Below are 72,089 nucleotides of genomic sequence, written 5' to 3' on the forward strand. Positions count from 1 at the left end.
TCCAACACGAAAATGAATGCAGCAAATCCTTTCACAATATTGTTTTCTTCAGATATCTCCAAATTTCTCCCACACAATGGACTTGATTTTTGATAACGTATTGTCGACAACTTTACAATCTCCTAGTCCTAGCTATTCTTTTCTCCAACTCTTCAGCATCCATCTCGCCGACTGCAAGCAGATCGCGCGCGCGGTTATGACGTCTTTTTTTTCAAAGTGAAAGTAGGTATAGAGACAGACTCCTGAGAGGGCGTGGGCACAAATAAACTGATGTGGATTTTAAATTATTTTATCAACATGAAAAACAGGCATATTTTTGTAAGTGTGTTCCTAAAAATATGCATATATATATTTTTACGTTTGCACGTGATTGTTTTAAACCCGTGTTTAAACCCGTGTTTCCTCCGTGTCCGACCCGACCCGCACCCGTATCCGACACAGTTGGATATTTCTCACCCGTTTGAGCAAAATTTGCGGGTCACCCGTCGGGTACCCGCGGGTACCCGAACCCGTGCAGGTCTCTAATTCATAGTACGAATGTAATCCAGACTTCCATGAATTTCATACACATTCATACTATATAGAACATACTTTTTTAGCGGCCGCAAAGTAATTGTTTATTCGAAATAAGTACCTATTCAAGGTACTCGCTTCCCTCCATCTCGTTCACATGAATGAACGTCATTGCTTAAATACACAAGTGCCTGCTACTGGTGGCATTCTTGCTATGGGTTTATAGTAAATGAAACATCCTAAGCCCTTGATCAGTTGTGGGTAAATTAAGTGTGAGCACTGACGTCATAATCGTGTTGCACTGTACTCTATGTAGTTGCCCGACGTGTACATATGAGTAGACTCGCTCCCTCGGTCAAAATCGAGGGGTTCAGGGTATGTTTAAATGAACTTTCTTTGCCCACTTGACGAAGTTGAACGCACTTTAAAACGGCGGTGCAGATTCTCCTAAGGAAGTTGTAGTAGTTGCTTATGGAAGTTGTATGTCTAAAAGGCCTTGTACCAAATGGCTCACTTAATAATAAGCACTAACGGTCTTGTGGACTTACAATGGCTGACACGTGATCATGAAGTCCACGAGACCAAAGGGTGTCCCATTTGTAATTTTAGCTTTCAGAAGGGTGATCTGCAGTCGATATGCGTCCTCGATAGGAAGACTGCGAGTGTTTAGGGTGCCATTTGGGACAGGGCCAAAGTGGAGTTAAACGCAGCCTCGGTTGCATGAATGATTCAATGACTCCTGAATGAATCAGTGCTTTGAACGAATCGGTTGAACGAATGAGTCAGTTGCGTGTCGCCATCTACTGGCATAACCTGCAGAAATAATGACTGAGCAATCCCCACCTCTAATACACTGACAAACAGTCTGTCTGGAAGAAAAGACAGATATAACAAATGTAATATGTTTTACACATAATATTATGGAAGCTTGTTTCCGCCACAGAATAAAAAATAAAAAAGGTAATTGCGACTTTTTAATCTCACAATTCTGACTTTATAACACACAATTGTGGCTTTATATCACGCAAGTCCGACTATATCTCGCAATTCTCACTGTATCTCGCAATTCTGACTTTATAACACACAATTGCGACTTTATATCACGCAATTCTCACTTTATAACACACAATTGCGGCTTTATATCACGCAAGTCTGACTATATCTCGCAATTCTGACTTTATAACACACAATTGTGGCTTTATATCACGCAAGTCCGACTATATCTTGCAATTCTCACTGTATCTCGCAATTCTGACTTTATAACACACAATTGCGACTTTATATCACGCAATTCTGACTTGATAACACACAATTGCGACTTTATATCACGCAATTCTGACTTTATAACACACAATTGCGACTTTATATCACGCAATTCTGACTTTATAACACACAATCCGCCGACTCTTTATATCACGCAATTCTCACTTTATAACACACAATTGCGACTTTATATCACGCAATTCTGACTTTATAACACACAATTGCGTCTTTATATCAAGCAAGTCTGACTATATCTCGCAATTCTAAGATAAAAAATCTGAATTGCGAGATAAAAAGTCGCAATTATCTTTTTTAATTTTTAATTCTGTGGCAGAAACAAGCTTCCATATAATATAAACCTATATACACATATCGGTTGACTACAGGTGATTAAAAACTTTCCCTTAAACTGACATAATAATCTATAATAATTTCAAAATCCGTCCATTATCATTATTTATTTCTATATTATATTTCTGTTCATTCCTGAAACGCATTTTGGATGGGCTGCAATCCCCGCCCCTCGCTGACACACTTTTGCGTGTGTGACACAGTCGAGGCTGAGGACATGCAGACTCCAGGAGATTATATAAGGACAACCTGGATGTCATTTGTTCAGCGCTTTGACCTAAAACACTTACACAAGAAACACGTCTCCTTTAATATTCACTAGGCCACGAGGTCATTCCCAACTCAACTCACATTTACTTCAGACCGTCGGATAACTTTGAAATAAAAACATGATGCACAAACGACATTGAGGAGAAACCGAACAATGCCTGTAGGATATTTTTATGCAGTTTTCTATATTCTGATCATGTGAGGGTGCCTGTAAAGCATGCAACTATAACGCCATGCAATTCAATGCTCCCCATAATATGACTATATAATATTTATGATAATTGCAAGTAACTGCCAAGGCTATCTGAATAATGAAAGCATCTCTGCAGTCAACCGGCTCAAATATGAAAATTGGAGTATGGTGGCGAGCGCTTCACCAGCGCCATGGCAACAGGGGATGGAGGTGGTCTGTGACGGGGAGTTGGGCTAAAGCAATTTGAAGACAGGCACCAGGCACCGTGAAATCAGCTTGCAGAAGACGTCGCCGACTCAGACTCCTGCTTCTGTGCTCGCTGAAAATCCATTGAGACTACATGATCAAATATCTGATAGTTCAGCAGAGCAAACCGCAGTCTATTGACTCTCTATCCACAGAAAACTCACAAACGTGCTACAATGTTCAATAATGAAGCCGGTTGTAAGTGACTGTAATGATTTCCTCGTCTCTCGCTGGCGACAATCCGGCCTGCAGTGCATCTAAATATAGAAAATCATGTATTGATTCAATAGATGCTTGCTTTGCATAACAATCCTGGATGCTTTTACATTACTATTGGCCAGAGGCGGCTGTTCTGGAATTCCTCACGTATTTTATGGACAGGAAAAACTGTCGGTTTGTTTTCATTGCTTTCATTGATTTGCAAGTAGAATCTAAAAAAACAACTGTGACCTCTGGTCTCTCTGTCCATGTGCATGTATATTATACACATGATATCAGGGTGTACAACAAGAATGCGTAATATTTACACCTATAGACATGCTTTTGTAGGGCCCTATGAAATCCATAACTTTTTTTCCCAAATTCCGTTTTATTTATGTTTCCAAATTCTGTTTTTCAGTTTTAATATTTCTGGATTTTGTCCCCCGTTGACTCCATTTTAATGGTGAAATTAAATTTTAGTAATCAAAAAGCATGTCTAATTAATTGAAATCATGAAACGTATACAATTTAACAACAATTTATAAAAAGTTTAACAAAAAAAATTATGTTTTGGGCCCTATGAAGTTTTTTTCCATTTTATTTTTTTTTACCAAATTCAGATTTTCTGTTTTAAGTTTTCTGGATTCCATTTTAATGGTTTAATTAAATTTTAATAATAAAAAAGCATGTCTAATTAACTGAATTCATAAATACAGAAATGTATTATTTATTTTATTATTATTATTATTATTATTTGTTGTGTATTTTATATTTTCTGGCAATCAATCAAATAAAGGCCTGAAAACATTCATTTAATTTATCTTTTAATAATATGAAATTTTTTTGCACAACTGAGCTTTACTGTTAGGCAACAGCTTAAAGGGATAGTTCGGCCAAAAATGATATTAAACCCATGATTTACTCACCCTCAAGCCGTTCGAGATGCATATGTCAATAATTTTTCCGACGAAGACATTTTCTAAAATAACTGAAAATGTGTTCTGCTGAAAAATGATTGACATATGCATCTCGAACGGCTTGAGGGTGAGTAAATCATGGGTTTAATATAATTTTTGGCTGAACTATCCCTTTAAGAAAATTTGTGATTATTCCTTAAAAAATAAAGTTTTAATAATAATGTATTGTTATTATTATTGGTGTTAGAATTATAATTACATTGAGACGTATAGCTTAATTCTACTGCACAACAGTAATATATTTCTGTCATAATTTCTTCAAGTTAAACCAAACTTTTATTTTGACGGGTTGCCGTGAAGACCTTTGAGTTTCTGTCTGTTTATGATATGATGATACAGTAATTTTTCTCAAATGAAAAGCAAATATGCTCATGAAATGACTCTCAAAGCAGCTCTGGGGATGAAGTTCATGCATTTATGGATCTGCTTTTTATTCATTCATGAAAAATTTGACAAATTCCATGAAATTCCTCGGTATATAGTAAATTCCATTTTTATGACTGGATTCTGCGATTCCGTCCGTGTTCATATGGCCCTACTTTTGTTTTCATGAATATCTATAAGCACAGATACTGCGCTTCAGGCAATAATTCAACACAGTTTTGGTGTCCTGAGAGTCCGTCACAATTAGCTATGTTTTATTCAATACCATCTGGTCTCAGAAGATTGAGTCACTCTTATGAACATTATTCTGATATTACTCACTGCTTCTTTCACACTTTCTGCAGTTGACTCGCATGACAAATGATATGATGGAGTTTGCTGGAAACTTGCACTCGACTGAATCATAATCGATTCTCTTATATAAAGGGCAAGAGGAGAAAAAGAGAATATGCTGCCAAATCCACACTCAACTGACATGACCTCACTTCCTGTTGCCTTCGCTGTAGATCAACTTATGCATATTTACACCATAATTGTAATGCATTTTTTCAGTCTACAGGTCTTAAGACTTTTTTCCCCCTGAATTAACATGCAAGACCAGAAACATGCATTATGAAAGTGGATAGGGTCAGTTTTGAATTTATGTTAAGTTGCATAATAAAAAATAATAAAAAAAACATAAAAGCCAGTTTAGGCTCATCAAAAGAGATGAATTAAAGGATTAGTTCACTTTCAAAAAATGTTTTGCTGATAATTTACTCACCCTGATGTCATCCAAGATATCCATGTCTTTCTTTCTTCAGTCGAAAAGAAATGAAGGTTTTTGAGGAAAACATTCCAGGATTTTTCTCCATATAATGGACTTCAGTGGCAACCAACGGTTTAAAGGTTCAAATATCCATCTCAATGCAGCTTCAAAGTCTGGACACGATCCCAGTCGAGAAATAAGGGTCTTATCTAGCGAAACGATCTGTCATTTTCAACAAAAAAAAAAATATATGATACTTTTTAAAAAGTATTTTATATATTTTAAAATATTATAAAATATACTTTTTAATCACAAATGCCTGTATTGTACCATCTCTGAGATGTGCCACGTATTGCGTCATCACGTTGGAAAGGTCACGCGTCACGTCATCTGTCTAAGTTATTTGTCTGTGTACTCCGGTCCAGAAAGGTCGGGAAGGGCGAAAAACTCCATCTCATTTTCTCCTCCAACTTCAAAATCATCCGACATCTTTGTTTTAATTTTTTTAAATTTTTTTTTTTTTTTTGTGACCTTTCCAACGTGATGATGAAATGCGTGGCGCATCTCAGAGATGGTACACGACGAGCATTTGTGGTTAAAAAGTATATTTTTTTAAATGACCGATCGTTTCTCTAAGACCCTTATGTCTCGACTGGGATCGTGTCGAGACTTTGAAGCTGCATTGAGACGGACATTTGAACCTTCTCTGAACACTGGTATAGTTGGTTGCCATTGAAGTCCATTCTGTGTAGAAAAATCCTGGAATGTTTTCCTCAAAAACCTTAATTTCTTTTCGACTGAAGAAAGAAAGACATGGATATCTTGGATGACATCGGGGTGAGTAAATTATCAGCAAAACATTTTTTGAAAGTGAACTAATCCTTTAACATACTTTTACAGTTCAAAATCAATGTTTATTTTTCAGTGTGTGGCAGGTGAGCACTTCATTTGCTGAACACATTTAAACAGCTCAATGAGCTTAAATTATTATGATAAGATAAGATTGTGTTCTCTGACACTTTCACTGCTGCTGTACTGATGTTATCTTACCAAATGCTTGTGATTTTGAGTTATTATTGTCTGGCGTCCCATAGAGCAGTTCTGCCTTTTAATACTATGTGACTTCCTGTTCTGCTCCTCACCCACACGCAACTCTATTCAGATCATTTCAGAGCAATTACTATTGAGCACAATCTATTAGATGCTGTTTATCAAATCTGCAGCTCCAGGTACATAAATCAATTGCAGAAAGCGATGGACGGACAGAAACACTTCAAATTAAAAATTCATCCATACCTCGATGAAAAGCTTTCATTGAAAGTGGGACGCCTCTATTAGCCAAACTCTGAGGCTATGTGAGCATTTGGCTGTCAGTGCTCCATCTGGACAATAGACTCAACCTCATTCCCCACAGACAGACATTGGAAAGTGACACCACACCAGATAAAATGAACAGTTTTGCTCTGATGAGATGTGCAGTGTGCCTTTGATTCATGTAATGTCTCTTTTTAATGCCCACAGACCAGTGTTTTTACCATTAACAAAACTAAAAATACTAAAAACATTTATGCTAGATGACATCAATTACACGACAAGATGAAAAAATACATGCAATGTTAATTGAAATAAATTAGATGTTCAATAAAAATAAATAAATTGAATGTTAATTGAAATAAATGAAATGTTAAATACATAAATATAATGTTAATTGAAATAAATTAGATGTTAAATAAAATAAAATAAACATGTAATGTTAATTGAAATAAATTGAATGTTAAATACATAAATATAATGTTAATTGAAATAAATTAGATGTTAAATAAATAAAAAATAAATAAATGTAATGTTAATTGAAATAAATTAAATGTTAAATACATAAATATAATGTTAATTTAAATAAATTAGATGTTAAATAAATAAAAATAAATACATGTAATGTTAATTTAAATAAATTAGTCGTGAACTGAAAAACCAAATTTTCATACTATGAGAAAATCCTGTAAGTTTCTGAACTGAAAACTTCCTTGTTAGTCCAAAAACAGCTTTTATTGTAACCAATCCAAGAGAACGACTCGTTGTGGAATGTGAAAGACCGCCTCTGCAGAAGAAGATCCACGCCTACTTCATCATCGCAACTTAAGCCCCGCCCACTGGCATTTAGTGAGATGAGGAGGAGAGAAGTGCGGTACAGCATCACTGGACTAAAAATAACATTACTAAATCCTAATGCTAGGAATGTGGTAATTTATTTTCAACAATGTGAATGTCTCAGTTGAGCATTATTTATTTGTATTCTGTACATTTCACGGTGGATTCTTTGGTAAATCAGTCACTATTTCGGCGCAGGCTTTACAAACAGACTTTTACGATATGGACTTGACAGTAATGCGACAACCTGCAAGTTACTGTGTTCATTCTAATGCCTGATCTGAGACCAGTGATTTCTGATGTGCAATGATTCATGTACAGTCAGATGTTTTTTTTTCTATGTGTCGGTAAATCAAACCAGTGACCTAACGGTCAACTTCACATTGTTTCACTTAGTATTAAAATAATCTGTTATTTAAACTGTGATTAAATTATATATGGAAAGCGATCAAAGAACGCTACCTTTGCAATCGCTGGAGCTGTCAATCAAACAGCGCGACTTTATCAGTGACTGAGTTCTGGACTCTCGCCAAAACTCCCGTTATAATCAACAAATCATCGTGTTTGCACTGTTAGTTATGATGAAAGCATTAGTTAGTGTGCAGAAATCGAGTTGCAAAGATGAGATCACTGCATTCATGCGCCCAACATGTGATCAGCTACAATGCTCATCACTGTAACCTTTCATGTCACAATGTAAATATGATGCAATAGATCTAAATGTAATGCTATAATCACACTTTCCACGATTAGTTAACATTGAGAGCTATATTAGTAAAAACGTGCTAGAAGTTTTCGAGAGAGTTCTACATGTAATACTCAGCTATTTTATATGCAAAGCTGTTAGCCAATCACAGGAGTGGGCGTATACATTAACGTCTCACATAGACACGCCCCTTCAAACAGAGCGTTCAAATCAGAGGATAAAATCAGAGCTAGGAAAATGCCTTTTATTTATAAATTATGACCATTTTTGATGTAAAAATCATACTAACATTATAAGTGCACCCCAGGAAACATTATAAAACAATGAAAAAATGCAGTTCATGACCCCTTTCATTGAAGTAAAATGTTAAATAAATAGAAATAAATAAATGTAATGTTAATTAAAAAATGAATAAATAAATAATGGAATGTTAATTGAAATAAAATGTTAAATAAATACAAATAAATGAATGTAATGCTAACTGAAATAAATAAATAAATGTTATTTGAAATAAATTACATTAACAGGAATATTAAAATACTTTCAGTTAGTTCTAAAGACACAATTAAAAAAAAATGTGTTACTAAAACTAAACTTCAAATAAAAATGAATAAAAAATTAACAGGCATATTAAAAAACTAATAAAAATAACAAAATTATTAAAGAATTAACCAAAACTAACAAATAATAAGATAATAGTAATGATATTAAAATAACTCTGACAACCTGGTCAACAAATATTGCACACAAAACTGGGAAGCACTACACTGAAGCACTTGTGTAAATAAACAAATAATAATAATAATCCTCACACACGCTTCAATCACACTGCACTGGTTTCTGATTTGAGAAATGTTACCTTATTCTGATCGGTCCAGTACAGGAAGTATCCCTGCGGATCGACACGCAACGTCACTGGAGTCACAGTAGAAGAATCCTGAGCAGAGAAATGACATTTTTAAGTCTACATACACAGCAGATATAATATAAACATGGTTATGGACAACATATTCACAGCATGCACTAAAGGTCCCGTGAAAAGATCCCTTTTTTTCCCAGCATTGACATATTTCCTATTGGAACAGGGCTGAAATTCAAGACGCTGGAAGACTTGACGTAATCTCCCTGCCTTCTCGAAATACTTAAATATATGCATCTTTAAATGTTTTATACTTCTCTATTTTTTATTTGATTAGGCTGTTTGCAATGCTTCATGGGATTGTAGTTCTTTCCCTCATTAAAGCTGTTAAGTATACAGTCTTTATTCAAACACTTTTTTGCTTCAAATCAAAGTTTGCAGTGTTGTGATTCTCCTTGAAGCTGGTTGGTTTGGTTTATGGCTTATAACGCTTCAACCAAGACTTTTTTTTAAAATCCCCATGGAAAAAATATACTGAAAAAGTGGACAGGCACTGTTGAACTCTAAACCTTTAGTTTACACATGAGCCATGATTTACTGCTTGCACAATCTTGGACAATCCACATCATGCATTTATGGATCTGAATGCAAAATGATGTAATCGTTACAGCTGGAGGAGAAAGATATCACTTCAAATGCTAAAAGTTTCCTTTCACTCCGGAATATAGAAGAGCTCAGAGCTAACCGATGGAATATAACCCATGATTTTGATATCAAGGGTCTGTAAAGTCGACTGCAGGAGGAGTTATTTTAAGCACACTGAACAAAAAGCGCAGCAAAATCAAAGTCTTCAGTGAACCGACGTCATGTTTCTGTGGGAGGTAAAGCCTAATCTTGCCTCGCGCAAGAAAAACACATGGGATTTCTGTGGCAATCCACTTGAAAACATGTTTCTCGATGCGGTCTCGGGACGGACCGAAAGTCGAGGTTTGACTCAGACATTGCATAAGTGCTCTATATTAGCGTGATTCATGCTGGCTTGTGATAATTTCCCACTGGTAGAAGTCACAGAATTTCAAGAGGCAGGAAATGAGACGTCGGTCCCGTTTTAAACGCTTTTAAGCGGATCATTTGAACAGACAAGCAGCTGTGCTGTGAGGAGACACGTCTCTTCAGAAAGAGATCTGGAATTGATTGTGTTATTTTAGATCTTGCGTGGGTCTGCACACATTCTAACTGCACATCTAAGTTGGGCGGCGCAGCATGTCTTAATGTAAGGCAGGCCAGGAAGACGGGAATATAAAGCATGAAAGTTGCCATAGCAACAGGCCAAGATTTCCAGTTTTATTTGCAGTGAAAAGCTTTTAAACGTCAACATTTTCAACATAAGCTCATGTAAAGCTGTATGGCCTTATGATGCTGATAGCAGTCAGACTCCTCCAGAATACTGCATTTATTTCAAGTGATTTAAGCTTGTAAAGGAACGCAAAATACACCAGACCTCATTGAAAATATGGGGGTTTTGTTACTTTTAAACGTGGATAAAGTAAAAAAAAAAAAAAAAAAAGAATAGTAAGAAATATTTCAGATCCTGCACTATTTCTAGGTCAAATAATTAGATGGAGATATTGACGGTCAGATTTTCTGGAGAACATGATCTTCAGGTTTTGTTCATGCATCTCCAGTTGCTGAAGAGAAACATGCCAACACATTCACAAATGCATCCTAATGTTTCTTGTCTGCTGACAATTTGCAATGAAAACATTTTTTAAATGAGAGAAAATGCTGAAAATGGTATCAGATTTAAATGCACTACCAAGAGTTGCACTAATAGCAGCTTTTTTTGCACCAAATGTCTAAAAGGAATGTTGCCTGTGTGATTAAAATAACCAAGAATGACTTTTATATTTCGCTTTAAAGCATTAACTTATAGACAAAAGTTCTGATGTTCCCAACATCAACAAATGTTTAACTTTGGATAATTTTACCGAACCACATCAAAACCACAGTTAATGTTTGATTAAAAATAGAACCACATATTCAAGCTCTGATAAAAGTCCAATAATTGGTCATTAAAAACATAGTTGATCAACCATGAAATGCAATATTGGGGAGGACATTCTTAAACCATTCAGAAAAACTGAAATCTTGTCAATGCATGCTTTAGAACAAATATTTGACAATTGTCTAATATCAACGTGTGTCGATTCTCAGAGTGCAGTGAGTTTCTCCTGCTGGCAAACTCTCATCCAACAGGTGAATGTGAACATCCAGTGCTGGTGCTCAATCAATGCTCATGCAGCACTCACACAAAATGCGACACATTCAGTCTCCAAATGCATGCTTCTTTGTAAAGGTTTTGATATTCCAGAACACAGTGAGGAATCATCTGAGCTTGTTGCATTAGTGCATTAGGTTTCTGTGAAGTGACAGCAGGGCTGAGATGCAGCGAGACATGACTGCACATAAAGTAACCTGATGTCATTCTCATGAACCTCTGCAGAGACTCGGACAGATGGAGTCTGTGAAACATGCTGATGGACTTGAGAACTGGAAACTGATCTTATTGGCTCATTTCTCTCCCCTCTAACGCCAATAAAGGTCGATCAGGAGCTGACTGAGCGGGTCTGCGGCGTTTAATGTTGGACATGTTCATGTATACAATGCAACATCCGCGCGAGCGATCAAACAAACACACAAACCAAACGCCACGCGCGTTCACCGCAGCATCATCATCATCATCATCATCATCATCATGTGCATTCACCCTCTGACAGCCGCAGACACACAGGCTAATAGTGACTTACCTCATCCCATTTCATAAACCTACTGCCTCGCTTCAGACTCTCGGACACGCGCACCGGCTTGAGTTGAAGCGCATGAACGCCAGGTTGAGCTCCAGCCATTCAAGCTTCAACATTTACACCCAACACAGCGTGGGGGAAATCAAGTCACTCTTCTTTCTTCTCCGGGAAGAAGCCAAAGCGGAGCGCACAGGAGGACAGCGGAACAGTTGTGGTGAATGGAAGCGCTTTACGCACGCGGATGCCCTTGGCATATGGACACATTACATGCCCGAGTCTCACTCACTGAACGCCGCAGATTTGTGTTTCAGAACGGAAGGAGCAAATGAGCAGCAGAGAGAACCAGCGTTCATAAATGATGGAGAGAGAGAGAGTGTGTGTGTGTGTGTGAGTCCTCCGCACACTGACTCATGCGCGCGCTGAGATCCAGCGCCTCCTAGTGCGCAGCGCGTCCCTCCCCTGCTCAACAAACCCTCACAATTAAACATTTCATAACACCTCTGCAAAGAGAATCCAGGCAGGACACGTTGGGGGATTTTTTTCTAGCTATTTTAGCCCTATATATTTCAGCACTGAAGACATTGGTTTATTTATTACAACAATTGCAAATAAATCAAAGTTTATTAATGAAAAGCACAATACAACATGCTGCAGTAAGAAATAGAAGGGATATTATAATGTATGGGCTATATGCCTCGCTGTTTGCATTTAAATAGGCAGATACTTAAGAGTCCATGATTGCTGTGATTATTATGTTTCCAGCATTTTATCTGTTTAGCAACAGTTCTTCTAACCCTAGGAAGACACATCATGGCCATATTCCAGGATGACAATGTCAAGATTCATCATGCTCAGATTGTGAAAGAATGGTTGTGAGGAACATGAAGAACAGCTCCTCTGAGTCCAGAGCTTAAACTCACTGAAAGTGTTTGGGATGTGCTGGAGGAGACTTTACAGAGTGCTGGACTCTTGCATTGACGATACAAGATCTTGAGCAAACATTGATGCACCTCTTGATGGAAATACATTTTGTAATGTTATTTCCATCAGGATCTTATTTTGACAATGCAAGAGTACAGCACTCTGTAAAGTCTCCTCCAGCACAAACAACATGCTAGAAACAAAATAATCAGAGCAATAATGATCCAACCATAGACTCTGAAGTATTTGCCATTTAAATCCAAACTTTTTTGTTGTTTTTGTTGTTGTTGTTGTTGTTGCATTTTGACCCTTTTTCATGACATTTAAGCACCTGTACACACTTACTTTCAGAATTTATTGTAATGTGAAAAAAATTAAAGTATTTATACAGTACATTATTTGTTTTACTGAATTACATTTTTTTTTTTTTTTTTTTTTTTGTGTCCTGAAAATATAATTAATATTTAAATAAGCATATTTAGGGCAGTAACAAAAAATTCTTTGTTATGGGCAACATTATACATTTCTCTTGTAATGCGATCACATTTAAATCATAAATGTCTTTTTTTTTTTTTTGCTCCACATTGGGAATCTAAATCCTATACAATTCAACACTGAATACAGTATATTAATATCTCATCTTCTTTTATAAACAAATCTAAGCTTATTTAATGCAAAACAACAGGATTCATTTCTAGAAAATAACCTTGTCCTTCATGTTCAGTTAATGAATGTTACAATTAGGCTGCACCAATATTAATTCAGACCAGCAATAATAATTAGGCCCATGATATACTAATATTGTCAGATACAACATTACTGTTTATAATTATATAAGCTACACTCAAGCATCTTGTTTCAGTTCCACGTCTGGGAAGAAAAACAGCAATTATGTTTTTATATCAGCTTGCATTGACTAAAGTACATAAAGATGAATTTAGCTGTTATATAATGATATATATGCTATATGCTTCAGCTGTGATTTAACAGAGGAGGTTAAAATTCTCACTGGAGCAAAATATATTAAAATATTTAGGCCAAAACGTCATCTGAGCATTTTTGTTTTTATAATTTCTAAAGCAAACAGGTTTTTGCAAGTTACATACCAGTTGTGTTATGTAAGGCAGTTCCAGTGCTCACATAGAGGAAATAACGCAACTTGGTAAAATCCACCCCTAATTCATAGTGTGTGGGTTAGATTAGATAACACACCCTGAAATAGGCTTCTCTGAGAACACTATTGTAAAGCCTATAGTTATATACTGTAGACACAGAATGGATTCTTGCCACATAAACAAACACTCAAATAAATCACTAAAATGGATCAGCCATCAAATTAAAACCTTTAAGAGCTCCTGGTTAACAGAGAGAATTTTTTATATTATATTACATGAATAAAAATAAACATGGTCATATATATATATATATATATATATATATATATATAATACAATATATATATATATATATGACCATTTTTTATAAATAAAAACATAAATAAATAAATATATATATATATATATTAAAGCTTCAATATGTAATATTTTTTCGCCACTAGGGGTCGCTAACCTCTTACAATAACAAAGGCGTAGGTTGATGACGCAGTGATAAGCGGAATGATGGGACTTGCTGTCATGCTGATGGATATAATAATGTTTATGGATGAGTGAAATCATTGATGTTTTTAACATGACTGTGGTATGAAGCAGAGCGCGAGTGCTAATGAGAGACGGATATCAGCGCCACACGCGAGATCAACATTAGAATAACATACTGCTCATATTCTAACATTTCATCATGTTGAGCTGTATAACATTGATTAGTTTTATGTACATTTGCTCACCTGTCTAATAAAGCTCATGCAAGAGCGGCGTCTCTGTCAAGTTGAAGTTAGCAGCGGACGCTAGCTCTCGGCATCTCGAAAACGCCACGCTGATATTGATCCTCGTTTTATTTCTCCTTTTGTCCCAAAGTCTGCTTGCCATGATCCATAATGTTTGAACAAAACAACAACGCAGTTGTCGCCATGGTTACTATGGCAGTACGAGAGGAAACCAGGGAAAACGCGGATATTACGTCATTGAAAGGCGACACTGAACAGGGACGGGCACTTTTTAAAATTGTGAATTTCTCTGAATTTACAAATTCTTGGAAACATTTAGAATAATGGAAGTACATAATTGAAAGAAATATATAACACTGTGCAAGTGGTTTTTGGGTATTTTGATAAATTCTTACGAAAACTGAGTGTAATAATATTGTAATAATACATTTGATAATAATAATAATATAGTAAATTTATTTAATTGAATTATTATTTAACAATAATATAAAGATGAATGTGTCTATAATGTGTGTGTGCAGAAGCGTATAATCTTGCACACATCTGTCGAGCTGTGCTTCTGCTGCTGTATTTCCTGCTTCTGCTGGATCATGTGCTCCTGCAGCGGCAATATGGCGGGACTGACACGCGCTGAACTGCAGGAATATGAATATGGCAGAAGTTCATGTTTCATGTGTATCTCTGCTGTATTTCTGCTGCTCGTGTGTCGTGTAAACGCTCAGACGGAGGATACTCATGTGCTGACAGTGGCCGATGCGAACTGGACGCTCATCCTGCAGGGCGAGTGGATGATCAAATTGTGAGTATGTGTGTGTGTGTGTGTGTGTGTGTGTGTGATCTCGGCAGGATTCTAGTGTGAATCATTGAGATGCGTTGATCAGATCATAAGCGCGCTGCAACAGTGTATCAGTTTATAGTTTACTGTTACAGTGTGTCGAAATAATAACAATAACAGTGTTTGTTATGCAGTGAAGTACGTGTTGAGCTGCAACCGGAAGTGTTTATAAACTCTGCTGCAATACTATACATGTAAATAAGCGCAGATCGTCATGTTATGCATTAGGCATCTGCAAATATTAATATGCACAAATATTGTAGATGTTATTGTGTTTATACCGGCCTACAGTGAACATGATCACATCATCAGGGTTACGCCCACATTTACATCCAGAATGCAGGAAGTGAAATTATAGCCTGTATTATTTATGCATGCATGCATGCAAATGAATCGCTGCTCTGTTTCATGTGTTTTATTACAGTTATGCACCTTGGTGTCCGGCGTGCCAGCATTTACAAGCAGACTGGGACAATCTAGGAAGACAAAGTGAAAGTCTAGGCATATCAGTGGGCAGGGTGGATGTTACTCAACAACCAGGTCTGACTGACTAGCCATCTTTCTATCTTAGGGGCAGTGTGAAAAAACAGTATGGATCATTTTATGGCATGCAAACAAAATATTTATTTTGCTACTTTATGTGTTATATAAGAAGTAACCATATGGTAATGCATATAAATTGGCTAATCCACTTTATTTTAAGGTGATGTAGTTACATTGTAATTACTTATATTAATTAACTACATGTACTTACTATAGTGTTACAGTTAGGGTTTGGTTTAGAGTTAGTTATTTGTAATTATGCATAATTTACTGTTATTACTATATTAAGTACATGTAGTACTGTTTAACTACACCTTAAAATAAAGTGTTACCGATTTGTGTGTGTGTGTGTGTGTGTGTGTGTGTGTGTGTGTGTGTGTGTGTGTGTGTGCATATCAATGCAAAAACATCTTCACATTATGCAACAGTTGAGTTAAAACAAAAGCTAACACTATCAAACAGAATGAGCCACATTCAGAGCTGTTGAATTGACAGGAATTCTGCGCGTGAATGCCTCGTGAATGCCTCGAGTGTGAATGCCTGGTTTGCTCATGGTTTGATCATCTGGCGTGTGTCTGGCGTTTCAGAAGGAAGGAACACTGCTGGATTGTTTGCACACACACACAGCTCTTTAGTCTTTACTGACTGGCTTTAAGAGCTGTCTTGTGGCTCAAATTAACTCTAATACAGTTGTGCTTTAAACATGACTGATGTCACTAAATTGAATTGCTACTGCAGTTATCATCAGCCATGTTTGTTGTGTACCATCATTGAGTGACATCATAAGCAGATGAAAGCCTTTAATATTAGTATGCCCTTTTTCAAAAGTGTTGATTCTGTTTTTGGACTCACAACACATTATGTTCCTCATATTCTCCATTGTTGCGGCTCGTCTCTTCCCAGTCTGTCAGTAACGCTCTGTTTAGTTCCTGTCTCTATGAAGCCCCTCCTTCTGAAAAGCACACTGTGCTCTGATTGGTCGGCTGGAGCAGTGTGTTGTGATTGGTCGAGCGCTTCGAGTGTGTTTGGGAAATGTCCCGCCCCTTACCATAACCGCCAGTTTAACACACTACTAACTAACTCAACCAGGCCCCGCCCCTTTATTCTGCGTATGAATTATTTAAATGAGGAATATTGTGACGTGTTCGTTCCCGGAAGAAACTCAAGACTACAATGGAGGCGTTTCAGGAGTTCAGAAACACTGACACTGATATAGAGAAGAACTGGAGCTTGTTCATGATCAAACAGCAACATTACACACTAAAGAGAGAGAAACATGGGAAACAACATGATAGGTCCCCTTTATAGCCAAACCGGTTTAGACGATTCCCTTTTGAACACAATTACAATTTAAAGACAAGCAAAGATTGCATTTAAGCCACTAATGATGCAAATGTGGTCTTGTTCCTCCACCTTCAGCGGGTCTGGATGGTGTTTCTCCTGTAAATCTCAGAGAAAACGCCTTTTACTGTGTCTCGCTGTCAGAGAGCTGTCAGGCTTTCCTCATATTTCAGCTCCGCTATAGACCGTATACCGCCTTCCCATGCCGAAGGGAATTTTACGCCCAGTATAGGATGTACTTGCATTCCTGCATCAATACATCCGTCCTCTCTTCTTTTGTTCTGCAGGTCTGAGTGGGAGGTTTCTGGTTACAACACTGCCGACTATTTTTCAGTAAGTCCTCAGATGGCTGAATTTATATTCCCTCTGGTGTTATGTTACAAGACTCGCTTTCACGACTCGCTTAAAATGTTCTTTCAGGTTCCATTTTTAATAAATTAAAACAGTATTTCATTGTAGTATAACCCATCTCACCCACAGCGCTAAAGATGGGGATTTCCGCAAGTATGTTTCATCGCGGACTATTGAGGATATCCAAGCTTATGTTGTGGACAGAAAGTGGGCGACGGTTGAGCCGGTGCCAGGATGGAAGTCACCATCCTCTCTTCTGTAAATAAAACCTTTCCTGTCTGCAAAAGAGCTGATGTGTTTGCATGATGAAATTCTGAATATAACATTTTCTTCTTTTACAGAATGTCAGGAATGGCTAATCTGTTTCGTCTCTCCGTGTGGATCCGAGTAAGAAACATTTCTGGCATCATTTGCTCATTCTAATCCCTTATGGCTTGATTTTTCCCATGGAACACAAAATAATATATTTTAAAGATGTTTACGCTGGTCCAAAAAGGACGAAAAACACCATAAAAATATCAAAGTCCATATAACTATATTGATGCATCAATTTCCCAGTCTGCAGCAATACACTTGAGACATAGAGCACTACTTTTATTATTCATATTCAGGGTTTGAAATTAACTTTTTTACTCACCGGCAAATTTGGCTACTCAATTTTTAAGTTCCCGGCCATTCAGAACTTCTACTAGCCAAGAAGAAATTAACCAGATTAACTACGTCACAGCTTAGTTACATATTTATAAATATATATATAAAGTTTTGGATTTCATACATTAATTATCTTCCTCTTTCATCCTCATCACCAAAAAATATGTTTTAGATGGAGAGATCAATACAGTACAAAGAACATAAAAAAAATATTAGGATGTTGTAAAATAACTGTATTTTCTATTAACCAAACGCTTTATAATCTTCTCTATTGCTTCAATGTAAATGAGCAAGCGTGCCGTTATTTGTTGTGTAGTGACGTGTGTGTTCAAGTGATCCAGATATGAGCAGATTCTGCGTAATACGCCGTATTTAATATATCATGATGAATCACGAGTATTTGCTCTAAATCTGCACAGATTTGACTTACACAAACTTCTCCAGCAAAGTGAGTGAACATTATAAGTAACAAGCCAAATTGTCCAGTGATTTTACAGCGTTACCCGATACAGTTGATTTTTACCCGCATTTGGCGAGTGTTCATTTCAAACCCTGTTTACATTAATAATTATTACTAGTGAATAATTTAACAGTTGACATGCACTGCAAAAAAAAAAAATCAATTTATTTAATGTCTTCAATCAAGATACATTTATAAGACTGAAGAAGTCTTGTTTTCTGAAAAACACAATCACCATAATTACTTATGCTTAGATAAGCTCTGTATGTTAACAGAGTTTATGCTTAAAATATGAAGAAAAAAATCTGCCATTGGGTCAGAAAAATACATTTTAGTTTGAAGGGTTTTAGAAAACAAGATTTATTATCTTCTAGATTGAATGTATCTTAATTTAAGAATGTTTAGATATTTGTACTGAAAAAAAAAGTTTGTTTTTTTTGCAGCGTAACATGATCTAACAATGAAAAATACTTCTAAAGCATTTATAAATCTCAGTTAATGTTAATTTCAACATGTACTATATAATTTAATTTAATGGACCTGAGCTGTCATGAACTAACAATGAACAGTTGTATTTTTATACTAATGTTAACAAAGATTAATAAATACTGTAACACATGTATTGCATATTGTTAATGTTACTCAATGCATGTTAAATAATGTGAGCTTATTGTAAAGTGTTACTGCAACTTTTATGTCCTATTTGGTGCTTTACGCTTTCATTCACTGAACACAGCTTTATTTAATATTTAAACTATATTTTACGCATATTGAATATATCCCTTTGTTGTTGTCCATTTAACACAGCAAATCCACACGTACCTGACAAATGCTCTCGGCATTCCTTCTTGGGGTTCTTATGTGATATTTGCCATCATCACACTATTTATGGGACTGATACTCGGCCTGGTAAGTCTAAAAACATCATTTTCACAGTTTAGACGGGTTAATGTATTATTCATGTTTAAAGCATAAATTGATATACTTGACTATATGCATGAAAGTATCTCATGCATAAATCTTCCTGCAAACGGACCATCCGTGGTACAGATCTAAAAAGACCATTTACCAAAGGGACCCAACAAAGTGCACTTGACTTCCTCTAACGCGAGCGCTCTATGAAGCAGATCGCACATACAGACACATGATGATTTGCTGCAGAAGGAATTATATAATGCATGTTGAAATAAAGATGTTCCTACATTATACAACTGAGTTGCGTAATACTGGTCGATTCTGCGGCTCTTTTGAGGATACTGTGGGTGGTTCTCGCATGTAGTGGATCAAACTTTTGAAAGTGAATTTCCAGTGGTGGGTTTGAAATAATGACTCCATCTAATGGTAAATATCTCGATTAGATGCTGGTTCTGATCGCTGACTGCATCTGGCCATCCAGACCAAAGCGTAGAGAAGACAAAACAGGTGAGATTAGAAACACGTTTATTACTTACTTTGCTTTTATTGACTGTAAAATGTTTTTTACAGATGTTGCAATTTCTAATGTTTAAATTTGCTTTGAATATCACACTGCTGATTGAAACTTTTATCATTATATATTGCATGCTATTTTTGGTATCACATTACAATAAGGTCCCATTAGTTAAAGGAACCGTATGTAAGAAATGTATTTCAATTAGTGGTCGACCGATATTGTTTTTTTGATGGCCGATGCCGATATCTTAGAGAGCAGGATGGCCGATATAAAGCCGATATTTTTATTATATACTTTATATTTATTTTAATCAATATTTTATCATTTTTAAATAAATTAGAAAACAAATCTTTAAAATAAACATGGTTATACTTATACATGGCAACTTCTTGAATCTGCAATCCTATTACAGTATTTTTCACAAATAAAGTAATTGTTTAAAAATACAAGAATATGTGAATAAAAAGGACGTAAACACGGTAACATTGCACTCAGTAATCTGGTAATATTGTGCGCACTGGTAATCATATTTTTTCAAATAAAGACAAGGTAACGCTAATATTACATACAGCACACAGTGAAGGCGATATGAATATGACACAGTGGGCACCTGGATATAGCACAGCAAATGAAGGATTTAAAGTTTTTCGATCGCGTCTCCTGTGAATCTGATCTTCTGTTCGCATTCACTCACTTCTCACGGACCGACCGTCACTCGGAGTCACACGTTTATGCAGGCTACAAATGCACACTTCACAAGATATCACAGCTGGATTCCATTAAATCTGCAAGGTTTGTGACATTAAATGTTTATTAGATATTCAGAGATTTGTTTAAATGATGTAGATGCGCATTTGCTGAATGTTGACAGTAAATGAGAAAGTATTTTAGCCTGATTGTTTGCTTTTTCTGTAACAAATAATGTAAAAGCAACACTTTACTTTTTCACATACCATTTACTTTCTTTGTTTACCACCAGTTCTGTCTAACAAAGTATTAGATATGACTGACAGAGATCGTAAACTAATGAAGACGGAGAATGTGAGTGAGCGCTGTGTGATCAGGCACTGGTGTTCTCTTCTCAGGCGCTGGTCTTCTCAGTGCCGCCCGTCAAAATAAAAGTCCGGAGCACCGTCAAAATAAAAGTCCCGCTTCCAACACAATCAGAAAAACTTATCGGCCGATGCCGATATTTTAAAAGTGCCAAATATCGGCCGATATATCGGCCTTGGGATACACCGCTCTACAGTCATTTGAAAGTGATTGCAGTACCAGTTTTGGCCACAATCTTACATACGGTTCCTTTAACAATAGTTCAATCATGGCAACTTTCGCAGTGGTTTTAGCACGTTATTGAAGATGTCATAGTTAATGTATTTGATCTTGGCGGATTAGATCTGCTATGCTGCTGTTGATTATTGCTGCTGCTCCAGAGTAAGGATGGACATGCTTCTGCTAATAGATACACACACACACACACACACACACACACACATGCTGCTGTGAGTAAGATATGATAGACATACATGAATCCTGTAGCATTCAGATCTAGGCAGGTGGAGCTGGGGAGGTGGAGGGGTTCAGAGGAACTCTGATAGTTTCTGCAGGACTAGCTTACAGCAAACAATGAACAGACTATTCTGTTCATTGTTTGGACTAACAAGCTACAGTTAGTCCAAAATGCCGCCGCTAGAGTTCTTACGAGATCAAGAAAATATGATCATATAACACCGATTTTATCATCACTTCATTGGTTACCTATAAAGCTCCGTATTAATTATAAGATATTGCTACTGACTTATAAAGCCCTAAACGGCTTAGCTCCAGTCTATTTAACGGATCTTCTATCACCCTATAATCCATCGCGCTCTGTAAGATCACTACATTCAAGGCTTTTGGTCATACCTAGGATATCCAGAACCACCAAAGGAGGGAGAGCATTTTCACATTTGGCTCCAAAACTCTGGAATAGTCTTCCTGATACTGTTCGTTGCTCAGACTCGCTCTCCCAGTTTAAAACTAGATTAAAGTCGCATCTCTTCAGCCAGGCATTCATATAATCCCACAGTTCAAACTACAATCCGGCCTCTAGCTCATAAATGCCAGAGGAGAACTGGCCCCCGACTGAGCCTGGGTTCTCCCAAGGTTTTTTTTTCTCCATTAGGTCACCTGATGGAGTTTTAGGACACCATTAGGTCACTTGATGGAGTTTTTCGGTTCGTTGCCACTGTTGCCTTTGGCTTGCTCAATTGGGGATATTTTGGGGATATTTAATTTAATTTTATCAATCAATAAATTCCTCTTGAAACAAACTTTGTTGTATTATTTTAATTTAATACTGTGAAGCTGCTTTGATACAATCTGTATTGTGAAAAGCGCTATACAAATAAACTTGACTTGACTTGACTATTCAAATGTTGAGCAAGTAATCTCATTGGCTGCAGGATTAGCAGAGGCCAATCAGCTTGTGCCATGCGCTAATGATGTGATTGCTTGCAGACTGTATGTAAAGGACGTATCATCCTGCGCCCTCTAGAGTTTCATGACTGAACGCATTAATTGACATTAACAATAAGCAATACATTTGCTACAGTATTTATTCATACAACTGTTCATGGTTAGATCATGTTAGCTCAGGTTTAATAAATATGAAAAGACACAGCTTTTCATTTTAATAAAGTATTAGTATATGTTGCAATTAACAATTGCCTTAGAAGTGTCATGTAAGCTCATGTTAACCAATGTATTTAACTAATGTTAACAAATGAATCCCTTATGTAAAGTGATACTATTTTAAATATATTTTATTTTAAATATTCACTGATTATGATTTTCTTTGTGTATATTTGTACTGGAAACTAACACTTTCTTAAATGAAGATACATTAATTAAAAAATTTAAATACATAAGATATTAATTCTTGTTTTCTGGAAGAACAAAAAGATCAAAAATAAGTAAGTTTAAGCTTAAAGAAAGAAACAATATCTGCCAATGTGGTTAGAAAATTACATATGTAAGGGAAAATTAGTTTTTATGATAAGATTTTTTCTTGTTTTAAGGAAAAAGTCAGTTAATTTTTATACTTTTTTTTTTTGAAAACAAGACTTAATATTTAAATTGTTTGCTTCTCAAGTAAATGTATCTTGATGTAATAATGTTTAGATATTTATACTGGGGAAAAAATACCATTTTATTTGTTTATTTTTTGCAGTATATGCTACAGTTTGTACTTAAGTCAAACATATATATATATATATATATATATATATATATATATATATATATATATATATATAATTATATGTTTATAAATATATGTATTATATGTTTATATTATATTTATATATATATTAAATGCACACTGAGTGATCGATTCACTGAAATTGACACTTTGAATTGATGAACACATGGAAATATTGTTGCTATATTTTGAAATCATTGTAAATATATTGTGCATATTCAATAGTAACGCCCAGCTCTACTTGTAAGTGCAACTTACTATACTTGGTCAATAAAGTCGAGAGCCGTTTCCCTATTAGGCTACAGTGAATCATTTCAATCTTTGTACCTCTGCAGTTGTGATTGTGAAAGAGGAAGTGTCAGAGGAAGAGGTGGAGGAGAAACACACGTCTGACCTGGACAACGAGAGTGAGAGAGTGTCTGGAGACGACTCGACTGAAGAAGAAGGAGTGATGACAGACGGAGCAGGCAGTGGCAGTGAGCAGATGCCGTCAGCAGAGAGTTCAGTGAGGAAACGCAAACCACAGGGACCGGACACTGCCGAGGGAACCTAATGTGCTCATCTCAACCGAGTGCGGATACCGCCAAAAACGAGAGGAAGCAGCCATGCCCATATCTGCAGATATGCAAAGCAACGCCAGCTATCGGCTGATCTCTGCGCCAGTCATGCAGAATACGGTTTGCCCATTTGACGCTTTCCTCGCATTTTACCTGCTTCTCGCTTCAGTTTAATTCATTTCAGTTTTTAAGACTAGTTGCTTAAAGTTAATGCTAAAAGTTGCCAAACATTGACAGACCTTAGTTTTTTTCGAATCAAATAGATTTGATTTTCTATTTTCTACAAACACCAAAAAATATGAGTTCATATTTTAATGCTGAAGTTACGATAAAAACATGTTTATGATGTGTTTGGACGAATCTCACAAAATCTGTCAAGAAATATCTGTCTCATATTTTACCTCAAAATCAGAAGGAAAAAATGCAGCATATAAAGTATTAATATTATTTTTTTTAACATTGTGAAATTTTTTATCATGATTAAGCACAAAATATCTATTCATCTTGGTAGTATTTGTTGTACTGCCTATATGCTGATTTTAATAAATTGTATAACTGTAATTTTTACATGTCTATATCTTTGCTGCAATATAATGTTTTAAACTGTAAAGTATTTAAACAAATTACTGTATTACAGTAATAAAAATTGAGAATTACAGAACTGTACTGATGCATTACAATAATGACTATATTAATATTAATATATTTGGAGAAATGTGCTTAACTGCATGACAATTTCACAATGCAAAACATCTTAATGATCCTATAAATATTATTATTATTTAAATTTTTTTGAGTGAAATATGAAGGACATGTTCTTAGCAGGTTTAATGATTCATCCATTACACTGCTGTTTTACCACAATTTCTTAATTATTCTATATTTGCTGTAACAATGAACACTTCCATGTTTATTTATGTTTCACATTCCTGTGCCGAAACTCCTGCATTTACAATCCTGACTGTTTTCAGAAGGAATGGTTTTTAAAATATGATAAATATGAAGAGAATTTTGCACTATTGCATTCATCCACACATAATTCATATAGTGTTGAACAGCACAAACTGTCCATAATCATCGTTACATAAACACGGCAGATTATCAGAAGGATGTTTTTGTGCATCAGGTCTCAGGATAAGTATTTCTCAATGGTATGATGACGTTGTTTTGTACAGTGTAGATTTATAATGTATTCCCTGTAATTGCAAATGAAATTCATAATTTGCACAGTAAAACATTGACAATGGCTTTGGTATTAAAATTGGTGCAGTCTTTGACTGGCGGCTCGACAGTCAATTGCCTTTAATTTTTTATACTATTGACAGACTGTTTAAATCTGTGTAGTGTAGCAAATAAATATTGGTGATTTTTGTCAGTTTTGTAACTGGAAACCAGCACAGAAACACACCAGTACATCTGTAAAAAAAAAAAACTTTGTATGCTGAACATCTGGTCAATTTCATTGTATTGTGTGACAGATTGTTTTATTCTTAATATTGTGTAATGTGGTCATAACTGATGGTTGTGTGTGTTCATTAAACAGTTTGACTTGATACGAAGTGTTTTGGACTTTTAGTTTGCCATGTGAGCATTAAAACAAATAACTGCATTAATCCCAGTGCAATGTCTAAATCCCCTTAGACTTCCATTGTAATTGCATTACTGACTTAAACCTGACATCTATTTAGAAAGCATCACCACAAGATTTTAACATTATGGGCCAGATTAACTAACAGTTTACAGCACAAACCCTCTTTTGGCGTTAAAAAACTAATGTCAGGATTTACTAAAGACACACAGAGAAAATTAGGTCTGAAAAGGCATGGACAGTAGAATTTGCGTCTGACATTATTGCATAAGCCTACGTATTCATTGGAGTTTCTTTGTAGATGAAAAATGTATTCATTCAAAAATGAATAATGCAACATGATTTACTAAGGTTTGCAGTACTCGCGAACCTCCCGAAGCATTTCTCCTCTTGGGAAAACCCGCTACTAGCCTGACTACGTCAGACTTCGTACTTCCGCTCAATTTCAGTTCGCTTCTGTACTCAGTCTGAGATAGCGACCTATCTCCCAGTTTTCCTCCAGCCTCAAAACAGCCGGCCAATCAACGAACAGAGGGCGGGCTGAGAGCTGATTGTACCGTGGATGCGTAGATTTACTTCACATAATCTGCAAAAGTCGTTCACAGCCATGTTCACTCCGGTATTTCGCTCAATGGTTTTGTTTTCTCATCATATGTGTTTACAGTGGAAATTCGATGCGGCTGAGCCGGCGCATAACACATGTCATAACCAAACGTTATGTGATTGGCTTACGGGTAACCAATGATTTTAAACTTCAGACAAGGTAGGTGGGAAAACCACATGAAGGCAAACCTGTAACCTTTTACACCATGTCCAAACCAGACGCGATAAGATTCCAGCGATAAATAATTTGTCTGTCCACACTAGACGCGACGCGACTGCGAGAACCCACAGCCAATCAGAACAGCGTATGGGCGGAGTCTCGCGGCGTGTGAACAGCACCAAAGAGTAATCTTGACAGCACTTGCATGAAAATCGATAAGTAGCTACATAATCAAATTTACAAATATTACACCATTTCAAAATGATTAAAAAACACATAGGCTACTGAGTTACTAAAACAATCTTTGTCAAATAATTCACTTGTTTGTTCACAGTTTGAACGTTCTTGTTTCCATTTGTTTAATTTAAAGATCTGAGGTGATTATCCGTTGCTTTTACAGCTACAAAGCTGGAGCACTAAATGATATTGATGTCACATTACACGCTTTTAACATTCAATAAATCACATAAACAGTACCTGAGATTATAATTGCCACACTTTGTGTTTGTTGTTCCAGAGCAATGTCGCAGAAAAATAGAAACCGTTTCTAAAATAGAATCGTCGCGTGTCGCCGTCGCGGCTGGTTAGGACAAACACTGATTAACATGGAAAATAACCTTTTATCGCGCGTCGCGTGTAGTTAGGAGACGGTGTTAGCCGAAAAAATCGTAACGGTAGCAGGGAAGGAGACAATTAGAGGCCGTTTTTTAATGGACGTCAATGGATGAGAGGCTTCACTACACGAATAAAACACTTTTGTGAGGAAATAGCTTATCGTTTAATGAATAGACAGCCCATCGGCTAGTCTTCAACATGTTTGCTCTTAAACATTTACATAATTTTTTTAATGTTTTTTTTTTTACTATTTTAAAAGAGAAGTCCCGGACAATTTCACGGCAGGTAGGATTCGGTTCACGGCACACTTCTCATTCATTTTTATGGTATCCCAAAACTGTCACACAACTCTGAATGCAGGACTGAATGCAAGACGATGTTGGACGTGGGAATATCCCAAATAAAATATCCCACTTCAGACCTCAGTGAGTAGCCTATGTCACATTCACATGTTGACCACATGATGTCGCCAGGACACAACGACAGCATGTCGTGGTTTTGTGTCAATTATGTCAAAAACTGAATAAAAACTAAAAAATTGCTTTGAAAACAGCTGATGAAAGGCAAAAACGAAGTTATTATTAAATAAACTTAATATCTAAATATCTAATGTTCAAGTTTGTTGTTATGTTTATGCTCATTGGAAGCAGGACATACATATCTTGGAAGTGACTTCGTGTCTCTCAGAGGTTGGGGTTGATCAATGTACCCAGAGTTCAGAGGTCAATGTCTGACTTTAAAGGCCCACAAAAGTGCCTTGAAACGCACAGCATTGTTCAGTTAATTTCCACTGAAACAGGAGGACAGGGCGGGACATATCGAACAGCTCCTCCATTTTATAAAATAGTCTATATTGTTTCATTTATATCACAGCTCTGCCAGAGCCGTTGAGCTCCTTAAAGCTGCAGTTTCCTCCTAATCTCTAACCGTTTCTCCTCCTAATCTCCTCCATATCGCTTTAAATAAAATACAGCATTCAAATGGGTCCGACTCCGATCTGAATGGTCTGCAGCGACTCGATCATATCCGCTCTGTGCTGTAATGTACATTTTTATAAAGGTCAATTCTGTCATTGTTTTGGAGCACACTAGCTTATAGATAACAGTAAGACTATTATATTCATCCTAAAAGCCAAAATTTTGATTTTGATTTCATGGGGATTTTAAGTGGCGTTCCAGACGTTATCTCCAAGAACGAGGTAGCGAGGGAAGGGCATAAAAAGTGGACCAAAATGCAACCATAGTAGTGGCATTTGCACCATTATTTATAGCCACAAAAAAAAGAATGACTTTTGCACCTGACACGACATTGAATTTGTGCATTGTCAAACAGTAGCAGAACTTTCACACACACGCTAATTTGCCCTGTTAAGTAAATCTGGCCCATATATGTTTAAAATATACAAGAAAAACAATGATTACACAGAAAAAACAAGTCGACCTACATCTGTAAAAAGAGCTCAAGGGTTGCCTGGTACATGGGTCAGTTACTGAAGCTACTGTTAAACATCATAACTACATCAATCATGATTCAGCTGCAAAAAAGCATATATTTACTTTGACAGGCATTCAGAAGCAGACATGTGTTTTGAATAATTAAACACTACTTTTCAAGCAATAAATAAATAAATACAAAAAATACAAAATTAAAGTATTTTAGACTTACATTTTTTCCAGACGTCACAGCTCAGGATGTTCACTACCTAGGGTCTGAGTCTGTGTTCATCAGTGTTGTGTTAAGACATGATTTTCCTCCAGCAATTTCTTCCACAAGCAAAGATGGCAGATTTCATTTCACATACAGTTCAACGTCCAACTGAAGGAATGCAGTGTAGAAATTTAACAGTATTTAATTGCATTAACAGCAGAAACGTGGGTTGATATGCAGTTAGTGTTATGGAGACAGTCTTTTATTCAACCCAGGTCTACCAATCAAACACACCTGATTCATTTTATGTTGTGATAGTGATGAAAACATAATCAGACAAATAAGAAGCTCAAATATGTGACCCTGGATCACAAAACCAGTCTCGAGTCGCACGGGTATATTTGTGGCAATAGCCAACAAATTAGCCCATTGTAAGGGCTAATTGTTTTCTTTTATGCCAAAAATCATTAGGATATTAAGTAAAGATCATGTGCCATGGAGATATTTAGTACATTTCCTACCGTAAATATATAAAACATGTATTTTTGTGAGTGAATGCTGCACAATCGTGAACATAAATGAACAACTTTAAAGGAGATTTTCTCAATGTTTCGATTTTTTTTGCACCCTCAGATTCCAGATTTTCAATAGTTGAATCTCAGCCAAATATTGTCCTATCCTAACAAAAGTGTATTTATTCAGCTTTCAGATGATGTATAAATCTCAAAAAATTGACCCATGTGACTGGTTTTGTGGTCCAGGGTCACATATAAAAGTTTTCTTTTGTGTCACGTTTTCATCACTATCCTTCCCATACTTAAAAATTCCATGGAAGTTAATTATGAAGCTGTCAGTTTATTGAACACAGTAAACAACTGAGCGTCTGATAGTTGGTGGACTGATCCTTTGATTCCATCAGTGATGGGTGTCTGTGGAGTGATGTGAAGTTGAGTTGTGAAGCTCTGAGAAGCTGTTATGTAAAGCTGCAGAGGAGGCTCATCTGAACATCCTACACACACACACACACACACACACACACACACACACACACACACACACACACACACACACACACACACACACACACACACACACACACACACACACACACACACTGAATCTGAACATACTGCCATCATTTAAACTTACGTCACGGAGAATCTCACCTAACCTGTCAGGAATATGCAAAAAAAATAAAAAAATTGTTTTAAGATGAAGCTGACTGAATAAAGCCTATTAAGACATTATATAACATTATTTGATGACACTTAAGACACACACACACACACACACACACACAAAAAAAACATGTACTGTTAGAACGTATATATTACTTATTACATTTAAAGTAAGATTTGCATTTGTTTTTTGCTGATTTAAATACAAAATTATATTTTAGCAACTGTAAAACATCATGAACACTGCAAACAATTATTTTCCTCCTGCTTTCCAGAACAAATATATTAAATCAAGAAGCTTAATGACGTAAGATATTATTGTTCTCTGGAAATTGTACCAACATTTAAGTTAGTTTATGATTAAAACGAGAACAAATCAACTTAATTCAAAGGGAAAACAACATTATTTTTCTGACTCAATTGGCAGATATTTCTTCTTGTTTTAAGCAAAAACTCACTTATTTTTTATACATTTGTCAAAAAACAAGATTTATTATCTGAAGTAATTTTGCTTCTCAAGTAATGTTTTGATAGTTGTACTGGAAAACAAGACAAAAATGCTAAGAAATAATTTTTTTGTGCTTAACTGTCATAAAAAAATATTAAATATATTTGTTTCTCCAATTTTGACTCAAACACACAATCCTTTTTCTGTCAAATGCAATTGTTAATTTCATGCATGAGTAATTGTAATGTTTTAGTTTTTTTTTTTTTACCAGAGCATATTGATTTTTACTCAGTTTTGTGTTGGTTTATCACATATCTGTGAGCCGAAGCCGCTATAGCTGTGTGTGACGGGGCAAAGGGACCGATGCTGGATAAACATTAGCAGAAAGTTCCCTTCAGAAGGTTAATAATTCATCAGTGGTGAAATACAGCGGGTTGAAGAGGTTTGAGTCTCATCAGTGGAATCATGTCAGACACGCTGGTGTGTGTTAGCGATTATGAGCTTCAAGCTCAAAGACTTTTGCCAAAGTCAGTATTCGATTATTATTTCTCAGGAGCCGACGAGCAGGAGACTCTGCGTGATAATGTAGCAGCGTTCGCCAGGTACGAGGTCACTGTCATACAAGTGTCATTCGATTTTACAAGCGATGATTACAGATATAATAACATGTCCAGGTCATACGCTATAAAAAAAATATTTTTCAAATTTGTAAGTAAAGCAATGATTATTGAAGCATGTTTTACAAAAAAATACTGTACTACTTCAGTTTTTCTACTTCAATATTTCATGTTTAACTCAATGTGTTATTTGCTGTTCCTTTGTAATTATTTGTAAAATGTAAAAATTTTGGAGTGAAAGGGTATATTTATAGGACAAAAATGCACTAAAAAAGAAAAAGTTTTTCCCTTTGTGTTTTTGAAAAGTTTCGTGCACAGACAACAACGTTATCAAAACGATCCCGTTTACACAGATCCACGAAACGCTGTATTATTCATGTCTGGCCAGTAGTTGGCGATGTCACTCTGTAAAGACACAATACGCGCCTCTAGACTGAACACTTAAAGGGATACTTCACCGATTAGCATTAAGCTTTGTATCAGTAGAAACCCGGTAGTATTTTCGAGTGACCGTGCTTCCCCCCCTCATGTCCCTCTGAGACCAGAGATTTCTGTATTGTGTGTCTGGAAAAAAAACTCAGATGACGCAAAAATCGTCATTTATCGAGGCGAGAGACTACAGCCAGTAGGAGGAGCTCGTCCCGCATGTCTTCAACCCGCCCATAGGGGGAGCTCACAATAAAACGCCGTCTTTTCAGTTTCGAGTCGACTAGTAGCCTAGTTGTGTCATTTCTCCCGATACTGCCCTCTGTAACCGGTAGGCGTGGCTTGGGAGTGTCCTCGTAGGGCAGCGAAGCAAGTGCATTCTGGGAGTTGTAGTCTTTCATGCACATGAGCCAAAAATACATTTTCTGTCTTTTCTCAGTCTAGAAGGCACCAACTTCTAAAATAATTTCACATTTCTACTGCATAAATGACCCAATTTAAATACACACTCATCTTTCCAGCGGTGAAATATCCCTTTAATACGCACGGCCAAAATTCGCCCCCTATACTCTCATTCACTGTTCCCTACGTCAATCCACTAATACAGTTCACTTGAAGGAGTGAATGAAAACGAGTGAGCGAATTCGGACAGCTGTTGAGCGCACATCGGCTGTACACTCATTATTACAGTGCATTGTGGGATTGAATAAGTGCACTCGATAATGTCCACTATGGTTTCGGACACCACTACAAATGGCTGTTTATGGTATAGGGGACGATTTCGGATTCAGACACCGTTTTCACAAATTCATGTTTTTGTAGCAGTGACAATAAAGGTATCATAGGGGGGGTGGCGCAATGGATAAGACACATGCCTTTAGTGTGAGAGACCCGGGTTCGAATCCACTGTGAGACACCAATGTGTCCCTGAGCAAGACACTTAACCCCTAGTTGCTCCAGAGGCGTGCAACCTCTGACATTTATAGCAATTTTAAGTCGCTTTGGATAAAAAGCGTCAGATAAATGTAAATGTATCATTTTAAAAAAACATTTGAAAATCATTTGAAACCTGTTTTTAAAAGTTTTTATTTTTAGGCCCCCAAAACACTAAGTTAACGGCAAAAAGGCGTAAAAAATAGTTTTTAGTTGAAATGGTGACGTGTAAACGGCCCCTCAATATAACACCAAAATCTATTTGAACTCAAATAAAGCCTATTTCTAAAAGCATTAACATGTTTTTCAATTGAATAAGCACAATTTTTTTCTAATGTATTGCTGTTTTACTTTGTATTTAAAGGGATGGTTCGGAGTAAACTTAACCTAGGGTCCTTTGCACCATGACCTCGAGCCAAACACCCCCCAGAAGCCTCTTATCCCTTGGTCGAACATTATTAAAGTTAGAGCTTATTTAGAGATATCAGCCGGATGGTTTAGTGCAGGCGCTAATGGATCCAAAGATGTATTTCGTAAATTACCCCACTAATAATGCCCAGAATGGCACCAAACTTCTACAGTAGTACAAATAGGTTCTGTACTCATAAAACGAGGCATTGGAAAGTTTGTAAGTACATCAGGAGTTTATTTAAATAACACTTGCCTGACGGCTCATGCTACCGCTAACCCGAACGTCGACGTCACTTCAGTGGTTTGGGAAAAGCACGTAAAAGTCCTGGCAGAAAGCGATGCATAAGGATGTAGGTCAGTCAACTATCAACTTTTGAAAATCATTTTTGGGTCAACTATCCCTTTAAGAACAGATCAAGAATTTAAATGTCAGATCAACACAGTTTTTCACAAAATAATGTTTAAAGATCAACTTCCATGAATCCTATTGAAGAGAATTATGTCACTGTTCACTCACAAATAATGCATCTGATACTCTGTACTAACAAGCTGTTTATGTAAATAAAAATGTATATAAGGCCTGACTGCACAAACGACAACCTTAGTTATAAATATAAACGGTTTACCACTGAGGGTTTTCTGAACTTAAGGTTTTGTGCAACCAGTAACCCAAGGGTTGAAGGTTCAAAGCCCTCGAGCAAAACACGTAAACGGCCGTTTCTCCGGGTGAAATACAAACATATTCCAAGCTGATCGAGACAAGAAAGTGTCTGCTAAATCAACAACAAATGCATAATCAAAAGACCCATTTATTATCTGATACAAAGACATCTAATAAGTGAGACTGGGGCTAGTTGTCACAGTTAACAGTCAGTGTCTCTCAGGGTGGATTTTAGTTTAAAAGTCAATCTCTGTACAGACACAAACCTTGACATCTGGACTACAACAGACTGACCGTTTCTTTAAAAAGAATTTATCCTAAAATTAGATCAAATTAGATAAAAAGTCAAAATTATGACAAAAAAATACACTATCACGACATAGGTCTCATCAAAAAGTCTTAATTATGAGGTAAAGTCAAAATGATGGCAAACTAATTCATAATTATATAAAGGTTAAATTGAGAAAAAATTGACAAAAAGATATAATATTCAAAACTAAATTAATTTTGTAATAATGTCATTATCACAACCTCATAATTATGACTTAGTATGCAAAACTCTGGCTATTCATCAAGCAAACAGTCAGTCTGTTATAGTTCGAGTCAGTCCATCAAAATGTTGACAAGTATTACACTCGTTCTAAATGTTTTGGCCTAATTTTAGAGCAGTGTGGGCCAGGTATAATTGTGTGCGTTTATCTTGGCCTGAAGCGCGCGTGTGGGTGAGCAGACCTCAACGACTTACAGCACTGTCCAGATGAATAATGACACTTTATATTAGTCATATATATACATATTTATAAAATGTGCAAACAAGACGTCCTTCAGGGTTACAGACACGCGTTGTGAAAGTTAAGCGAGCTGTGGTCAGACGACCCCATGAGTCACGAAATCAACACAAATATTAAAAGTCAAGGGTGAATTCATACAGCAATACGGTGCACAGGTAATACAGGACGAAATAAGCAAACATGTGATCTATTTAAAAGCAGAGTTAAACCCACAATCTGGTTGTAGTTGTGTTTCAGAATTGTTTTATTGAATACATTTAGCTGAACATCACCTGGAATATATTTTAAATTCATGTTGTGGATTTGGATTAGTTTTGACTTAGAAGAGATAGATAAACAAACAAACAATAAATAAATAAATAAATCGTTTTTTTGGATTGGGAACCAAACTTTCCAAATGATATAATGTTGATGACTTTCAAAATACACATCATTTAATAAAAAAATTAAATAAAGTTTTGAAAAGAGATTTTACAGAAATAGATATAACCATTTCATTTTAGATTGAATTTCATTTATCAACAGTTTGATGTGACAACATGCCCCGTGGCAGGGGTAAATGTGTTAAAATAACCGTTTAAATAACATTTAAAAAAAAAAATTTTTTTTTGCAATAACAGAAATGTTCAATAGCTTTTTTTAGTCAAGGATTGTGTCTATAAGATATTACTGGAGTAAAAAGTAATTTTTCTCTTCATCATATAGTATAATATGATCCTCAATAATATGGAATATACTATACTACACACCACTATATACCCATATACTATAATCATCAACTTTTTAATCTCATAATTTTTAATGAATATCATAATTTCACATATATTTTAAATCTCAGAATTCACTTTTGCTCATAATTCTAACTATTTATTTCATACACTAAAAAATGCTGGGTTGTATCAACACATGTTTGGGTCAAATATGGACAAACCCAACCGTTGGGTTTGTCCATATTTAACCCAAACATGGAATGGAAAACCCCAGAATTCTTTTGTGTAATTATGGCATTTTGTGAAAATGAACCAGCCTCGGTATCATCTACATTTGTTATTTATGAAGTATGAACCGTCTCTCTCTCTCTCTCGTCCTGCAGGTGGCGTCTTTACCCTCGTGTGCTGAGAGACGTGTCCTCAGTGGACATGTCCACCACAGTCCTGGGTCAGAGGGTCAGTATGCCCATCTGTGTGGCAGCTACAGCCATGCAGAGAATGGCACATCCCGACGGAGAGACGGCCACTGCCAGAGGTCAGACACCAGCAAATTCATTTATTTGACATCACATGCAATTACTATAAGCAACCACATGGTGGCGTCATCAGTCCTTCCTACATACTGCATTATCTCCTGCTCCCAATCACACTCTATTATCCCTTACAGTAATGAACAACATCTACCATATTATGAGCTAATATACTGTAGTTTTGTGTGGCCATAGTATGGATGCCCCACAAAAAATCATAATTATGACATACAAAATCATAATTTATCGAAATTATGACAGACTATTATGACTGTTATAACTATAACAAAGTCAAAATTACAACACTAATTCATAATTACGAGACAAATTCAAAATGATAGCATAAAAAAGTCATAATTATGAGCTAGAAAAGTGAAAATTATTCAATTAATTGATAATTTTGAGATGTAAAGTTAAAATTATGACTATTATGAGAAAAAGTCAATGTTATGACATTTATAATTATGAGGTATAAAGTTGAAATTATGACATGTTAAATAATTATGAGGAAAAAGGTTACAATTATGACATAACTATGAGATAAAAAGTCAAAATGTCTTAATATGACATAATTATAACAGTCAAAATTATGACATACCAAGTCAATTGAGATAAATAGTCAAAATTATGTTGTAAGCGATAAAAAGTGAACAATCACAACAGTCATAATTGTGACATAAAAGTCCAAATTACATACTAAGCCAATTATGTCATAATCATAGCAGTCAAAATCATGACACTAATTCATTATTATGAGACAATTGACATACAAGTCAATTATGAGATAAAAAGTCAAAATTATATCATATGAGATCAAAAGTTTAAAAAAAAGACTATTTTAACAGTCAAAATGACATACTAGTCAATTATGAGATAAAATGACAAGATACTTTTTATCTCGTGATTTGTCGTAATTGTGCATGTATTTTTTTCTTCTGTGGCAGACATGGGCTTCCACACTTATTGTTACCGTCAGTATCAGTGAATACAAACTAGCCCAGTTTTACTGAAATAATAATTCTCCTGACTCTAGTGCTCAGACTGAAACTTGTTAGCATGGCACTTTGTGAGGGATCTAAATGATCTCTGAGCAGATCCTACATGATGGATCACCCCTTCCTGAAGGTTTGAACCCAAGCCCAATCATGGTGTCCTGTTCTGACCTGTCCTCAGCCTGCCTGTCCTCGGACACGGGGATGATGTTGAGCTCCTGGTCCACCACCACCATAGAGGAGGTCGCAGAGGCCTCACCTGGAGCCGTGCGCTGGATGCAGCTGTACATTTATAAAGACCGAGCGCTGACTCAGTCTCTGGTCAGGAGGGCAGAGGACGCTGGGTATAAGGGGATCTTTGTCACAGTGGACACACCTTATCTTGGCAGGCGACGTGATGACGTGCGCAACCGATTTAAGCTGCCCTCTCATTTGAGGTAAACGCAGAGACAACCACACGTGACGCGCGTGTGTGCCAGCAGCATGCTTTACAGACATCTCTGGCTGTGTGTGTGTGTGTGTGTGCGTGTGTGTGTGTGTGTGTGTGTGTGTGTGTAAACTCACTAACACTGTGAATTCTTCATCAGTAATAATCTGACTGCATCTCTTTAACAATCAACACCTGCTGATTAACTGTCACTCTCTCTGCTGCTCTGGAGGTTTCAGACCTTATGTGTATCTATAACAAGGAATAAGTGATTTTTGCAATTTTAACAGCATCATATGACAGGAAATATTATCATTGCATATTTGCTTACTCTGATATTTTTTCTCTGATCATATCAACCACTTGGCGACAGTTTATCAATCACATAACAAGCTCACAGCCACTCAGAACACCTAGAAACCACATAGCAACACCCTGGAAACAACTTGGCAACAGCTTAGCAATCACATAACAAGCTCACGACCAATCAAAACACCTAGAAACCACATAGCAACACCCTGGAAACCACTTGGCAACAGTTTAGCAATCACATAACAAGCTCACAGCCACTCAGAACACCTAGAAACCACATAGTAACACCCTGGAAACCACTTGGCAACAGCTTAATCACATAACAAGCTCACGGCCACTCAGAACACCTAGAAACCACATAGCAACACCCTGGAACCCACTTGGCAACAGCTTAGCAATCACGCAACAAGCTCACGGCCAATCAGAACACCTAGAAACAACATAGCAACACCCTGGAAACCATTTGGCAACAGCTTAGCAATCAAACAGTTTAACAAGCTCACAACCACTCAGAACACATAGAAACCACATAGTAACACCCTGGAAACCACTTGGCAACAGCTTAGCAATCACATAACAAGCTCACGGCCACTCAGAACACATAGAAACCACGTAGCAACACCCTGGAAACCACTTGGCAACAGCATAGCAATCACATTACAAGCTCACGGCCACTCAGAACACCTAGAAACCACATAGAAACACCCTGGAAACCACCCACAACACATCACTCAAATTTGCATGACACCACACCCCATTTTTATAGCATCAAATATCTAACTTAAACCAGACTCATTGGAAAAACGATAAGAACCAACATGCTGGATTTTTCTTCAGGGGAATGATAAAGAAAACTCACAAGACTGATCACATCAAGTCTTTTATTACAATTCTTCTGAGGTTTCTCTATAAACAAAGCCTCAGTTTTCTCTCACTCATGGACATATTATTTTACTGATTTGTTGTCCCTTGAAAACCGGCGCGCTCACTGAAGAGCTTTATGTACTTATGGAAACAGAAATCTCTCTCTTGAACACGGGAAGCGTTTACTGCCACCGTACAGTCGATCACGCCGCTCATGGGGATTAATACTCACCGCTTCAGCTCCGTCAACACTCGCTACATTATACTTTTTATGTGGGGAAACATTCAGATATCAGCAGTTCTACAGATATATGCCAACAGCGGCCCGCTATAAAAATGCCCTCATGAAAGTAAAGCCTTCCTGCTCCGGATCCCACGAGAAGAATTATAGCAATTAGAAATCCAAAAAAGCATCACGGCCCCACCGTATATTTCAGCACAACTGCCTCCGTTTCCATCAGCAGTGACACAACATGAACTTCATCTCAACCCTCCCGGAGACCCCACAAATCAAAGCGCACCAGCGGCAACAAGGTGCCATTGAGCGCGAGCGCCCGTGTTTGGATAAAACCCCAGCTCAGTTTTCATACACTGACCAAAAACAACACTCACAGGACTAATTCCATTTTGCACTCTCATTTTTTTTCCCACAGGATGGCCAATTTCGAATCCCCTGATTTAGCGTTCTCCTCAAAAGAGGGTTATGGGGAGGACAGCGGCCTGGCGGTGTACGTGACTCAGGCCATCGATGCCACGGTGAAATGGGACGACATCGCCTGGCTGAAGAGATTGACCTCCCTGCCGGTGGTGGTCAAGGGCGTTTTGACAGGTGAGGGATCCTCTTGTGTTTTGGGTCGTATACTGTGGTTGTGTGTCCGAAAGCTGTCCGGTAGGTCAGTGACTTCACAGGAAGAAAACTGGATTCAGACAGGCTTCCAATGCGCTATAACATCTGATTCTGAAACCAATTAAAGTGAGCTTTAGAGACAACCAAACAAAGATGTAGTGGCAATGTTTATTTTTAAATAATATAAAATGAAATAATGTTTAAATAATAATAATAATAATAATAATAAATAAAATAAAATAATGTTTAAATAATAATAATAGAACATTTACATAAAAAATAAGGTATTTTTAAAATAATAACTAAAATGTAATATAATAAAAAATATTAAATTAAACTAAAACAAATATAAAAAATGTATATAATAAATATAATAAAATACATAAAATAACAACAAATATACTGTAAAAAATTAGGTAAACAAATATATAAAATAACAAATATTAAGTTAACAAATATATACTAAAAAAGTTTAATAAAACAAATCAAAATAATGTATTAAAGTAAAAAAAAATAATAAAGTAAAAATACAGTAAAAAAATGACAAATGTTAAATTAAACTAAATTAAAACAAATAAAGTAAAATAAAAATAAATAAAATAATGAATAAAATAAAATAATAAAAAAGTTGAATTAAGAGATGTTTATGAATACATGTAATTGACACCTACCGCCAAACTGCACACAGGATTGTGGGATAATTTAAGGGCAATGAAGAGCACATTGTACCTGCAAAAAGCAACCAGATGAATGCATGTTATGCAAACATTATATATTTAAAATGTGAAAACTTACACTAGTAGTTGACCTCAAAACTTACAGACATGAACTAAACGCTACAAAAGTCCAGTTTGGATTTCATTCACTCTCGAACGTCTCTCTCACATGTGTCCTGCAAAATAAAGGTTATTCAATTGTTCTATTCTATTTTCAAAAACAACTTGAGTTGGTTATATGGTTCTTTTGAAAAATTAAAAACATTCTTGATGTTGCATTATAAGTTTTTTTATGATAAATTTATAAACACCATAGATGTTTTCTAAAACACTACAGAATAAAAGTTCTGACTTTCTGGCTCTAACTAGAACCTTTACCTTTAAGAGTGTGGAATGTTCATCGTCACTGATAGAGAACGAGCTATTTGCATAATATAATCAAAACGAAGCGGACGTTGACCCCCGTCTGTCAGCGAGGGGCCGCTAATTAAAGATAATGTGTCAGTTATCTCGCGGGAGGAAGAGGCAGCCAGACCGTGAGCGGTGAGGTTATCTCGCAAACGTCTGCAAGCTTTACTGCTGTTATTGTGTCTTCAGATAAACTTTTATCTTCTCTCTGGCTCTGGAAATGGCACATTCTGCAAAGAAAAAAAGATATTTTAATTTAAGCACAGACCGAAAGATATAAATGTATTCCCTGACAAACTCAGGGAGGGTTTGTGGAGTAATTGGGGAACGCCATTAGTTATTTTAGCTCATGTGTGGAACATAATTTTCCTTGAAAAAGTGCATCCTTTCCTCTTGGCTTCGGCTGAAAGGAAAACTCTATTTAATCTTTTTTTGGGGGACTTTTCCGAACAGAACAGACTTAAATTACAGTACAGAACATGCAAAGCTAAATTTTCACCTTTTTTGAAGATACTTTCCAGTGAAAAAACTGGCGTCTGACTGCTTTTCTCCATGTTCCTCTCTCTTTAGTGTGTAATGTTGCTGTTTGAGCTTCTTCTCTATATCAGTGTCAGTGTTTCTGAACTCCTGAAAACCCTCCATTGTAGTCTTGAGTTTCTTCCGGGAACGAACACGTCACAATATTCCTCATTTAAATAATTAATACGCAGAATAAAGGGGCGGGGCCTGGTTGAGTTAGTTAGTAGTGTGTTAAACTGGCGGTTATGGTAAGGGGCGGGACATTTCCCAAACACACTCGAAGCGCTCGACCAATCACAACACACTGCTCCAGCCGACCAATCAGAGCACAGTGTGCTTTTCAGAAGGAGGGACTTGATAGAGACAGGAATTAAACAGAGCGTTACTGACAGACTGGGAAAAGAGGAGCCGCAACAATGGAGAATATGAGGAAAATAATCAACATTCAAGCAGGAAAACCGGTTCTAGTAGAGACAAAAAACATCAAAAGGCATAATAGTTCCTCTTTAAATGCAGATAAAGACGGCACTGCACACCATAACCATTCAAAAGACTTTGGCTTCAAATTGCAGCTCCCCTGCAGAATGAGCGAACGCAAAACTGCTCTAGAAGAACCACAGTAATAATGTTCTGCTCATTGTGAATCTCGCCGTTTCAGCTGAAGATGCCAGAGAAGCTCTGAAGTATGGGGTGGATGGAATACTTGTGTCAAACCACGGAGCAAGACAACTCGATGGCGTCCCAGCCACCGTAAGTGTCTATTGAAGAAATGAGACCTCCAACCCACAAGTCCTCTTTGCAGACTGTCCTCTGTGGCCTTTAAATTGCATCTTTGATAGTGTGAAATACAGTCACGGGTTTACCAGTGGATGCCAAACTAAGCTTTTATGAGCGCAGAACTCAAATGAGCGTGAAGAGATTTCTGAATATAGACGCAGATGTGGTGTATCTGCTCCTGGTCTTCCAACACTTATGTTTTATGTTATGATCTATAATTAGTGCTGAGTTGATCTACTGAGGCTCTATCCTTCTAGAAGTTTCTGACACCGTACCAGTACCACCGAACCAGAAGCACCAGATGTGTATTTTGATACTTAAAGGGTTAGTTCACCCAAAAATGAAAATTCTGTCAGTGATTACTCTCCCTCATGTTGTTCCAACCCCGTAAGACCTTCGTTCATCTTCCGAACACAAATTAAGATATTTTTGATGAAATCTGAGAGCTGGATCACTCCTCCATAGGCTTCTAAGGGATTGAAACTTGCTGGCCCAGAAAAGTTAGTAAAGACATCGTTAATATAGTCCAAGTGACTCCAGTGGCTCAATCTTAAGTTTATCAAGCGACGAGAATACTTTTTGTGCGCAAAAAAACACACAAAATAACAACTTTATTCAACTATTCATTTCCTTCTCTCTGGGCCTCGAGTGAGTTCACGTAGTGTAACAGCGCAGCGCTTCTGTGTTGTATGTCACACGCATCATCACACACATGACCAGCGTCGGCCAATAGTGAGCCTACGTGTGACGTGATCCAGTAATAGTGATCCAGCTCTCAGATTTAATCAAAAATATCTTAATTTGTGTTGAAGATGAACGAAGGTCTTACGCGGTTGGAACAACATGAGGGTGAGTAATTACTGACAGAATTTTCATTTTTGGGTGAACTAACCCTTTAAATGCACTACTATGTTTGGAATAATTATGATTTTGTAAGAAGTCTCTTCTGCTCACCAAGGCTGCATTTATTTGATGAAAAATACAGTAAAAACGGTAATATTGTGCAATATTATTATTATCCAAATGAGATGTTTTCTATGTGAATATACAGTAAAGTGTAATTTATTCCTGTTATCATAGCTGAGTTTTCAGCATCATTACTCCAGTCTTCAGGGTCACATGATCCTTCAGAAATCATTCTAATATGATGATTTGATGCTCAATTATTATTAATGGTTCATATTTTTATCAATGCTGGAAACAGTTTTACTGCTTAATATATTTGTGGAAATCATGACTTTTTTTCAGGATTCTTTGATGAAAAGAAAGTTCAAAGAACAGCATTTTATTTGAAATATAATTATTTTGCATCATTATAAATATATGTTTTTCATGATTTATTCAATTTCTTTCTTTTGTTCTTTCTCTTTCTTTCTTTCTTTCTTTCTTTCTTTCTTTCTTTCTCTTCACTTTCAGAAAGAAAGTGAAAGAAAGAAAGAGAAAGAAATAATTATTTCTCTTTCTTTCTTTCTCTCTCTCTTTCTTTCTTTTTCTTTCTTTCTTTCTTTCTCTATTTCTTTCTTTCTCTTTCTTTCTCTATTTCTTTCTTTCTCTCTCTCTTTCTTTCACTTTCTTTCTCTTTCTTTCTTTCTTTCTCTCTCTCTCTCTCTTTCTTTCTTTCTTTCTTTCTTTCTTTCTCTCTCTTTCTTTCTTTCTTTCTTTCTTTCTTTCTTTCTTTCTCTATTTCTTTCTTTCTTTCTTTCTTTCTCTATTTCTTTCTTTCTCTCTCTCTTTCTTTCACTTTCTTTCTCTTTCTTTCTTTCTCTCTCTCTTTCTTTCTTTCTTTCTTTCTTTCTCTCTTTCTTTCTTTCTCTTCACTTTCAGAAAGAAAGTGAAAGAAAGAAAGAGAAAGAAATAATTATTTTTCTTTCTTTCTTTCTTTCTTTCTTTCTTTCTTTCTTTCTGTCTTTCTTTCTTTCTTTCTTTCTCTCTTTCTTTCTCTTTCTTTCTTTCTCTCTTTCTTTCTTTCTCTTCACTTTCAGAAAGAAAGTGAAAGAAAGAAAGAAAGAAAGATAAATAAATAAATAATTATTTCTCTTTCTTTCTTTCTTTCTTTAACTTTCTTTCTCTTTCTTTCTCTTTCTTTCTTTCTTTCTCTTTCTTTCCTTCTCTTTCTTTCTTTCTCTCTCTTTCTTTCTCTTCACTTTCAGAAAGAAAGTGAAAGAAAGAAAGAGAAAGAAATAATTATTTCTCTTTCTTTCTCTTTCTTTCTTTCTCTTTCTTTCCTTCTCTTTCTTTCTTTCTTTCTTTCTTTCTTTCTTTCTTTCTTTCTTTCTCTCTTTCTTTCTCTTTCTTTCATTCTCTCTCTCTCTCTTTCTTTCTTTCTTTCATTCTCTCTCTCTTTCTTTCTTTCTTTCTTTCTCACTTTCTTTCTTTCTCTCTTCCTTTCTCTCTTTCTTTCTCTTTCTTTCTCTCTTTCTTTCTCTTTCTTTCTCTCTTTCTTTCTTTCTCTTTCTTTCTTTCTTTCTTTCTTTCTTTCTCTCACTTTCTTTATTTCTTTCTTTCTTTTTCTTTCTTTCTTTCTTTCTTTCTTTCTTTCTTTCTTTCTTTCTTTCTTTTTCTTTCTTTCTTTTATTCTCTCTCTCTTTCTTTCTTTCTTTCTTTCACTTTCTTTCTTTCACTTTCTTTCTTTCTCTTTCTTTCTTTCTCTCTTTCTTTCTCTCACTTTCTTTCTTTCTCACTTTCTTTCTTTCTTTCTCTTTCTTTCTTTCTTTCTCTCTTCCTTTCTCTTCCTTTCTCTCTTTCTTTGATGAAAAAAAGCTTTGATCACAGGAATAAAATAGGAATAAAACAGGAATAAAAAAAATCATGATTATTTCAAAGTTTTGAGCGGTAGTGTACACCTGAGAATGAATAACACACAGTAATGTTCTGGTGTGTGCCAGTGCAGATCGACGCTCTGCCTGAGGTAGTGGAGGCTGTTGAAGGAAAGGTGGACGTCTTCATGGATGGAGGGGTTCGTAAGGGCACAGATGTGCTGAAGGCTCTGTCGCTCGGAGCAAAGGCTGTTTTTGTAGGAAGACCCGTCCTGTGGGCGCTTGCCTGTGAGGTAAAACACAGTAAATATGCAATTACTGGACAAGCACGTTATTCCTAATGTCTAACAGGACATCAATCTTTCTGTTTGTAGGGTGACAAAGGAGTTACTAATGTTCTAGAGTTACTGCGAGAGGAACTTCACCTTGCATTGGCACTTACAGGTATTTTGGTGTGAGCATTAGTTTGTGCATGGGTGAACACAACACCACAACACAACACAACACAACACAACAAATTAATAAAAAAAAATAAAAAATAAAACATGATAAAATAAATGAAAACAAAAAATAAAATAAACAATAAAATAAAAAAATAAAAAATAAAATATGTATATATATATATATATATATATATATATATATATATATATAATAACACTATAAAATACAATAAAATAAAATAAAACAATAAAATAAAACAAATTAATAAAATAAAACACAATAAATTAATAAAATAAACACAATAACATAAACACAATAAAATAAAAATAAAACAAACACAATAAAATAATACAATACAATAAAACAATAAATAAAAAATAAAACAAACAATACAATAATACAATACAATAAAATACAATTATATAAAAGAACACAAAATAATAAAATAAATTATTTGAATTAAATTAAAATGAAAAGATAGAAAAATTACAATAAAGTAGAAACAGAACTGAACTACATAAAATAATATATCAAAATATTTAAAATGCTATATATATATATTTTAAGTTACATACATTCAGATGAATCAGTGTGATTGTATTTGGCATGTGATATTGTTTTTACAGTGTGTTGTCTTCTGGCAGGGTGTCGCTCACTGAAGGAAGTCAATAGATCCATTCTGAGAAGATCTGAGTTCATTTCGAGGATCTAATGAGCAGAACTGTTGCATGCTGGGGGATTTCATGTGTGCCAGTGACTGGGCCGACTTGTGTAGTTCAAATGAAATGAGCCCAGAGGATTCTGGCACGACAGATTTAGCATCATGAATAAAACATTTGTGTAAGTCATTTGTGTAAAGTTTTGAATAAATGCATCAAAAGCATGTGGTTTGCACAACCCTACCGTGCATGACAGCAGTAATCCTTCCTGTTTACTCCAGGCATGCAATGTTTAGAAACCCAAACCAGTTTTGTAACTCTTCCAATCTGCACAGGGACTATTTTCCTCACTGTCCGGACACTGGGAACAGAACGAAGAGGATATTTAAAGGAATATTTCACCTAAAAAACAGGGTTTTTCTAGTTAAAACTAAAACCATAAACAAACATTTTTGCACTTTAAATAAAAATTACAGTTGCCAAGGAAAGATTTTTCATTTTCATTTAGTTTAAAATTCTTACATATATAGACTATTAAACTAATGCCGGTGATTTCATAATTTATATGAATGCTTTTTTCTTGCATGCACAGGAATTCAGAGCTCATATCACCATGATTGTGTACTACGGTGTGTACTTGTCATTTACATTCCTCTATTTCATTACAGTAATAGTCAATTTGCTGTAAACAGGTCCCCTGCTTTCTCATGAATATGCATATACTCCCTCCACGGGGCCCGAAAGGCAAATAGGTTTGTGAGAGGTTCAGAAAGGTCACACACAAGGCATGGGATTTCTTTACTGGCTCTTTCCATGGCTGAACCACAGGACCTGAATGAAGCCATTATATGCATTGACTCTCCACAGGAAAACAAACTTTGTCAGGGCTCTGTTCATTAGCACCTAACACTTTGTTTGAAACGCCTACTTCTGCAGGGGCCAGAAAGGGGAAGTGAACTCCTGCCGAAATCAAACAAAACCCACCGTTTATGAGGTTTTAAGAGGTTTTGCATTGTTTGCATGCACCCTAGATACTTACATGATCAATATAGTGGCCCCATAAAGTATGTGGACAATTTCATCATGTTTTGCATTAGATAAAAATATATAAGCAGTATTGGGTGTAATGCATTACAAGTAATTCATTACTGTAATTTAATTACTTTTCCCTTGAAAAAGTAAAGTATTACTCTTAATTTGTCTGCAATTTAATTACAGTTACTCCAGATGTAATTGCATTAAATACTGTACACTGACTACTGAACAGTTAAACAACGGTGGATTTAACATCAAGATTTAACATCTAATGTATGCAAGCTTCTCCCTTGAAGTATACTTTGGTCAGTTCAAGAATAATTTATGCAATTTTATTTAATTTATTTGAAATAATTAAAAGAGCTGTTCCATGTCTATCCTTGTATTGTTCAAGTGAGATTGAACAGGTATTAGTAAGTAATTCAATACCTTTTAGAGATAGTAATTAGTAATCGAATGACTTTGTTGAAGATATTACCCAACATTGAAAACAATTTGCATATGCATGAAAATTATGATTTTTTTTTGCCGCCTATTGCTTTAATGGTTTGCTATCCAAAGCAATGACATTTACACATTTTTATGTGTGACCCAAGCATCCAAATACTTTTTTATTATTATTGCCTATAGCTAACAGGGAATGTTCTCAAAACTTTGACTAACGTTCTGGCAAGGTTCTCTCAGAGTTATGACCAAAACGTAACATTAGAACATTCGATCAAACTGATCAGGTCTTGAGTAACGCATCTGAAGCTGTCAGATCACTAGTGCAGACACAGCAGTTCACCAGTTATCTCAATATAACCTCGCCTGCGCACCGCAGAAATACAGCTGCATTGAAGGATATCATTTTGAAACACTGTGTGGCCATGAAGAATCTAACCCAAAAGCGCCCGCATCACACAGCTGTTATTCTAATTTGTTTGAGCGTTTGCAAATAGCACCAAGACCGCATCACCCATAAAAGTTAGCAGAGGTTTTGCTTAACAAGGCGCTTTTGTCTGACCAGAGGAGGGCACTTGTTCAAACACACAAACCAAAGTGAAGAAAACAAAAGTGGCTCATCTAGAGAGAGAAGAAACGTTGTCCTCTCCTTACACCAGCCCTGCACGCAGATACTCAGAATGGCAATTTAATTAATTTTTACTGTAATATTGTGGGAATGGAATATCTAATATGTGAAAAATGTGCATACAACCAAAGCACGTCTGGGATAATGCATCCCACAATACAATGCACTAAACTTGACCTTACATTTCTAGTGCGGTGTCGTTATGTTTAACTAAACTTAAAACTATACAAAATAACTGAAATTGAAAAAACTTAAATGAAAGTTAAAATAGTCATGACAACTCTTGGAGTGTTTGGCATGGTAGTCAATATGACAATGATATGTTTTGTCTTGGCGAAATAGATCTGCTACACTTCTGCTGCTGTTATTGCTGCTGCTGCTGTTGATTATTAGTCTAGAAATCTAGACGCACCTATGGTAAATTTCACCGAAATACATTTTATTTTGCAGCCAGGGTAGTCTAGCAACTCTCCGTTGACTTTCGAGCTGAAAAAACCAAACTCTAGTCAGGCCAATCACATCGTGTATAGAGTCGGTGGGCGGGCTTTACATAATGACGGCAGAGTTGCGATGGTTCCCTGCTACTTGAAAACAAAGAAAAGCTGCTGCCGCTACTGGCGAACAGCGGTCTTTCGAATCGGCTTTGGCCGCGACTCTGGAGGACTTGGAGTTAAGCTTTTTTTTGAGAAAAGAACAAAGATCAGCACTTAAGTCATTCCTAAAAAAAGGAAGATGTGTTCGTAGTTTTGCCAACCAGATACGGCAAAAGTTTAATCTAGCTGCTCTGTTGGGAAAACGCTCTGGTTGGTTGTAGCGCTATCCTATTGTGTGCAGAGGGAAATTGAAAGACCACCGTTTATCCCGCCCCTCGGATTGAGTCCTGCTAATGGTGAGTTCCCAGACCCAACATCTTGATGTGGGTCCGGCTTGCCAGGCTAGGTGATTATTGCTGATTATTGCTGCTTCTGCAGAGCAAGTACGGGATATGCTTCTGCCAATCTATACAGGTGGAGCTGGGGATGGTGGAGGGTTTCTGAAAGCACGCTGCACTGCCACAGCAAATGCTGACAAGTATTTGAATAGTTGAGCAGGGAGCTTATTGGCTACACATGCAGCAGGAACCAATCAGCTGTGCCTTATAGATAATGATGTGATTGCAAGCAGATTGAGTTAAGGACCCATCGGCCTGCGCCATCTAGAGTTTCATGACAGAACTTTGTATTTAAATAGTACTAAAATAACACTGCTCCAGTGTGATGAATAAACTGTAAGCTGAAATATGTTTTCATCAAAATCTACAGCACTATAAAATAAATTGATCAATAATGTGATATTTTTTAGTGCCTATTCTTCCTCTGCATTTGATCAATAGTAATTACTTTCATTTCATTGGATTTCATATTTAGTGGTAAAGAATCACTTTTACTATGTCTCATACTCGAACAACATATTTGAACAACCCCCTAATCATAAGTATCAAACTTTACAAACATTTTGGCTTGTGAAATAAGCCCTCGGTATCATATGCATCTCAGCTGTAGTCTGTTTAGATTTGTTCAGCCGTGATCTGGCAGGAGAAAAGCTGCAACGGTCTGCGTGTCTGTTTCTGAAATACAGCCTCTGGCTGTGGCCCAGCGTCTATGGCTTTAGCTTTGGTTTCTGCACACTGAAAGCCTTTGGGGGAAGGCAGTGTGGGACAGGGTGTGTCCCGCTGAAGCTGTGGTCGCTGTGACAAGACACTGGCTGAGCGTCTCTGCACACGGGGCCTGGAGAAGCAGAGATCTGCACCTGTGTGTCTAGACAGCCACCCGACGAGAATAAGAGCGCGTCAAGGGACAACTTCTCACACACGCTTTCTTTCCTCTTTGCTACAACTGAACATAAATATATAAAGTGAATATGGGAAATGCTGAGAGCATAATTCACTAGATTTTATTGCCTGTGCAAATCTCACTGAGTGCTGCGAGTGTTCGCCAAAGTGTTGTTGTGCGGTTGCTAAGGTGTTCCAGGACATGCTTGTCATGCAAAACTCGCCACCATGATGCTAGGGTGTTGATATGTGGTTGCTACGGTGTCCTGGGGGGCTCTTATGGTGTTGCTATGGTGTTCTACATGTTCTTAGGGCATTGCTATGCAGTTGCTAGGGTGTTCTTGGTATTTACCAGGGCATGTTGGCCAATGCAAAACTCGTAACGATGCTGGGGTGTTGCTATCTTGTTCAATTAGGGCATTGCTATACTGTTGCTAGCTTGTTCTGGGTCCAGGGTGTGCTTACCCATGCAAAACTCGCTGTCATGTTGCTAGGGCGTTGCTATGTGGTTCCAATGGTGTTCGATGCATTCTTAGGGCATTGCTATGCAGTTGCTAGGTTGTTATGGGTAGTTTCCAGGGCGTAATTGCCCATGCAAAACTCACCACCATGATGCTAGGGTGTTGCTATGTGGTTGCTATGGTGACCTGGGTGGTTCTTGGGCCGTTGCTAGGGTGTTCTGGGTAGTTACCAGGGGGCTCATATGCTTGTTCTCTTCAACAAGCAAGTGCGATATCATTCATGCCTGTAGCACAACTGTTTGTTTGAACCCCAAACCCTTAGTCTGGCAATGCACCTCTAAAAATAAAATTAAATAACTGTCTGTGCATGCTCACAGTCTCAGATACCAACCAAAGCATTCAACTAAAACACTCTAATACACATAAAAATACCCAACACACAGAAATACTGGGTAAAATAGTTCATATTTCATTTAGACTTCTTAGCATTGAATGAATTATATTTTTAATCAACATTTCTCATGCTTCATCCATTCCATTTTTTTTAGGTTGTTTCAAAGCATTGAGGCATTTGGTTTTCCATTAAAAATGCTGTGGCCAAAAGAACATATCTTAGAAGAACGTCTAATTATACTGCCTACGTTCTGAAACGCACTTCACTCCAATAATGTCCTCCTACGTAGGACCTAAATATCTGCTCCCTACTTACTGGATCATCAAGAAAATGATTCAAGTCATATATCCAGGAGAGGGCAATGTTTAGCTTCTCATCTCTGAAAAAAACGTCTGTCTGATTATTGGTTTTCCCCTGTAAAGACAAGCACGTTCTTATTTAAAACTACTGCATTGAGACAAACATCTTTTCCTCATTTTTCAGAAAACATCTTTGCAGGATGCGATTAATGCGCTCCAAATGAATGCTGCAGAGTGGGATTAAACAAATACGAATTAAACAAAACCGAAGCGCAGATTGTTGAGTTATACCCTCATTAAATGTCAACAAATGCATCTGATTAACTCTTTTATTGCTCTTTCAAGCCCAACTGTTGATGGAAAACCAGCCGAGTTAAAAGATCTGGCATGGGCGATACGGCAAACAGAACAAGGCAGTTCCTTCCTGTGGCACAGAATGTAATGGCCTGGAAAACCATATCAATGTGCAAGTAATTACTCCATCATACTTCCCACAGTAGTCATCTGCCCGGGGATCAGGCATGATTGTTAACCCACCAGAACTGATCTCAAACTAACACTCAGGGTCACTAAAACAACTTTGGACTGACACTAACACTCGGCCGTCAAGATGGTCTCGACACGTAGGGCATCCACAAGAAGAAACGAGAAGAATAGAAGGGGAAAAAGAAAAACAAGCAGTGCATGCTGTGATTTCATAAGTTTAGGGACGGCTCTGCTTCTGAAGGCTTCCCACGTGTTTCGCAGATTTCCGCAGAGCAGTATACTAGCTCGCTGTATACTGCAAAGTGCATACTCGTTTTTAAGAATACAAATGTACAACTGCCATTCCTGTAGCTAAAAAAGTAGAGCATGACTCTAGCAATGCCAAGGTCATGGGTTCGATATATACCCTGAATGCAGTGCAAGTCACTTCGGATAAAAGCAATATGTATGCAAATATAATGCAAACAGTATCATGGTACATTGGTGCCACATGATTTCATTACGTTGAATGTGGTTGATATTAATGGAAGGTCAAGTCATGTGCATTGCATTAAGGGATACAGTATTACACACAGTGTGTGCTGGTTGTGTACTTCACATTTTAGCAAACCATGCATGCAGTTCACAAATCTTACCTACTTCTGAAATGCACTTGGTGAATGTTAGTAAGTTTCACAATTAATTACAAAGAAATGGCATTGAATTAAACATGAAATCCTACTCTGATAATCTTTGTTTATGCGACTTTGAAAACAACTTTTTTTACAGTGTAGCGTGTGATTTCAAATACAGCCCACATTTTGGGTTCATCAGACAGAACGCTCAAATTCTTTGTTTTCGTTCTCTACGTGTAAGAATGTGCGAGTTTTTCAAATGACCGTTTAAGTCGTACCAGGTGAAGAAATATGATTGCGGGGAAAGCAGTTTTGAAAACACTCTGTGTCTCTTTAACACTCAGTGACAATTGCCTCAAATTATCCATTTATTTTCGCACAGGCCTGGTGACAGTACGTGTTTTCAGATATGGAACTCACAGCTGCATCCAATTAATAACAACTTCATGTGCAACGCTGCAGCAGGCCACAGCCGAGGGAGGGGGTTCGGTTCGAGTAAATTTAGTTTCAGAACAAGAGGAACGTTCAGACCAGAGAAAGAAAGAGGAGGGAAGGAGGAAAAAGCACACATCTGTTGACATCAAAATTGTGGAACCTTGAATTCTTCTTTTTTTCAGTCATTGTGGTGTTTTACTACCACGAGTCCGAGTCCAACATCTGGGCCTGTTGTTTTACGAAACATTTCCCACAGATCTTTCTGTTTTGTTTGTCAATTCACGGACGTTTAGTGCATGAATCCATAAGACATGAAAGCAAGAGCATTGTATGTGGTCTCGCGCTCTCCGCCTGACGCAGCTGTGTCTGTTCGATATCCATCTAAAATCAATATCTGTTGATGATTACGGCCAACACTATTTATTCTTCTTGGGCTGGGATGTGGCCTTTGGTCAGCAGATGTTCGGCTGTGATTTGCATTCCTGTTTTCTTCCCATTTACCAGCAGATGTGCAGATGTTCAGAAATATTAAAGTTGTGTTCGTAGGCCTGGCTGCATTCTGAATAGCACACTACCATACTAGCCTTACTATTTGGACACTTAAGCCGCACTTAGACACAAGAAATGAAGCCAAACATTTGATGAAAAGATGTTTATACATTCTGAAATGCTCTAGCATTGAAAATGAAGATAGAAAGTATTGTGTCACACAGTGGAACATGTTGATGATCTACACCTGTGATTACACTGCTAGGACACCTGTGTGAACTTGAGATGAACTGACTTCATGCATCCACTAAAAAAACCCAAAACACCAGCTGACTCAAAGACATCGAGAAAAAATGATGAAGAAATGTGGATGAACTATGATATCTGCCAAGATGTGCAGTATAAAACCACAACATACTGCATGGAATAGTGATGAACAAGTCAGCAGCAAATGTAACCGAACCTACTCAACCCGCTTCGAGCGGGATTCGAACCGGCATGGGAGGCAGGCGCGCTAACAAGGATGCTAAAGTCGCTAGCGTGCTTCTGAGGCCAGGGGAGTGAGGTTTACGTTCCCAGCTTTTACTTGCTTGCCTCTGTTACACTCGCTCTCACCCGGGTCACGGCACCAAATGTAACCAGTCCTTCTCACCCTGCTCCGAGCAGGATTCGAACCACCGGCATGGGAGGCGGGCGTGCTAACAAGGATGCTAACAAGGATGCTAAAGACCGCAGTCTCTAACGTCAGTCGCAAACGCCTATTGACGACAGGGGAGTGAGGTTTACGTGCCCAGCTCTTACTAGCTTGCCTCCGTTCCTCTCATTCCCATCCTGGTCACGGCACCAAATATAACCGGTCCTTCTCGAACCACTCAGAGCAGAATTCGAACCTCCGGCATGGGAGGCGGGCGCGCTAACAAGGACGCCAAAGATCGCAGTCTCTAGCACCGCTTTAGGCCATGGGAGTGAGATTTACTCGCCCAGCGCTTACTAGCTTGCCTCCGTTACACTCAACCCCCACTTAACCTTGCTCCCATCCAGGTCACTGCACCAAATGTAACCGGTCCTACTTGACCCGCTCGGAGCAGGATTTGAACCGGGTCCTCCGGCAGGTGGCCGGCCACGCTAACAAGGACGCTGAAGACTGCAGTCTCTAGCGTCAGTCGCTAGCATGCCTCTTGAGATCAGGGGAGTGAAGTTTACTTGCCCAGCTCTTACTAGCTTCCCTCCATTACACTCACGCTCACCCGGGTCACGGCACCAATTTAACCAGTCTTACTTGACCCTCTCGAAGCAGGATTCAAACCTGTGTCTCCGACATGGCAGAGACGCTAAAAGCCACAGTCTCTAGCATCAGTCGCTAGCGCCTCTTGAGGCAAAGAAATGAGGTTTACTCACAGAGCTCTTACTAGCTTGCCTCCGTTACACAATATCAGCCAGAATTTTAACATCTTGTTCATGCCTCATTATTCAAGACATTACAGTATCATTACATTCAAGCGTACAGTATATACTGCACAATATTCAGTAAGTAAGCTATACTTCATTCTGGACACAGCCTGTCTGCATGTCTGGCAGGTGGAATGTGTTCATGCAGTCCAAAGTTTAGAAAAGAATGAATTTATTAAATGAGCATGTTGATGCACTGCTTTAATTAGTTGAAATATTTTATAGGGCTTACTCATAACTGCAGACATACTCAAAAAGAAGACTTGAAGAAAGATATTAAAGTGTCTCGTAAAGAAATGCTTTACTGTTATCCCTCTGAGAGTCTGGGACTGGAATATAACAAGCACGTTTAAATCATCTGAACTTCTCTGGTGGACTCGGCATGCTTGATGTAAGAAACATTCTCTGCAAAAACAAATAAAAAGAAGAATTTGAAGTCATGAATAATGTTTTTAAAACATGACATAATTAACATAACAAACGAGAACTACAGTCCTGCAACATATGTTATCATATGAATGAAAGATGAAAAACGTGATTGATGTTAGCATGTTGCAATGCAGTCGCTAGGGTGTTCTGGGAGATTGTCAATTCACCATCATGATTCTAGTGTGTTATGGATGGTTGCCGAGGTGTTGCTAGGGTATTCAGCAAGTGGTTGTTAGTGAGTTCCGAAAGTCCACACATGCAAACAATGATAGCATGTTTATGGGTGGTTGCCATGGTGTGTCTATGCAGCTGTTCAGTTGTTTGGAGTGATTTTTTCCATTGGTTGCTAGGATGTTATTGATGGTTACTGATTCAAGCAAAAAGAGTCCTGCACCCTCAAGTCATTATGATCTTCTGGTCTATAGACATGGCAAAGAACAAAAAGCATCAAATGCTTATAGCACAATTTTATGCAGTAGTCAAGCCAGGACTTGCTAGGAATGAAAACAGTTGCATTGAGCTTATAGACATTGATAAGCCATTCGTCCACGACATGCTAAATGGCAGCTGTCCATTCATCTTGGCCAGAGGAGAACTGAGCTGACTAAGTCTGGTTTCTTCCAAAGTTTTTTTCTCCATTTCTGTCACCTGATATAGTTTGGATTCCTCACCTTTGGCTTGCTTAGTTGGGGTTTAAAAGACGCTTAATATTTATTAATAATGCATTTATCAATTTGACTGCTCTGACACTATTGGATAAGACCAAAAACTTGAAAAGAATTGAGCTGGACTGATGACGCTACTGTCTTCTGTAGAGCTGCTTTATAGCTGAGTCGTGCAGCGGAAGCTTGTTCCCGCCAATGAATAAAAAATAAAAAAGGGAATTGTGACTTATCTCGCAATTTCAAGTTTATATCTCGCAAATCCGACTTCTTTTCAGTCTTTTTTCCCTCAGAATTGGAGTTTATAAGTCACAATTGCTGAGAAAATATATCCCAAAAAAGTCATAATTGTGTGATATATCCTCACAATTGTGGGGAAAAAAAGAGTCAGAATTGCGTGATTAAAAAAAGATTAGAAAAAGTCTGAATATCGTGGAAAAAAAGTCAGAATTGCGAGATATAAACTCACAATTGTGAGAAAAAAGTCAGAATTGCGAGATATAAACTCACAATTGTGAGAAAAAAGTCAATTGCAAGAAAAAAGTAAAAAATGCAAGAGAAAAAAGTCAGAATTGCGGGAGAAAAAAGTCAGAATTGCGAGATATTAACTCACAATTGTGAGATAAAATGTCAGAATTTCTGGATAAAAGTCAGAATTGCAAGAAAAAAGTCAGAACTGTGAGAAAAAAAGTCAGAATAAGAGATAAAAAGTCGCTATTATCTTTTACATCTTTTTTTTATTCCGTGGTGGAAACAAGTTTCCATAGAATCGACTTCGTTTTGCTGAAACAAATTTTGCAACATCAGCAGTTATTGAACTGAACTGAATCAACATTGAACTAACTCGACCTAAAACACTGTTGCCTTCTATTGTATTGCATTTGAATTCAAGTCTCATATTTGCATAATTGATTCTGTTACTTTGATGTTTATTACAGTGAAGCTGCTTTGAAACAATCTGTATTGTATAAAGTGCTACAGAAATAAATGTGACTCGATATGACTTAATCATACATATGAGGAACAGTAACTGTAGCGCTTGACTTAGCAAACACTCAGACAAACACATACATTCAGCTCATTGATCTCTCTGGTTGTTCAAAAGGCTTCTCCCACACTTAATTGATATGACACACTAATCTGGCTTTTGTTTTGCGGTTTTGCCCTACGAGGAAGTAAATTCACTTAACAAGCTATTATCGTGTGATGTGATGTGACAGTGGTTTGGACGAGTGTCAACAGAAAGTGATGCAGGCCAGATAAAGCCGGTGCATATGTTTATGGCGTAATGGTTGATTATGAACTATACGCTTGCTGCCTTCAGGTCATGATGTGTGAGTCCATTACCTGACTTAGACTTTGGCAGACGTGCTGTTGCCCTGAAGGAAAACACACACTTACACACACACACACACACACACACACACACACACACACACACACACACACACACACACACACAACATGTATCCACAACAACAAACAAATTGGGGTGGGACTGTTTGCAAGGAAAAACTGAGACGTGTGGACATTGGCTCTCGGGCAATATTGCGCATAAACAAACCCAGAGGAAGAGACCATCAGCCATCGTACACAAATAAACGTAAACTACACAGCTGGGCGTCTTTGGCTTTGCACCAGAATGAGAGGTACAAAAATATTTAGACAGGCAGTGTTGGATTTCAAGAACGAAACGAAAAGTAGCCGTAACTATAAAATGTTAAAGCGTTCTTGGCACTCTGAAACCCAAGATTTATTTCACAGAACCATCTCTATCATACTATTGCATAAATTGGACATTATTCAAGAAATAAATCCCTAGAGAAAAATGTTATTGCTCAGAGGTGAAATAAGATATTCGATGAGGGGGGGAATAGGGTGGGATGTGATTTTATCCATCAGGAATTGATTGGAAGGTGAAAAATGTTGATGACATCAGCTGAAAAGAAAGCTTAGAAACAGCATTTATCTTTGAAAAAATATGCACCAGAAACATGGATATAAGTTTATATCTGAAATTATATTATAATAATAAATATAATATAAATATAGAAAATATATTATATTATTATATAATTAATAATAATATAAAAATTAAGGAAATAAAATAAAAAAATCAACAGATGTCTGCTGAAACTGAAGGACACTTCAGCAAAATCTCCATTTAATCTCAATTTAATATATCATTTAATATATGGGAAAATATCTCTAATCTCTAATGAGATCTCATTAAAAATGAATGCATCCACATCAGAGCCACATACAGAATGCATGCATTAGTATACAGTATACAGGGAAATTGAATGTAAATGTGTAGCTTGAAATGCAATGTAAGTCGCTTTGGATAAAAGCGTCTGCCAAATGCATAAATGTAAATGTAATGTAAAAATGTACCTTCACCCTTTATTCAAATATTATTAAAAATGTGTTAAAGATTTTATGAGCATATTGTGTAATTGTGCTTGGAGTCTATTTTATTTGTGCAGACATAGTTTTGACATATATTGTGGCCAAATTATTTTTGGCCAGGCTCGTATACAAAGAACATGCAAAAACAAGAGAAAACCAACAAAATATTAATAACTGTTTATGTTGTAGTCAGTGTATGCTTTTTCCTGTTTTGTTTTTCTATGCATTTTCTTTAATAAAACTTGTAGCTGTCTTTTTTGCCTTTTTTTTTTTGTCAGATAAACACTTTAACCAAGTTTAGTTTTTTTGTTCTTCCCTCATATTTAACATATTTAAAAAAATATAAAATATTTTCCTTTATTTTGATGGTTTAATCGGTCATTGAGAACAAATATCCCCTCCGGACATAATTTTTTGTACATCTAAAGGCCAATTCACACGCAGCGACAGACAAACACACACTTCGTCGGGATCAGTGTTACTCCTGTGGGAGTCTGTCAGTGACTGTCGGAGCTTGTTTTTGCCGAATGAACATGTTTAATGGGAATTCGAATGTCTGATAAGTGTCGTGCTGTAATCTAGTGATTGTCGGCATTGATCTGTGTCTGTCAGTGCAATGTGAATTTGACTAAATATTTAAATCCAGTCCATTATCTCAAACCAGACTACTCCAAATGAAGTCATTCTATCCAAATGATGTTGTATGCTGGTATAAGAGCCTGTCCTTCCTCCTGTGCAGCGTGGGTGTGTGTGAGAGAGACCTCTTTACACACCAGCCATTACACTCAGTCAGAGCTGACAGCAGACGTGCACCTGCAGCGAGCTCTTTAAAGTGTGACGCTGCCACTTCCTCAGATCAACAGCATGACTGGCTCTGTCTTACGTAAAGCTGTACATTTACAACGCAGGTGTCGAGCTCTGTCCCGATTACACAGACCTGGATCTGCTGCCAAACAAACAAAACCCTCTGCCAACCCCTCCGAGGAACGGCCCGGCCCATTTTTACACGATATTCCTTTGCTCTAAATCATCTCTGAGTTCTGCAATGAGACCCAGGTATTTCAGAAATCATCTTTCTGATGATATGAACTGTAAAAAAATTGCATGATTTTAACGGTTCAAAGACTGTAAAAATGCTACAGTGAAAAACTGTTAATTGGTTGACAGAAAGTTTCCTTACTATATACGGTAAACAACTGTGATAGATCTAACGGTACATTTAATGTAATTTTACTGTAAAATACAGTTTTTGGAAGTGAAAAAGAACAAGACATTGTATAATTTAGTGAAAAACCAATTGACATTCCCACAATTCCCTGCGTTACTCTTCACATTTGTTGTATTTTTGTTGAAATAACTGTTTCTTCATAGTTTTCTTAGTTTTTATTTTTTTTCTAATCAGTTATGACATTAGGGTTCTATGTTACATTTAATGTCATTAAATTAATGTTTATTGCATTAAAATTTAAAATGTCATGTGTGTTACCATGATGGTGTTCAGTGTTTGTGTGAATGACACTGTGCAGCTTCTATATATAGTATTAACTTTCTCGTGAAAGAGCTGCTTGTGATGAGCTTTAATTCATCATGTGACTCTCATCTCCACTGTGATTGGTGGTTGTCAGTGTATAACTATGGTACAAAACAAATATTAATACTTCAATAGGTCAGTAAATTAACTTTATTTCAGATAATTAAATACGGATTTATTACTGTAAATTTAAGTTAAGTCTGTAAAATCTAAAATGTTGCTACCGTATTTTTTTACGGTAAATTTATGGCAACCACAGCTGCCGTTTTTTTTACCGTAAATTTGACTGAATTTTTTTTATTTATTTATTTTTTTTATGTGACATTCATCTCAGTGGTGTTATATAGACAAAATCTAAACCTGTTCATAAACTTTTCATTAATGAACTCTTTTCATATTCACAGGGTTCTCAGAAACGTCATAGTTGGGAACTTCTATAGTGGTCAGCAGATCTACGACAAATATACATTTAATTAAATATAATTTTTGCATTCCCATTTGATCCAGTAGCAAATAAAAACAAATCAGTGAGTGTTTCTGACTTTCCAAAAGAGGCAAAAAATATTGAGATGTATTAGAAACACTCATACAGCAACGTTAACTAGTTTTCTGTAATTTAATGTCAAAGTAATTAAAGTATAGTGTTATAAATTTACATTATTTTAAAAAAGAAACATAAAAAAAAACATTGATAGATTTAATAAATGTGAAAATGCATCATCAGTCTGTGAAATTTTTAATCAAATATAAATATTAGATGAAAAACTTAAACTAAAACTAAACAAAAATTTTAAAAGTTGCCTGAGAAACTAACTGAAATAAAATAAGTTTAAGATAAAGTATAAAACACAGAACAAAATGACTAAAACCTGAACTAAAATTAAATAAAAACCAACTATAATAGTATATTAATAATGCTATTGGTTCATATGCACAGACACCTCTGACATATTTAAGAAAGAAACTAATTTGAATTCTATTGGACTGTGTGGAAATACTGTAACAAGATTTTAAAGGGATAGTTTGCACAATAGTGAATGTCTTGTACTGTACAATGTTCCTCACACACGACTTCAGAGGACTCGAGCTGCATGAAGCGTTTGAAGGAGTTTCTGGAGTTTGACAGCACGCATCCCCATCATCATTAGCATGGAAAAAGAGCAGTGTGTTCTTTCTTCCTCCATTTGTGTTCCACAGAAGAAAGAAAAACAAACAGGTCTGCAACATCATGAGGCTAAGTAAATGCAGAAGCCAAAGCCACATCACACACACTCAGCCTGGAGTATCACGACGCGTTACGCCAACAAAGGTCAGACGAACACACATGGAAGCCAAAACACACAGAGCGGGTGATGTAAACTAGAGGAACAGCGGTGTACCCCGCTGGATTCGCATATTCAACTGCTACCGGTTTCCATTTCCATTTAACAAATTCCTTGATAATGAATCCCACATGCGCTAATAAATGACTTTGAGAATTGCTCACTGGCTTCAGCAGCTGGATCCGCTGGAATGCTCGTGTGGTTTACTAACAGTTCACGATCCTCGGCGAAACACATGTGACATCTGTTACTGTGCAGCTCAGACTCCTTTTACTGTGCCTTTGAGTGGATGGTGGCAAAACCAAGTCAAATGACACGAGGAGCCGAAGCTCACCGGACTGGACTGTGTGCATGCGGACTACAGTGCATTATGGCTATCCGAGTCTGTTTGATATATTCAATGCAAGTCTATGGGATTGTACTTTCCAAGAACATCTTGTTGGTTAATCAGCTTTCAAACATCCCACTGTTTGTTTATCAACCAATGAGCCTCACTAACAAATGCTGTCCTTACAGACGAACACTTTCCATCAGAGACGATGTGATTATATCTTCATGACTTCAACACAAGACTGTAATGCACTATGTTTGAATTTAACGTAGACAAATACTCACATACATTTAGGTTCAGATGGATGAGGACACCATGGGACATGCAGTGTAATTCATAAGGCCTCATGTAGGAGTGAATTAAAACATCAGGAAATGGCTTTGACTTATTTCCTGTTGAAACAGGAAGTTATGGCAGGATAAACCAAAGGGCTCATCCCTTTTACTTTAAAATAAAGCCATGCATCAAAGCCATGAACATGATTTGCTACTTGCATTTGATTGAGACAGATATTTGTAAATGCACATGAGTGTAAAATGATTTTCTGGGAAGAGGATGACTGTAGATTATAAATGCATATATCTGCAACTTTTAGCTGTACACTAGCATATAGATGAGCACAAAACAAACTAAAAGCCATAAAACTTAATTTTAACTGACTTTAAATGTAAAAAATTAACAGATATTTTATTTTAACTAATGATCAGAAGATTTTTTGTGTGTGTGTTTTTGATAGAAGTCTCTTATGCTCAGTTACGGCTACATTTTTGTGAATAAAAATACTCAAAAATCGGTAATTATCTGAAATATTGTTTCAATTCAAAATAACAGTTTTCTATGCAAATATATTTTAAACTGTAATTTATTCCTGTGATCAAAGCTAAATTTTCAGCATCATTACTCCAGTCTTCAGTGTCACATGACCCTTCAGAAATCATTCTAATATGAGGATTTGATGCTGGAGAAACATTTATGATTATTATCAATGTTGAAAAGAGTTGTGCTGATTCATATTTGTGTGGAAATGTGATTCAAAAGTTCAAAAGAACAGCTTTTATTTGAAATAGGATCTTTTGTAACATTATAAATGTCTTTACTGTCACTCTTGATCAATTAAATGCGTTCTTGCTGAAATACACTGCGAAAAAGGCTTTTCTTACTAAGTATTTTTGTCTTGTTTCCAGTCCAAATATCAAAAAATTCTTAAATCAAGAAGCATTTACTAGATGGAGTGTTTTCCGGGGGATTTAATCAAAATTAAGCGAGTTGATGCTTAAAAAAAGCTAAATTATCTGCCAATGGGGTCAGAAAAATAATCTTAATTCAAACAGAAACAAAATTATTTTTCTTTCCGCATTGGCAAGAATAATTTTACTTGTTTTAAGCAAAATCTCACTTAATTTTTATTTATTTCCCCAGAAAACAAGACTTAATATCTTATGTCATTTTACTACTTTAGTAAATGGATCTTGATATAAGAAATGTGTGATATTTGGACTGGAAACAAGACAAAAATACTAAGTAAGAAAAGCATTTTTTTGCAGTGTAAAAGTATTCATTTCTTAAAATAAAATAATAATAATCGTGCTGACCCCAGACTTTAAAGCAGTAGTGGGAAATGCAGCACTAAATGAATAAGTCTTGAACTGTCCTCTACTTTGGATGAGTCTCTTTTCACTCACTCAGAGATGAACAGGAACTAAAGGCGAGAGACGAAGCTCCAGCCAATCGCGTCCCTGCTGCGTTGACTTCACGTCTTCGCCATCTTCAAGCAAGCTTTGTTTGCTCACAGCTGAGGATTCAGATGAAAAGAGAGATTATCGGACTCTAGCGTTGCCATTTTACACACAATGAATGATCTGTTGTCTAACAGTGGTTTTCCTGTTGGAGAAGGTTTACACGCTTCCAAAGGCACATTTCATGGAACAGTTAACAAGGTCAAAGCATCCCATCAACGAACACGATACTAAACAAAACAGGGCCCGTCTGATGCTCAGCGTCTCCGTTCAGACGGCCGAGGGACTTTTACCTGCCCTCCACACACTCACAGAAATCAACATGTACTGCGAGAGCGCACAAACACTTCACTTTCTCCTGTTTTTCCTAGCCTGGAAGTACTTCCATGTGTCCAAATACAAAGCAAAAGTCATGTAAGCTGTGAGTGAAACACTCTTTGCTTTCGTACAGAAAAAAAGTGGAACCATTAGAGAGGCAAACAAGAGCTTCTCGAGTGTCTTCTGGTTTATTTGTGTAAGGTTTTAATACTATTGCATGGATATGCTGGTCTGCCTCGAAAAATAAGCAACGCTGTAATTGGTTTCGAGTTCGCCTGAAGTAAAGAGGACAAACTCTTACAAAAATACTGCATTCAAATAACCCGAACAAAATTAAGAGGTAACAGTTTTACAGCAATATTACTGTGGCTGTTTGCATAAAAATATAAAAACAGATTGTAAGAGGCAAAACGACACACACACTAAACTTGTACACTTGTACACACTAAGCAAATGTAATAATGAAGTAATTGCAAAAAATGAAGTAATTGTACAGTAATACATCTTGGTAGCATTTGCTGTATACTGTAAAAAATAAAATAATTTCAAAGTTGAATTCACAAAAAAATACTATTTCAGTCTTTCTCATTAGCAAAAAAGGATTCTATATAGAACTCTAGGGTTCTAGACTCAACTGTAAAGAACCCTTCATGCTAAAAAACGTTCTATATAAGGAGCAATGTCTTAAATTATATCTTAATGCTTTCATGTTTAATGGGTTATTTCAGTTTATTTTTTTATTTTTTTTGATAAAGTATATCTACGAGCTGTTTAATTAATGAAATGTAATCAAAATAAAAAAGTAATTAAAAACATGTATTAATTAAAACTGAATTCATAAAACAATTGGAACGTCCTTAAGGGCTTAAAGTGAAACACTTCAAAATTCTAATTTAATCCAATGTGTTACTTGCCGTTTCTTTGTAATTATTCATACAATTTTCAAGTGACCAACCAAACCAAATATTTTTTTTCCAGTACTCTGAATTTTATTTAGATTACAAATAAATTCCAAATTTAGGGGAAAATGTCCTTAATGGCGATGAAAATACAAAGCAAAAAGACTTTGAAAACTGGCTTTGTTTTCTTTATGCAAAACAGGGCACCTCCTCATTTTTTATTTTCTTATTTTAATCATGGGATAAACTCTGATCCTGGTTCCGTTAAATAAATATTGTACTAGTTCTGCTCATTATATTGATGATAACACTCTTCACTCAAACCAAACTAGCCTTTTAAGTGCTATTATTGCCCTACTTTTCCCTCCCTTTCTTTTTTTCCACTAAATTTCAATCACGTTGGAGAAGCACAGGAACACAAAGAAGAGAAAGGGACATGCAGGGGGACAGTATCGGGGGACTCTAATGTAGAGAAGTTCAAGTGTGAAAGGCCCCGCACCTGGTCCCGCGACATAAAGAGCCACATTCATCTCACTGACGCTTTACAAATGTCAGCGAACACAAAAGCCTATCGTTTCAGTCAGAGCGCCGGCTCATGTACATCATACACAGCTTTTTTCTTTTCTTGCATAGTATGACGTTACTGAGTGGACGCAGATACACACCAGCAGAAAGAGCTGCGATCGATTGAGTCGAAACTGAAGCGGATCCAACAAAAAAAGGGTTTAATTGAGTGGACGTAGACGCTGCCAGATCACGAAATGTGTCTAATTGACACAGAAGTGTTGTGCCAGGAAATTCACAGCTCACAGATTGTGGTTCGTGGAGAAAAAAAAAGAGGGAAGCATGACTTTGGAATCAACACTGTGAAGCTTTTCTTGCTAAAGAAAAAAAAATAGCTTAAACAAGCTGCGTCCCAATTTGGTCATCGTGATTTTGCCAAGTAAGATATATTTTGTCAATCCTAGAACAACATTCTTGCCCGGAGATGTAGTCCTAACCCTAACCTATAACTTCTCCCTAAAATCAGAGGGAAATGATCAGTGAATAACACTGATGTAGAAGCACCTCACAAAACCTTAATTTCACATAAACTGTGAACTTGTCCCTCAAATCTGATTGGTTGAATGGAATGTTGTTTCAGGATCAACAAAGATGTGGATCAGGAACATGTTGGACTCGGTGAAACCACATTCACATCCCAAATCAGAGGCTGTATCCTTCAGCGGAGGGACGAAGACTGTCCCAATTCAAGGCTCCTTCGAACGCTGCCACCAAATGTGTCCTTCTTTTCCTGAGCCGTGATAGCCTGGGAAAACCCAGACACCTTCCGGCAAATTTAGATTTGCTCTGCAAGAAGTCTGGCAAAGAGCTCATTCAAGCCCATTTCTAATCCGTCGAAATCGCGGCACCAATCAGAAATGTTGGGCGGGCTTTACACGATGACGATCGCTCTGATTGGTTTTAGCCCAGAGGCATTTGAGCGACGTCCGTTCAACTTTTAAATGCATTATTATATTCAAATTGCAAACACATGAGGACAGTCTCCATGAAAGACCCACTGGCAGATGAACGTGCTACTACATTTCTCTCCGAAACGGTAGGAAATTATATTAGATTTAATAGAAGATTTTAACTGTGACAAGATGATTGACAGGGCAGTTTACGTGACAGGATTCATGCGACAGATCTGTCCGATAAAGATGACGAAGTAGTATGCCCAAAGCTTGCCTACTCTTTTGCTACACATTCAAAAGTAAATACATTTTCTTCACAAAAAGAGTACATACTTTTATGGCGTTGTGTAACTTGGGCGAACTGGGACGCAGCATATGGCTTTACACAATGACGATCGCTCTGATTGGTTTTAGGTCTATCCAATTGCGCCCAGAGGCATTTGAGCGACGTCCGTTGGTGACGCCCCTTTGGAAATGAGTTATTAATGAAGCTTTGCCAGACCATAACTGGTCTGGTTTTAACCAGGCTAGAGCCGTGAAGGATTGAGTGGATCCTTCTCAGCCTAGCCTATCCCAAGATTCATTGTACTCTGGTGACAATTGGATTACACTTTTAAATGTATTGGGTTTCAAAAGCTTACTCAAATATCTAGCGATACAAATGTTTTTTTTGTTTGTTTTTTTTAAACATGCAAGACATGAGATTTTATAAAAAGTTTATACTCTTCATAGATAAACTTGGTGAGCAGATTCAGACAGGTTGTGAACCCGGATTTGTTTTCAAATATAGTTAAATAGAACAATCCTCCGCTAGACCGTCCCGTTCATCAACACTCGGTCCGACCTTCACGACCTTCGAAGGACGCAGCCTCTGAACTGGGACACATCTACAGTGCTTTCAATGGATTCTGGGCACTTTGGTGGTAAATGTGCTTAACTCTTTCCCCACCAGCGTTTTTGATAATTTTCACAAAAGTTTTGTGGCCACCAGAAACAGACCCTCTGCTTAAAAAAAAAAAAAAAATGTTTTTTATCTTTTTTCATCACCATTTGAATGAGCATTTTGAGCAAAAAGCTGAAAAAATTGTGTTTTTGTCAAAGACTACATCCAAATCTGATTCAGAACGATTCTCAAAATATAGATAGAGTAGATCGAGTCCATCAACACCCCTAATGCTTGCACTGTCCTATAGCTCGTCCTGGGTCGACATTTCATTCAGTAACATTAGGCAGTTTTGATTTATATGCTATTTAATGTTTCACATATGCATCTGGTTATGTGCTATCGCTTGTTTCTGCTTCTTCGCATGTGTTTTGATCAGGAGATTCTCTACTCTTTCAGAAGATGCTTAATAGCGCCCCCTACCAGATAACAGTGAAAACACGGAAAGCTGGAAAATTGGGTCAATGGCGAGGAAAGAGTAGCCTGGAAATCCAGACCTAAATCTGAAAGATTAATGGTCTGGTGTCGACTAATGAAACTCGGCCAGCTCGAGAGGCGGCAACAAGCATGCAATTGGATAACACTACGACCAATCACAACAAGTTATCGCTTAGCTACCAGAGGAGCTAACTGGTAGATTAGACTCTCGCTGTATCCGGTCGGCAAAACAGCAAAAACGTCCTTCTTGCAAAGGAACGATTCGAGCGGCGTCTTCTGTTCCTCTTTTAGATAAAAAGCCAAGTCTAACTCGTTCATTGTAGCGGCCAAAGCCGTTTCAAACAACTGGTGTTCATCCATAGCCATCTTGCAATGTTTACTAATGACTTCGACGTCACAGCGCTGTCGTCATCCGTTTAGCTCGCCTCTGGCCCGCCTATATCAGATAACCCGATGTGATTGGTGCAGCTCGACATATTTAATGAGCATCATTACTCAACGCTAGAGTAACTCGCTGAGAAAATTCAACTTGTGCTCTCGCGAGAACTCTGGATTACCAGGGTAGGGCAAGAGTTCATTGTGATGAAAATTATTTCCGGCTCTATAAAATATGAGCACCGTAAGCTGGTCAGGCTGGGAGACCAGTTAAACCAGCCTAAATCACATGAGACCAGCAAACCATTACTCAAAAAAATATATTTAGGCCTATACATTTTATATTTATGCATTTGACCTGCATATAGAATTTCCATCCCTTTGGACTGCACTGTTTTAACATAAACAAAATTAATAAATTTATTCTGATGCATATTTGTCAGTCATGCTTAAATGAAACAGGCAAGAAAATCATGGCATAGTTTATTAACAACTATTTGCATGATTTTATCTAAATAATCATATTTTCAAAATGCATATTATAATTGCTTAGAATCAGCATAAATCTGTTCATTGAGAAATACATTTATTCAGATAAAAAGTATGATTAAAATATAGCTGTGATGAAACAAGCAATATTTAGTTAAAATAAATGATGATAAATATATAGTTGATGATAAACAGTGTTGGGTAAGTTACTCTAAAAGTGTAATTATAAGATTATAATTACATCTTCAAGTGTAGGCTAATTAGATTACTGAACTAATTACGCTCTATGAAAAGTTATGCATTATTACTAATTACTTTCTAAATCCCATATCAACCTCGACTAGTTATAAGGATAGACATGAAACTGCTCTTTTAATTCTTGCGAATAAATAATATAAAATTGCACAGGCCTAAATTATTATTGAACTGACCAAAGTATTTAAAGGAAAAAGATTACATTAAAAACATACATTTTAACATTATACGTTAAATGTTTATGTTAAATCCACTATTGTTTATTTCAAATTGTTGTCTACTTTATTCAGTATTTAATGCAATTACATCAGAGGTAACTGTAATTAAACTACATAAAAAATGTTAATCCCTTAATTAAATTAAATTACAGTAATTAACTTAATTAAATCATTAATAACACCCAACACTGACGATAAATATATATAAAACTGGTTATTGTGCATTTAAAACACATTTAGTTTATTCAGAAACCATTTATGCATGAGTGACAAATATGCATCACATACTTTAGTTGGTTTATGGATATTGTATATGCAGTTTAAATACAAAAATTGTAAAATTCAGGCCTAAATATTTCGGGAAAAGATGGCAGATGATGATTTATCAATGTAATGACAAAAAAAACAAACAAAAAAACAGCAATAAATATAAATATTGCTTGTGTGTGTTGACACTGAGTTAGCAAGACTTCAAATACATGTCATGACTCACAACAATAGTTCAGTGAAATGATTTACATCTGTATGTTTGTTGTCTTAACCCATCATAACATCATAAGTCATGCACAGGAGTCCCTCACGCGTGAGGTGTCTAGGACACGTCCTGATGTGGGCCCGTGCCCGGGGTTCCCCGTCTCTGTCTTTGATGCCCAGAGCTCAGTCATTAGCGTGTGTCTTGGGATTAGCCACTTCCGGAGGCCTTTGAGATTTATTACTCATACTTTGAGTGGACTTGTTAAATCAATTTCCTCTTAGCCTTCCATTGTGGCTCTGCTCATCAAATCAGATTAGATTGTGTTACAGTTGACAGATCTGTGAATGAAGGCTTTAGGAGAGAGGTGTGAACTGTCCACATGAAGGGAAGTTTGAGGATTGAATGCGGACATCAGTTTATCACAGTGTTTCCTTCAGAATTGTGTTTTTGGAGAAGAAGAGCTTACTAAGTACTAAAATAGATATGAATCTTAATGAAAATTGCTCAACTGGCATTTTCCGGGTTTTTTTGGTGGGGGGGGGGGGGGGAATGACTGATCTTTCTTACGAGACGTATGAAAATGAAGTCAAGATTATATTATATTTATTAAGAAAAGCAAATAAAAATAAAAATATCAAATTAAACAACTATGGCTATCAATGGAGAAAAAAGTTTTATATCTATAAAAGTATATATTTATACATACAGACATCAAAATATGCTTACAAAAACAGTAATCGGATGGATGGATGGAATGAAAAGTAACCTTTTTTTACAACAAAGTCATCTGAACAAAAATATGACATTATATTATTTTTTATTTAGAAAATTAAATAAAAATATTTCATCAAATGAAACAAGTTTTAATGGCTGTCTATAAAATTTGTATTCACAGACATTAAAACATGTTACACAAAAACAGTAATCGGATGGATGGATGGATGGATGGATGGATGGATGGATGGATGGATGGATGGATGGATGGATGGATGGATGGATGGATGGATGGATGGATGGATGGATGGATGGATGGATGGATGGATGGATGGATGGATGGATGGATGGATGGATGGATGGATGGATGGATGGATGGATGGATGGATGGATGGATGGATGGATGGATGGATGGATGGATGGATGGATGGATGGATGGATGGATGGATGGATGGATGGATGGATGGATGGATGGATGGATGGATGGATGGATGGATGGATGGATGATGAACGGATGGATGGATGGATGATGGAGGATGGATGATGGATGGATGGATGAATGGATGGAGGATGAATGATGAACAGATGAATGGAGGGATGGATGTACAGATGGGTGATGGATGGATGGAGGGATGGATAAAGGATAGATGGTGGGATGATTGATGGATGGATGGATGGATGGATGGATGGATGGATGGATGCATGGATGCATGGATGATGGATGGAGGGATGGATGGATGATGGATGGATGGAGGGATGAATGGAGGGATGATGGATGGATGGAGGGATGAATGGAGGGATGGATTGATGGATGGATGGATGGATGCATGGATGATGGATGGAGGGATGGATGGATGATGGATGGATGGAGGGATGAATGGAGGGATGGACTGATGGATGGATGGATGGATGGCGGGATGGATGTACAGATGGGTGATGGATGGATGGAGGGATGGATAAAGGATAGATGGAGGGATGTATGGAGGATGGATGATGAACGGATGAATGGAGGGATGGATTGATGGATGGCGGGAAGGATGTACAGATGGATGGATGGATGGATGGATGGATGGATGGATGGATGGATGGATGGATGGATGGATGGATGGATGGAATTTTTCAAAACAAAGCCAAATGAACAAAAATATTATAAAAAATAAACATTCAATTCGCACAGCAAATAAAAAATCTTGTGTAATACAATTTAGTTTGCTGTGAATATAATTTATCTACTGTTTTAATAAATATAATTAATTTCCCAGTACATCAGGACCTCAATAATCCGTGCAGGAACCCCTGTTTCATCAGTATACAGTAGCTTCTGAAGTCTTCCTCAATGGAGTGTGAAACAATAGAGGCTGAGAGAAACAGACGCAGTTTAAAGTAGACACAGGTACGAACACTGAGAGCTCATTCAGACCCTCAGACAAACAGGCCTTGTGGTTCTCCATCTCCACAGTCACACTGCCAAAACACAAATGAGCCCGAACACGCACCTGCAGCTCCAAACATCCAGCAATTACAGCACCATCTCTCCTAAAACCCACAGAACAAACCCTCTCCGTGGCCTTTCACAGCCTTTAACCTTTAGCAGTGAACATAAACTAATTACATTCCTCCTGCAGCGGAAGCCTCGGGAACGCCGTGAATGGGAATCGCCATTGACGACTTAATTAGCGTTCGCCGATGTGGAGCGTGTAATTCCACTGGACTTGTTCTGGTGAATAACCTCTCATTATCTCAGTTCTCCTGCTGAACATGGCACTCGCTGGGATGGAGGGACATTCATATTGCTGGAAATGTCAGCTGGGAGTCCCGCTCCTCCGGCAGACACAATGAGGGCCATTGTCGAGTGTCACTTAGCCATCATTTCGGCCCGTCAAAACAGCTTCTGTTTTAGCAGCGACGTGTTAATGGGCCTCGGCTGGGTGTGAGAGCGTTCTGAGCCACACACATCAGATGGAGGTCACAGGTTAACACACACTCTCTGATTCGGGTGGCTGGGATTTTCGCAACCTTTCCTCCGAAACGGAAGCCGGGGAGGGAAAAGCAACGGGGCTGATAATGTGATATAATTAGTCAGAGAGTTTGTGGGTCAGCATCATCGCGGGCCAACACCGGGACAGTGAATGGGCACAGATGGGACACCTGGAGCTCGGCGGGGGTCGGCGGCCCGGCAGGTGGAGCGCGTGAGAGGATTCCTTCATTAAAGACTCCGGGACGCTCTGAAAGACGTTACAAGTCTCAGCACAGTCGATGCACTGAGGGAAAAAAAAAATATATATTCTTGGTATTTTTATCTTGTTTTCTAGTAATTGTTGATTGACACTGATATTCAGTTCCGGTCAAAAGTTTGGAAACATTAACGTTTTTTTAAATGTAAAAACAAGAAAAAGAAAAAAAAAGAAACATTTCTTGTGCTCATCAAGGCTGCCTTTATTTAATAAAAAAATACTGGAATACAGTGAAATAATATGTGAAATAATATTACAATTTAAATTATCTGGTTTGTATTGTGATATACTTTTAACTATATCAAAGCTGAATTTTCAGCATCATTACTCCAGTCTTCAGTGTCACATGATCCTTCAGAAATCATTCTAATATGATGATTTGATGCTGGAGAAACATTTATGATTATTGTTAATGTTAAACACAGTCGTGCTGATTAATATCTGTGTGGAAACTCAGATTTTTTGATGAAAGGAAAGTAAAAAAAAAAAAAATTATTACAAATTGTAACTTTTTTGTAATATTTATTAATTTCGTAAATGTTTTTTGATCAATTTAATGTGCCTATGCTATGCTAAATAAAAGTTGTATTATTTTTTAAATCTTACTTACCCTAAACTTTTGAATAAAAAAAATAAAAATAAAAAAAATGTATCTGCAATTTTGTAGGTTTCTGAAGGATCATGTGACACTGAAGACTGGAGTAATGATGCTGAAAATTCAGCTTTGATCACAGGAATAAATGACATTTTAAAATACATCACAACAGAAACCATGCAGTTATTTGAATATTTCACAATATTACTGTTTTTACTCTATTTCTGACCAAATAAATGCAGCCTTGGTGAGATTAAGAGACTACTTTCAAAAACCTTAATATGTGTGTGTGTGTGTGTGTGTGTGTGTAAGGAATGAAGTGGAGTGGCCGTTACATCTCAAGTGTTCATTATTTTTCCAATAATTCAACGGCCCGGAGTCAATTATGCGTATAATTTCTTACGCATCTCATCCCAAGCCTCCGTTGCTCTTTCCAAAACGTAATTTTAGAGCTGGTGACGGAGACTTCAGCCACTGATAGCAGACTAATGCAGTTATTAATTTAAAGTTATTTAAGAGAGAGAGGGAGAGAGAGAGAGAGAGAGAGAGAGAGAGAGAGAGAGAGAGAGAGAGAGAGAGAGAGGGAGAGGGAGAGGGAGAGGGAGAGAGAGAGAGAGAGAGAGAGAGAGAGAGAGAGAGAAGAGAGAGAGAGAGAGAGAGAGAGAGAGAGAGAGAGAGAGAGAGAGAGAGAGAGAGAGATTAAGCGTGTGTGTATTACCTGAGTCTGTGTGTCTCTCAACAGTGCAGCGAAACTACGTTTATCTGCACCTCGCTAGTGAGAAACGTCATGTAGCTTTTAAGTTGCTACGCAATTTTACTGATAAAACGCGATTGGTCG

General features: G+C 37.0%; 3 protein-coding genes and 1 long non-coding RNA gene across 6 annotated transcripts in view; 2 read left to right on the forward strand and 2 right to left on the reverse strand.

The window, feature by feature from the left end:
* Positions 1-12,055, reverse strand: part of plcb1 (phospholipase C beta 1) — an 83,939-nt gene extending 71,884 nt beyond the window's left edge. For all 3 annotated transcript variants that reach the window (XR_014199323.1, XM_082143724.1, XM_082143725.1), the window contains exons 1-2: positions 11,667-12,055; positions 8,860-8,937 (exon numbers count right to left, since the gene is read on the reverse strand). Coding sequence is in view for 2 of the 3 variants with exons in the window: in XM_082143724.1 (XP_081999850.1) it covers positions 8,860-8,937; positions 11,667-11,765 (177 nt within the window). In the remaining variant the exon portion in view is untranslated. The remainder of the gene's footprint in view (positions 1-8,859; positions 8,938-11,666) is intronic.
* Positions 12,056-15,004: 2,949 nt separating this feature from the next.
* Positions 15,005-25,391, forward strand: tmx4 (thioredoxin-related transmembrane protein 4). Its single transcript, XM_082142787.1, has 8 exons — positions 15,005-15,226; positions 15,687-15,802; positions 17,434-17,479; positions 17,627-17,755; positions 17,839-17,884; positions 19,416-19,517; positions 19,967-20,030; positions 23,617-25,391. The coding sequence occupies exons 1-8, from the start codon at positions 15,018-15,020 to the stop codon at positions 23,832-23,834; spliced, it is 930 nt and encodes a 309-aa protein (XP_081998913.1). The 5' UTR covers positions 15,005-15,017; the 3' UTR covers positions 23,835-25,391.
* Positions 25,392-30,484: 5,093 nt separating this feature from the next.
* Positions 30,485-45,120, forward strand: hao1 (hydroxyacid oxidase (glycolate oxidase) 1). The gene is made up of 8 exons (XM_082143853.1): positions 30,485-30,679; positions 35,010-35,161; positions 36,330-36,585; positions 38,405-38,580; positions 40,900-40,991; positions 43,909-44,067; positions 44,149-44,218; positions 44,863-45,120. Exons 1-8 carry the CDS (start codon positions 30,543-30,545, stop codon positions 44,928-44,930), a joined length of 1,110 nt encoding a protein of 369 aa, XP_081999979.1. The 5' UTR covers positions 30,485-30,542; the 3' UTR covers positions 44,931-45,120.
* Positions 30,774-31,957, reverse strand: LOC309479737. The gene is made up of 2 exons (XR_014199419.1): positions 31,405-31,957; positions 30,774-31,227 (listed from the first exon to the last, which is right to left on the reverse strand). It is a non-coding gene; the product is annotated as an uncharacterized lncRNA (long non-coding RNA).
* Positions 45,121-72,089: the final 26,969 nt, after the last annotated feature.

This window comes from Leuciscus leuciscus (assembly GCF_965113295.1).
Source record: "Leuciscus leuciscus genome assembly, chromosome: 17".
In the NCBI taxonomy this organism is placed as follows: domain Eukaryota; kingdom Metazoa; phylum Chordata; class Actinopteri; order Cypriniformes; family Leuciscidae; genus Leuciscus; species Leuciscus leuciscus.

What these genes read in the sequence shown, in the direction of transcription:
- hao1 (XM_082143853.1), top strand. Translation starts at nt 30,543, where the DNA reads ATGTCAGACACGCTGGTGTGTGTTAGCGATTATGAGCTTCAAGCTCAA. An exon ending in AGAGACGGCCACTGCCAGAG is followed by an intron (nt 35,162 to 36,329) that starts GTCAGACACCAG and finishes ACCTGTCCTCAG; the next exon opens with CCTGCCTGTCCTCGGACACG. An exon ending in CCTTGCATTGGCACTTACAG is followed by an intron (nt 44,219 to 44,862) that starts GTATTTTGGTGT and finishes GTCTTCTGGCAG; the next exon opens with GGTGTCGCTCACTGAAGGAA.
- tmx4 (XM_082142787.1), top strand. Translation starts at nt 15,018, where the DNA reads ATGTGCTCCTGCAGCGGCAATATGGCGGGACTGACACGCGCTGAACTG. An exon ending in GGATGTTACTCAACAACCAG is followed by an intron (nt 15,803 to 17,433) that starts GTCTGACTGACT and finishes TTTGTTCTGCAG; the next exon opens with GTCTGAGTGGGAGGTTTCTG. An exon ending in GTCTCTCCGTGTGGATCCGA is followed by an intron (nt 17,885 to 19,415) that starts GTAAGAAACATT and finishes CATTTAACACAG; the next exon opens with CAAATCCACACGTACCTGAC.